At 42.4% G+C, this 72,089-nt stretch overlaps 1 protein-coding gene across 3 annotated transcripts; it reads right to left on the bottom strand.

Annotated features, from left to right (window-relative positions):
• Positions 1–38,606: 38,606 nt before the first annotated feature.
• fam174c (family with sequence similarity 174 member C) lies at positions 38,607–65,895 on the bottom strand. 3 transcript variants are annotated; one of them, XM_052037828.1, is made up of 4 exons: positions 65,517–65,895; positions 53,635–53,757; positions 52,189–52,267; positions 38,607–44,880 (listed from the first exon to the last, which is right to left on the bottom strand). In XM_052037828.1, the coding sequence occupies exons 1-3, from the start codon at positions 65,879–65,881 to the stop codon at positions 52,234–52,236; spliced, it is 522 nt and encodes a 173-aa protein (XP_051893788.1). In that variant the 5' UTR covers positions 65,882–65,895; the 3' UTR covers positions 38,607–44,880; positions 52,189–52,233. The 3 variants fall into 3 exon arrangements, with proteins under 3 accessions (XP_051893788.1, XP_051893789.1, XP_051893787.1); XM_052037829.1 differs by lacking the exon at positions 52,189–52,267; XM_052037827.1 differs by lacking the exons at positions 38,607–44,880; positions 52,189–52,267 and adding an exon at positions 45,979–46,045.
• Between the last annotated feature and the right edge of the window lie 6,194 nt (positions 65,896–72,089).

The raw sequence follows: 72,089 nt of genomic DNA, 5'->3' as shown, positions 1-72,089 counted from the left end.
AAATAGTGTAGGATAAATGTAAATGGGTGCCTGATGGTTGGTATGGACTCAATGGGCTGAAGACCCTGTTTCTGTCCTGTATGAATCCACGAATAACTATAACATTGCCATCACCAGCATGGCAAGCATTTATTATCCATTCCTAATTGCCCTTGGGTATGTGGTAGCAATCAGCTTTCTTGATCCACTGCAGTCTTGTTGAAGATACTTTCACAAGTACTCTTAGGAGGTGAGTTCAAGTGTTTAGACCCAATGATAAAAAAAAGGGATATCTTTCAGGATGGTTGTATGTCATGAGGGGATCTTATACTTGATGTTTGTAGTGTTGTAGCCACTTTAAGAACACTGTGTATACATTGGAGCACATTCAGCAGTCATCATCTTGTGCCTTAGCTAGGCCAAGACCATAAAGAAGCAGCATATCTCCACTTTATTGAGCAGAAAAGTGTGACTTTAATCACTAATATGGGAGCTAAATGAAGAAAGTTTACGTTGATGCTCAATGCAGCTGCAGCTGTTTTTTCTAGATGTTGGGGGCAAGGGTTAAGGAGGTGCTGTCAAAGAAGCCTTGGTGATTAACTGAAGTGCATCTTGATAATGGTAAATCTCCAAGTTTCTGCTTATCTTTGCTCCTTACCCTTAGCTGAGTGGTCTGGTTAGGCAAGGAAAGGTCAGAGGACTGTGCAGACCCCCTTTTTCCAACTCATAAAACCAACTTGGCACTTTCCCATAAAATTCATGCATTTTATGGTAAAGTGCCCAGCTCATTTTTTTCTTCTATGTAATATGATGAATAGGACATTGTAAATTAAACCAGTGTAAGCGCTAAATTTCCAGGCATTGCAGGGAAAAGACAATAGGGAGCTCTTCCTAATGTCTCTGTTGGTAAGTACATTTGTTGCAGCTGTAACTGATTGCTGATTGGAATTGTATAGCATGGAATCCTGGGCAAGAATGAATTTGAATTGGAAATATATTCAGGATTGAGAGAGATAGATTATATTACCACAGATTCAAGTGTGATAGTCTGTGTTTAATGAGTTACTTCATTTAAACTGGGGAAAAAATAGGACTTCCAAACTTTGGTCTCAGTACTGGAGAGTTGGCGAGGGAACAGAATTAGCAGGAGTTCTAGATATCCAGGAGCCATACTGGAAACTCTGTGAAGGCATGAAATGAGGACATGTGATGCCCTCCATGGTTCAATATCCTAGCTGTCATTCTGATAAGGGCTCAGATAGCAACCTACACCGTAGAATGAAACATTACCACAATGGTATATCAGTAGGGAACAGAGATTTGGAAACGTACCAACTCTGTGAAATTCATTATCAAAATACTCAAAATTTATTTATAAAATTAATGAATATTGGCATATTTTCCATGAATGACATTTTAATTTGAAGGTATAGATCAGAATAATCCCACAATACAATTCAACATGGGCCGCCAACACTGTGTCACAAGTACCACATTTATTTCCCTGGCACTGACTAATAATGTTACCAGGCAGAATTATTCCTGAATAAGGACTCTAGCAAAAGAGAAAATAAAAAACACACTGCATTTATTTGAAGCCTTTCATATTCTCAGGAAGCCTGAAAAGCAGCCTCTGTAATATTCTGGAGAAATGGAAGTGTCAACCTATGCACAGCAAGATCCCAGAAACTGGAAATAAGACAACTGACCAGTTAATTGGTTTTGTTGGTGCTGTTTTAGGAGTAATATTGGCTTGGGCAATGGGAGACCTCAGTGGTCTTTGTGCCTGATTTGTGTCATATCCACCTGAAATGACAGTATGTTTGTTAACCATGTGTGTGTACATCTGTGGCTGACCTTTCCTTTCATTCTTTCACTCTTCCCCTCCCCATCCCTGTCTCTGCATGTGCTTGCATTTATCACAGCTGTTGCATCTTCAATTTTGAGAGCAGATAGTTGTGCTGAAACATTGACCATGTTTCTCTCAGAAGAGATATGTCTGACCTACTGTAATGAAATCAAGGGTCATTGCAACACTGAAGAACAGAAGAGATGGGACAGGATAGGCCATATAGTCCCACCTTGCTGTTATTAAATAAGGTCATGGCTAAACTGATCAATGGGTTCAATTCCACTTTCATGCCTAATCCCCATAATCCTTGCTTCACCCATAGCCCAAAAGTCTACCCACATCAGCCTTGAATATATTTCTAACTCAAATTCATTCTTCTCCAGGATGACACACTATACAATTACAATCCACGATCAGTTACTCCTGCAATAGACATGGAAAACAATACTTGCTTCCCATTATTTTTTAAATCTATTGCCCGTTTTCCTCTTTTCAATCTTTCCACTGCCCTAAATTATGAACTCTGACCCTTCTTAACCAATACTATCAAATTAAGAAGTAATTTAGTAGGCTTTATGGTTGTGCGTTGACTTGACTGCGTAAACTCCTTTTACGCAAAGTACTCACGTAACTGGTGACAGAAAGTTTTCATTCCATCTTACTGGGTCTCAATTCAAGTTAGGTTTACCCAGGGTGAAATTAAAAAAATCTAACTTGCACAAGTTTATTAACAACCTAATTTCAAGGAATAATCATTTCTTATATGGTTTTAAGGTTAGGCAAAATGTCCACAATCAAGCTTAGCCCTGCTTTTTGATCAAGGTCCAACTCCTCCCACACTTCTTTTATCTCCATCTTGCACAAAGATGGGCATTGACAAAGGAATAGTACTACAACTCACCATGATCACTACACATAGGAGAGTGGCTGTCTAATTATAATTTCCAATGACTCTTAACTTTTTATTTCTTGAGATGATTCATGCCCAGAAATTTATTTTGAATTGTGTTTTATGAGCTGTAAGACAAGTCAAGCAAACATTAACAGAGCTGGAAGCCCCTTACCCTTCTTCAGCCGGTGGGTGGGATTCTTTACATTCTAACAGTCCATCAGTTTCATATTGTTCAATGCAGAAACCTTCAGTGCTGGCACTGTCCTCTTCTCAGTACTGCATCACTGTACAGCCAACATATTGGGCTCAAGTTCTGGATCCACAGCCTTCTGACTTAGAAACAAAATCATAACTTGAAGAGCCAGGCAGATATGTAAATTGCTACCATTTGGTTCTTGCTCAATTCAGACTCAATTTATTTTCCAAATGCTATTCTTGTTTTCAAAACAGATGGGCATGGGACTGAGAAAAGGATGCTCCATTAAAAAGAAAAAATGTTTTGGAAATTTAGCATCAACTTTTGCTATTTAATGTTACAAATGACTTTCCTCATTTGTTGGAGACACAAGAGACTGCATATGCTGGGACCTGGAGTGCAAAACAAGCTGCTGGAAGAAGAGGGTTGAGTAGCATCTGTAGAGGCAATGGGATAGTTGACTCAGTTTAGACCATAAGATATAGGAGCAGAATTAGGCCATTCAGCCCATTGAGTCTGCTCCACCATTCTATCATAGCTGATCTTCTTTTCTCAACTGTTGCTATGTACAGTATGTGCTGCCCTTATCCTTCTGCATTCTGATGCACCCCTCTATTCCACTACACTTTAGCTTCTAATTACAACCAAACCATTGCGTAGGTAATATGTAAATTCTATAAGAGTATTAGTTCTAGAATTGGACTGGCAACTCAACAGTTATAAATTAAGTTCCATCATAGCCATTGAATTCAACACATCTGGATGAGGAAACCTATTGAATGCAGTAAATTTCAAAAGGGAAGAGAATCTCATGTCCCCACTCCCTAAAACATCAACTCTCAGTGTTTAAAAAAACAATTATGCCACAAATAATCCAATCACTGAACCTCCTTACAGTAGTGAATTGGCACGTGCCTGTCATACATACATTGGGGAGAGTATAAGTTATCCAATGGTCCTAGAAATTCTCAGACCATTAGCCTGAAAACTTCCTTGGCATTTGGTTCTTGTCCAATTCAGACTCAATTTATTTTCCAAATGCTGTTCTTGTTTCCAAAGCAGATGGGCAGATGACTGAGAAAAGGATGCAGAGTCAATTTGGCATCCACACTGGGGCTGTGTAGGCCAATGCCCAGTGGGTAACGCTCTCGCCACTGAGTCAGAAGGCTGTGAGTTGAAGTCCCCTGTACCTCACTCTGCAGATGCTATGTTACCTGCCGAGGATTTGTAGGTATTCTTTACATCAGACTAGATGTTTGTGCTGGATTTGGAGTTTAGCATGTTGATTGACAAAAGGTCCAATGAGCAAGCAGTCTTCGAAGACCAACCACATATAATAACTGTTAGTTTCCAGCTAACTGTCATGACAGAAATAAATTATGGCACTATAGCTGCTTAGGGAAGCACAACTGACTCTCCAGGTCAATGATCTGGACATCCTAAAGCATTTAGCAGACAATGGGGCAATTTGTGTAGTCCCTGTTGAAAGTGGACAAGTTGTGCATAGCAAGCTCCCACAGACAGTAATGAGATAATGAGCAGATAATTCCCTTTTTATGTGATAGTTTAGGGATAAGTATTTGCCAAGGCAGCAGAGGTAACTCCTCAATTATTTGGCAAGTCAGATCCACAGGATCCTTACTTTCACTGGAGAGCTGGGTGCAGGCATTTATTTATATATCTCATCCAATATATTCCATCTCTAACTCTGCAGTATTTGCTCAATACTGCACTGAAGAGTCAGCCAAGATTGTGGTCAGATCTTTCAATTGAGATATTAGACTTGTCCCTATATTATCATTGTACTAGTATTTGTTTCTATGCCATGATGCGTCAGCTGGAAACTTTAAAGTATGTGGTCTTGGGAGATTGATTGTTCAGTGGACATCTTGGCAATCAAAAAGCCAATCTCCAAATCTAGCACTTTTTCTTGATCTTGACTGACCACTTAATTCAAAGCAACAGTTCACCAGGGCCAACATCAAGCAGGACTTAGAAAATGTTCTTTCAATCTCAAGAAAGCTTTTTGGAATATAGATCAGGTTGAGAGAGAGAGAGTGTGTGTGTGTGTGTGTGTGTGTGTGTGTGTGTGTGTGTGTGTGTGTGTGTGTGTGTGTGTGTGTGTGTGTGTGTGTGTGTGTGTGTGTGTGTACATAAAACTTATATAACAGTGAGGGTCCCAAGCAAGTCTGTTGTTACCTGGAACATGTCTCCAGCCACAGTCTACTGTTGGGAAACTGGGTGAACTCAGCAGTCAAGCAGCATCTGTGGGAAGAAAGGAATTGTCGACGTTTTGGTCTGAAACCCTGCATCGGGACTGAAGGTGGGTCCTGATGCAGGGTTTTGACCCGAAGTGTCGACAATTCCTTTCCTCCCACAGATGCTGATCAACCCTTTGAGTTCCTCCAGCAGATTGTTTGTTGCTTCTTTAATCCTAACTGACTGGCTCCACCTACAGGATTGTTTTGAGAGCTCTTTTAACTGCGCCCCCAGGTCTACCGGCTATCAAAGCTGTCAAGGAGATTGATTGTCTATGAATTCTCTGACATTCAAAAACACTCAAAAGATATTAAAAATTAAAAATACTATTAACATTTTTTAAATTATTGAAAAATAAAAAAATAAAACTCTAAAAAGCCCTAGGAAACAATTAAATATACTTAAATCAACTCAATTAAATCAACAAAAAAGGAAATTACCTTGTACTAGCTCTTCCCCCCACAGCTGTTTCTTCTAATTGAAATGAATGGGCCCACTAGACTTGCACCAGGTTAACCTGCCAGAGGTTCAGTGGGCTGATTTCCCAACCCAAGTTGTGGGAAATCCATGGAAGTTTGTTCTCCCTCTGTTGGGTTCCGTGAGTCCAATGGTGGAGCATAGTTGTCCCAAGGTCAGCAAACAGCTGGGCAGAATTGAAAGACTTCTGCCTCGACTCAGAATCCCAAACATCTGTACAATTATACAGGTAAAAGCCTCCAGCTTTGAGCAGGTCTGCCAGCTTTGCATCAGAGGATCCAGGCCAGATGTGTCCCTATAGATGTGTCGACATAAAAGAAGGGTTAAAATTGCCCTATTGAATTATGAGATAACTGCATGCGATGGCACGATGGACTATATTGTAGAAGAGTGGGTTAAACATAGCAAATTCAATTGGTTTGAAATACATGCTGTAAAAATTATCTTGTCACTATTTCTGTTTGTAGGCTGTTAGCTTAATCTGCAAGATATCAAACCCATTTGTCTGAATTCATTCATGTCCTGAAAGTACATTAGTCCTATCCGTTTGCAAATCTCTGGAGTCCTTTCCTAAGGACCTTGCTAATGGCAGCACCATTTACACAAGGTTATACTGGGAAATGAATTAAACTCCTTCAATTAGACTCACTCCCAGCGCTGTAAGTTTAATATCCGTATTTGGCTGCTTTGTGCAGATGTGACCGACCCATTGGGAGGAAAGCCAATCAGGTGAGGCAGCGGTCCAGAGGGAAATGATGTCACAAACATTACTGATGACATCAGTCAGAGAAAAACAAGCCTGCTTTCTCCAGAAGGCCTGCATTCCTATAGCACCTTGAATGACCACAGGGCATCGAAAGAGCTTCACAGACAATGAAGTACCTTTGAAGTGTAGTCACTGTTTAATGTAAGAAACGTGCTGAGAAATTGGTTCACGTAGGGCCTGCTTTTTAGAAACCACATGATCCAATTGTAGTTTTACCTGGAGTAGATCATGCTGGTGATCATTTCCGAGTGAAATCCTGTCAATCACAAAACTGGGCTGGGCACTTCAGGGTGTGATCCACGTCAGCATGCCTGACCTTTCCTGAGCATCAGCCATGCACTTATTTGATGCTCTAGTTCCACATGAAGTAGCGTAAATCAGAATAGAAAGCTCCATTCTTTCACTGTTGTTGAACAGTCACCAGAGAACAAGGAGCATAAGTACAAGCTTGTTTGTTTTCTCACTATTTAAAGGGACACTCTTAAAGACAAGACTGGGAAGCTTCAGAGCCCACAGCTGCTCAAACACCTTCCAAAATCTACAGAATGTGACACAAGTAACACAGAGTGTGCTTTAGTCCAACACATAACTGTTGACATACCCATCCACTGTTTGCCTCAGGAATGACATCACAGGCAGTACTCCATCACTGGAAGCCTTGGTATGGCCACAGCTAGCCACTTAGGGAGGGGTTTGGATCTTGGGTCAGGAGGCATAGAAATGCCCATCAGAAAAGAGACTATCCCCACAGTATTCAGAGACACTATATCCTACCTAGACAATTCCTGTGAGCATTGGATTCCCAGGCTCAGGTTTTCTAAGACTGTCACCCTAATGTGTGGCATTCTATGAGAACCTCTGACTACAATCTTGTGCCTGGACTGTTCTCTCTAGGGAAATTAAGCATACATCAGTTCTCAACATCTTTGCCACAAGATGTGTCCAAGCTGTCTCAGTAGATCTCAACTATATCTCTCAGTTGAATGCTCACTGCAGCATCGGAGAGGTCACCAGAGAGGGCAGTGTACTTGTGGAGAAATTATTTCATCTACTTTGATTTCAGTGAGGTACTGGTTGTACCTCAGGCATTGCTGGATTTCTACAATTGTGGGTTGACACTGACTGCACTCATGTGCCCGTTGGTCCTTCCATTAATAACCTGGATCTCTCATCAATAGAAAAGCTTTCCCTCAATGTGCAGGTCATTTTGGATCAGAAGAAGAATTTCCTCGTGGTGAATCCCACACCATGATTGCGCCATCTTAAGGTGGAGCACACTGTTGGAGATTTTCAGTGACTAGTACTAGGGTGAATCCTGAATGACATGGGCTACCTTCTGCTTCCCTGGCTCCCTACACAAGTACTCTCTCCACTTCCAACAGCTGAGTGCAGGTACAAAGAAAGCCACTATAATATCAGGATCATAGAGGAAAATGCCTCCATCTCCTGAAGATAAAGTTCCATTGCAAACATCAATTTGTCAGTGCAGGGCAAGCAGACGTAGAGACTTCATCATTGACTGCTGCACATTGCACAACCATGCCAATGGAATACATCAACTGGTGCCAGAGGAAGAGGAGCAGGGACACCTGGAACTTGAGTCTCATGAAGCAGAGCCTAGAGTACAGCAGACTCAAGGGTACAGAAGAGGAAGACTACCAGGAGGTGTTCCTGTTCAGCATCCTCGGCCATATCTCCCAGCTGACAAGAGGAGACAAGCATTGGCCGCACAAGATATAAGGGACTCCCTAACAGAGAGACAATTTTCATCAGGCTTCATCAGGCAAAGTTTTCAATGCAAACTGAGTGACCTTCTTGACACCACATCCTGAACATTGACATAGTACGCCAATAATCAGCTGGCTGAGCCCAGATGACATAAATTCCCCTCACATCTTGCTGTGTAAATCCACCTGCACCGAACAAAACATTTATTTTTCCTGTTCCTCTAATGTTGAACAAAATCTCTTTGTATCCCGATTAATGTCCCTTTGCTTAAACAACAATGACCTCAGCACAAATACTTTTTCCTCAGATCAGCTCCACTATGCAGGCCAAAACATTGGAAAAAATCTAGAACCCTTTGGTTTGTTGTCCAACATCACTCATAGATAATCACCCAAGTAGCCCCAACAACTGAGAATCACACACATAAAAATGTATTGATCAATGTTGCCATTCAGTGGTTGAGGAGAGATAATGAGGGGCTAACATTTCAAACCAATGAGGGCCACAATTATTCAGCAATGGGAAATCTTTCACAAGAATCCAAATGAGATTCATTTTAAGCCATTGAACCAATTGACCATTTCAAGAAATATAACAGGGCACAACTGACAACATCTTAACAGTAGAAGCACCAAGTTTTACCCACTTGACAACAATTGGATTTGATCCATGAAATATCAGGCTGTCCTACACAAAGAATCATTTTTCACTAATGCTCTTTCACCTATTGCTGTTGCTTTCAATCTCCCACATAAAGACAAAAGGCAACATAGAGCAAATATTTCATCTCATCTCACCATAAGTGTTCCCTCATATTTCCCTACCTTGCAGAGGATCTTCTCATTCAGCGATGAACAGAATAAGTATTTCATTTGATTTGACATAGTTGCAGAGCATTCTCAAGACACTAACACTGTTGAAAGGAGTTCTCAGTTGAGACAAATAACATAATTATGCAGGACTAAGTCACACTGGTATGGCAGCTGCTGGAATTGCTGAATACCTTGCCATGCCAATCTAGAAAAGTTGCTAAAATCATGTGTCATGGATAAGAACTGCAAGATAGCAATCAGCTTCGCATTATGGTCATTGTATTCAGTGCCAAAATAACAAGTCAACCATGGCATGATTCTTAATCATGTGGTCCACAGCGGTAAAGCTATCATTTATAAGGGGATGCAGCACTCAAGGTCTAGCTGCAAGCTCCTCCCAGGCGCATTCACATGACACGTGGCATTAGTGACTTTTCTAGGTGAGGCAATACCTCATGTGGTCTCCATCTCTGCCTGCACCTGTGGGCGCTCTGTGTTGGGATTATCACCAACCCCACCAAAGAAGTGTGCATTGTCTCCAGAGGTCATGACCACCTGGCTCTGCACAACATCCTGCAGGAACACGAATAGGATTGTTCCATGTTCCTTGATATCCCCTGCAATTGGTCAGACCTGCATGCCATATCAGTGTGTATGCACACCGGCCTTCTCATGAAAGGATCCCAACCACAGTCCTTATCTGAGTCCTCTTGGGTAACGTGGATGGTGGATCTCACTGCCCGCCTCTACCCCCTTCCCCAGCAGGACCCACCACCAGATTCCCCATGTCTGGTTCCCTTGGACTGCAGCTCACTGGTGTATCTCCCTGGGATATGCGTCCCTCTAACCTAATCTGCTCGTTCCTTGCGGTGCCAGTCTCTAAGGTAGTACCATGGAGCATCAGATGTGTGATGCTCTTTGCTCATCATCATCATCATTATAATGTCCCTTCTTTTTTACTGCCTCCTAACTCCCCTCATGCTCCTCAGTTCCACTTGTTCATATGTTCCATCTGTCAACAGCTGTATTCAATTGATGCAGATCCTACTGGAAACTGCCCGGGTCCAGATGTAGCACTTGTTTCTGGGTGTGAACCATTCTATCGCTGTTTCAGAGATTTTACTGATCATTTCACGCTGTTTTGTGGGACCCCGATTTGGCATTAGTACTAAACACAACATTGGCACTAGCTGAACCAAGAAAAGATTAAATCTAAATTCTAAGCATAAGTACCAATTTACACACAGCAAGCTCCCAAAAACAGCAGAATTGTAGTAACCAGATGATTTGAGTTTTTATTATTGAGGTTGACTGTGATAAATTTAGAATTAATTACAGGCCTTTCAAGATACTAACAGTTATTGGAAATAATTCTGAGGGACAGCATCATTTTGAAAGGCACATATTAATCAAAAATCATCTGCCTGGATTTGTTAAAGACAAATAAAACAGAGAATGCTGCAAATACTCTGCAGGTCAGGCAGCATTTGAGGAGAGAAAAGGAGAAGTTATGTTTAATGTTTCATCTGACCTGGAGATTTACAATTTTTGAACAAACACGACACAGGGAATGGCTAGAGAGAGAGAAGAGAGAATGAAAAAGATGGTATATGGTTGTTCACAACAGCACCATCCTTAGTTCAGTTAGCTAGCTCTAACTCAGGTATGACTGCATTGGAACAATATACGTGCTAACAAGAAGAAAAAAGTTATCTATAATAAATGAAAGTTTTTTGGCCTAAAACATTAATCCTGTTTTTCTCCATTCAGATGCTGCCTGATACTCTGAGCATTTCTGGCATTTTCAGTTTTAAGTTCAGATTTCCAGAATCTGCAGTATTTTACATTTGTAAAAGAAATGTATTGGTATATGTTAAAAGAAATGTGTACGGATTAATTCTAGACACAATAATGGAAATCAATAATTCCTTCATCTATGAAAAATAACATTATTGGTACTTGATTTAGGCAATCTCATTATTAGACTAATAATTTACACAGAAATAAAATTTATACAAACAATTAAAATCCCAAAGATGTGAAAAATGGATGGCCTTTTATTAATAATAGGAGTCTTTCATTGATTAAACTTTGTTGCTGATTATTATGTTTACAACTATTGAGCTCAGAATCCCATTATAACAGCAGATGGAAAATTTAATTCATCACTTTCAGATATTTCTGTGAGACTAAATCGATCACTGCATTTGTGTCTTGGAGCTTGCTATATGGAAATTGGCTGCTGCATCTCCTACATGGCAACAGTGACTACATGTTGAACATATTTCATTGACTGTAGAGTGGGCTGGCCATCTTAAGGTCAGAAATCCAAGTCTTTCTTCTTTTCCAAGTTTGAGCTTCTATAAACTAATCACTGTCTAGCATCTACTTTTAGTAGCAGTGCTCTAAACTATATAAGACTAGAAATTCATCCCTAATGAGTAGTAATAAATGTACAATATAACTCTGCTAACATGCTGTACCCAATATCTAAAATGTGTTCCGTTGGTATCAATAGAATGAATTTTAAAGCACTGATGTGGATGTATAACATGGCTGACACTCTCAATTAGCAATGAATTTCTATGGTATGGAGTCCACTTAAGTCTACCTGATCTGTGCCTATGCTTACACACCTCCAAACCTCCACTATGCTCCTATCAATAAGCCTTTCTATCCTCTTCTTTCTCATGTGTTTCTTTACATATGTCTTGAATGGTTCATATTGGAGCAAGCTTCACAATCCAACCAATGAATGGATTCCAGCCTGTCTCTCATTCCCAGATATCTGTCATCCAATACGTGTATAAGGGTTTACATTTATATAGCGCTTGACTTCTGGAAGTCCCAAAGTGCTTGCAGCCAATGAAGTATTGTTGACACTGTTAAGCTTGTAGGAAATATTTACTAACTATCTGAACTCCCCAATTAGATTCCAGCCCGTGACTAGCTGTGATCATTTATTATTTGTAAACTACATGGATACTTCCATTAGACTTCTGCCTTGCGATTACTCCCGAGTAACCACTTGTTCTCAAATCTAAAATAAATTTAGTCTAAATAAAGGCAGAGATGCTAATCCCATTGAAACAACTGCGGAGACAAAGACAGCCCACAGGGGGTTAAGGTGGCGACATCCAAAGTAAAAACAGCTTTCATGAGAACAACTGTGCTACATTTTCCAGTCAGAAATTCACACATTAGACAGCATTGTTTCCAGCTCAGGAAGTTGTAGATGTTTAATCAGTAGCGAGAAGGGGCTGCTCAATTTTTTATTAATCTCCTTGCTCTTTATTGTGGGCATGCCTTCCGCAGTGGAAACGCTTGGACTCAAGGCACTTGTGCAGATTAGGGTAAACAGACTGCTTCTCATGCAAAGGCCTAGTTCTCATGGTGCTCCCTGTTCTATTTTCCTGTTGATAAAACTTTTGGCAAGCAGAGTCCTTTCTGCTTAAAGAAGGCGTATCATAGTAATGCAGGTCATTTAGCTTATGGACCTCTTATATCATTAAACACAGCCTTGAAAGCAGGAAGGTTCCTACATTTATACAGTGCCTTTCACAAGCACAACACATCTCAAATATTGGAATGAGGCCAACAAGTAGAGTAAAAGCTTGGTTATCTGCACTTCTTTAACCACACTCTCTAGTAGCCAGCGCTTCTGAGGGAGCGCGCGGACTGACCTTAGGACAGAGCTGAGGGAGCACACGGACCAACTTTGAGACAGAGCTGGGCAGTGTACGGACCAAGACTGGGAGAGTGTTGAGGGAGCTCACAGACTGACTTTGAGACAGAGCCGAGGGGAGCCCCCAAACTGACATCAGGACAGCGCTGAGCAGGGCACGGACCAACATTGGGAGAGTTCTGAGGGTGACCCCAGGCCAACACCGGGAGAGAACTGTGGGGGTGTTAGGGCCAACATCGGACAGTGCTGAGGGAGCATCCAGGCTGTCACTGGGGGAAGTGCTGACAAATCGCATAGGCTAACATCAGAGAGCACTGAGGTTGAGCAAGGGCTGACATTGGGAGAGAACTGAGGGACCATGAGTGCTGACCTTGGGTCAATCGCCACATTTAATTAACCAGCACCTGTCAAGGTTGGTGCATGTCTGACAGTTGAACCTTTAATATGTGCGCACAGCAAGCTGTCAATATCTGCAATGAAATAAACGATAATGTAATTCTTTTCTTGATTGCAGGGAACATGGCAGAAAATTTATATATCACAATCTCCCACAGACAGCAATGTGATAGTGACCAGTCAATCTGTTTATGACAATGCTGATGGAAAGGTGAGTACTGACCAGGCAAATGTCGAGAGCTGCTGTGCTTTCCCTCGATGCTGGGTAGGTCACCGGGAGGAATTGCCCTGCTCTCCATTATCCCATGCAACCTTTCAGGTCTATCGAGGGGGAAAAGTGCCCACATTGGCAATGTTCCAGGAAACAACTAGTGCTCCAGCACAGGGATCAGAGGCATCAGGAGAGGAATAAGAACTGAAGCAGGGTGAGAGGAAGAGGAAAAAAAAAGTTTCACAAGGACCGTTGTGCATTAAAGATATTAAATATAGCATAAGAGTATGAGTCACCTGCTAAGTGTCTTGTTTCATATTTACCTGAAGGGCCAATTATAATTTTAACAAGACTTGGCAAGAGTCAAGTAATCTTGCACCTGTTATGCAAGACTTTTTTCTGGCTCAGGAACTCCTGGCAATGTTTTTCGGTGTTTGACAGCTTCTCTGCACAAGACCTTCCGTCCAAAGCTACTTTATTATGTTTGTGTCAAACAGATTGCCTTTAAGTCAGAAACTATATTAACAAATGTCCAACATAAGGTTGCAATTTTCACATGCCAGGGATGTGGATCGGGGGACTGGGGAGTCCGGGATCTGGGCCAAGGTATCATTGAATCTGGGACCAGATTCAGGAGAAAAATGAATCTGAGATTGGGGTCAAAAGACCAGGGAATTTTGGTGGGACCATGAAACCAGTGGTTCTGGGATTCAAGTCAAAAGATCAGGGAATTTGGAACTGGATTCAGGAAGCTAGGCTTGGGGTCACAAGACCAGGGAATTCGGATGGGAACAGGAAAGCAGGGAATTTCAAAATGAGATCAGGAGTCAAGGATTTAGACTGAATAACATAAGTCATTATTTTGGATAGGGAGTTGGGCAGTGTGAATGCATACATGGGTTTCAGAGAGTATAGAATTCATGAAGACCCAAAGCAAAAAGTTTATGAAATTGTTTAAAAATGAATGGAGGAGATTTGGAGGACCTTTAGTTGCCAGTTGCCAATAGCCATGGCGGGAGGGGATTCTCTTGTTATGGCAGTCGATATTTCACTGGAATAACAAGTAGGCTGTAACAACAAAGAGAATATCACTTAAGACAAGTAAATATGGAAGCAATGTACAAAGAAGTGTAGAAAAAGTTATTAATAATGAACTAGAAAATTAGCACTTGGAGAGATAACGGCATTTCCCATTAAAACATTAAAAGAAAAATCTTTGTGTCATTTTTATACATTACAAAAATGATTAATTGCTAAAATTTGTAGTATGCTTGTGTCCTCTGTGGATTCTGCACAAGGATTTATTTATATATCACACCTTCGAGTATGAATTGAACTTGCCCAATATAAGACAACTTATTTCCTGAAAAATATGCAGGTGTCATTTGAAAGGCAATTTTCCAGCCAGTCCAACCAGAAAGATCTCCCTCCTCCCCCGCACCTGCCTATCACTGTCTCTTACCTGCATCTACCTATCACCACCTTGTGCCCACCCCACCTCCCCTCTTTTGACCACCTATCACTGCTCTGTTTTTCCCTCCTATATATTGGGCTTCCCCTTTTCCTATTGTCAGTCCTGAAGAAGGGTCCTGACCCAAAACGTTGACTGCTTGCTTTTCTCCACGGATGCTGCCTGGCCTGTTGAGTTCCTCCAGCATCATCGTGTTTTTCATCCAGATTCCAGCATCTGCAGTCCTTTGTTTCTCCAGAAAGATCATAGAACTACTATCACCACCACAAATGCCCCTCTCTCCCTCACCCTCTTCCCCTCACCACACTTCTTTATCTTCAACCATTTTACCAATCACTTCCAAGACAAAGGTTAAGGACCCAAATCTGGGATCATTAATGCCAAGATTTTAGGACATCAGAGAGTATACCTGCTGCTAATCACTATCCAGTAGGCTCCTGCTTCAGTAAGGCCTTAATTTTAATACTCTAACCCTCGTTAACAAAATCATCCATGACCTTGCCCCTCCCTATGCTCCCCTGCTTTACGACCCTCAGATATCTGTAATTCTGGAATTGGAATCGGAATTGGTTTATTATTGTCACATGTACCGAGGTACAGTGAAAAACTTGTCTTCATACTGTTCATTCAAATCAATTCATTACACAGTGCATCGAGGTAGTACAAAGTAAAACAATAATAAAATGCAGAATAAAATGTAACAGCTACAGAAAAAGTGCAGTGCTGGTAGACAATAAGGTGCAAGGTCATAACAAGGTAGATTGTGAGGTCAAGAGTGCATCTTATCGTACTAAGGAACCGTTCAATAGTCTTATAACAGTGGGATAGAAGCTGTCCTTGACCCTGGTGGTACGTGCTTTCAGGCTTTTGTATCTTCTCCCCAGTGGGAGAGGGGAGAAGAGACAATGTCTGGGGTGGGTAGGGTCTTTGATTATGCTCGCTGCTTTACTGAGGCAGTGAGAAGTATAGACAGAGTCCATGGAGGGGAGGCTGGTTTCCGTGATGTGCTGAGCTGTGTCCACTACTCTCTGCAGTTTCTTGTGGTCACTGGCAGAGCAGTTGCCATCAGTTCCACCAATGGCAGCCACTCTTTCAGCTTCCTGGACCTGAGCTCTGGAGCTCCCTCATTAATTGAGTCACCAACTTGATTTCCACCTTTAAAACTCCCCTTAATTTTTTTTAATGAAACTTTTGATAATCAGCCGTAATGTCTCCTTATCACTTATTTATTTATATGTTCACTGAATGACATGGGGGAGGATCTCAGGGAAACAATCCCATTAGCCCGTGCCCCTTCTTCTTACTTCCCCCCCATACCCCTGAAATTTATTCTCTCACACATGTCCATCATCTCCCCTTTGATTCTCTTTGCCTCAAATGTCCCAAGGTACTCAGAAAAGGTGTCAACAAACAGAAGTTGCTGGAAATGTTATTGAGTTGGAAAGAGTGCAGAAAAGTTTCACGAGGATGTTACTGGGAGTGGAGGGCTTGAGTTATAAGGAAAGACTGGATAGGCTGGGACTTTTTTTCCTGGAGGGTAGGAAGCTGAGGGGTGACCTTTTAGAGGTGTATAAAATCATGGGGGGCATAGATAAGGAGGATGGTCACAGTGTTTATCCCCAGGACAGGGGAGTTTAAAATGAGAGGGAATGGATTTAAGGTGAGAGGGGAAAGGTTTAAAGGGGACTTGAAACAGAGGTTGGTGGGTATATGGAACAAGCTGCCAGAGGAAGCTACAAGGCAGGTATAATCACAATGTTTATATAGGCCAAATGCAAGCAAATAAGGATAGGTCAGATAGACATCTTGGTCAGCATGGACAAGTTGGGCCGAAGAGCCTGTTTCCGTGCTGTATGATTCCATGACTTTATGAGAATTTGACACGAAGCCACCAAAGGAGATATCAGAACAAAATCTTAAATCTTTGAGAAATATCATAAAGGAGGGAGGGGCAAAATGGGAGAGAGGTGTGTAGAAAAGTTTACAGAGGAAATTCCAGAGTTTAAGGCCCAAGCAGCTGAACAATAGGCCATTCAGCCCCTCAAGCCTGCTCCTGTTACTCAATAAGATCATGGCTGATCCTCCACCTCAAGTCCCCTTCTCCACCCAATCTCCAATTTCCCATTTCACTCAGTGCTGAAAGTTATTCTCACAGCCTTGAATACAGTCCATGGCTGAGCATCCACAGCCTCTGAGCCTCAGTGGGTAGCTCTCTTATCTCAGAGTTAGAATGTTTGCTGGGTCAAGTCCTACTCCATTGACTTGAGCAAATAATTCTAAGCTGACTCTCCTACTGCAGTGCTGAAAGGACTATGTAATAGCACTCTCTTGATCTCTTTGACAAGAGGCCCTGTCTGCTCAAGTGGGTGTGCAAGAGATCCTTTCAAAGTCAGGTTTATTGTTATTTGCGCAAGTACATGTATGCACAGGTGCAATAAAAAAACTTACTTGCAGCAGCATCACAGGCACATAGCATCATACAAGCAGCACTCACAAGAAAAACATAAATTATACACAATTCTTTCAAGAAAGAAAACAACTAGAACAAAAAGAAGTCCATTTTAGTGCAAAGTGATCAAAGTAGTCATAGTGTTGCTGAACTGCAGTGGTGATTAGGGTTGTGCCGGTTGGTTCAAGAAGTGAATGGTTGAAGGGAAGTAGCTGTTCTTGAACCTGGTGGTGTGAGACTTCAGGCTTCTGTATATCCTGCCCGATGGTAGCTATGAAAAGATGGCATGGCCCAGATGGTAAGGATCTTTGATGATAGATGTTGCCTCCCTGAAGCAGCACCTCCTGTAGATACTATCAATGGTGGGGATGGATGTGCCTGTGATGTATTGGGCAGAGTCCACTACTCTCTGCAGCTTCTTACGTTCCTGTGCATTTGAATTGCCATAACGTACTATGGCACAAATTTGAAGAAGAGAATCGTAGTTTTCCACACTGTACACTTATGCCTTAACTAATATCATTGACTATCACAGGTACTGTATGGTGTTTACAGGGCTTGTAATCCAGAAAACCATAACAGTAGCTGTGAAATTTTTCAGTCAATATTCCAAAAAATATCAATTGTGTTGATGAGCACAAAGCTACCAGATCATTATAGAAATCCATCTACTTCACTGATGTCTTTAAAGAGAGGAAAATTGCCATCCCTATCCCCTCTGGCCTATACCAATATGGTTGGCCTAGGAAGCCACTCAGTTCATTTAAGGATGGCCAATAAATGCTTGCCATGCTAGTGATATCTAGTCAATAAAAAAAAGATAATATAAAAATAAGATTTTATCATTGTGATCAGACTATTGTTGGGGGAACTTGCTGTGTGGAAATAAGCTCTGATATCAGCAGTTGTACAGGGCATTAGTGAGACTGCATTTGGAGTACTGAGTACAATTTTGGTCACCCTGTTTTAGGAAAGACATCATTAAAATGGAAAGAATGCAGAGAAGATTTACGGGGATGTTGCCAGGACTTGAAGGACAGAGTTATAGGGAGAGGAGGGAGAGGAGGGAGAGGTTGGGCAGACTAGGACTTTATTCCTTGGAACGTAGGAGATTGAGCGATGACCATATAGAGATGTATAAAATCATGATGGCTATAGATGGGGTGAACGCATTTAGTTTTTCTCCCCAGCGAAGGGGAAGTAAAAACTAGAGGGCATAGGTTTAAGGGGAGAGGTGAAAGATTTAAAAAGGACCTGAGGGGCAACTTCTTCATGCAGAGGGCAGTGGGCATATGGAATGAGCTGCCAGAGGAAGTGGTTGAGGCAGGTCCAGTAACAACATTTAAAAGACATTCGGATAAGTACATGGATAGGTGGGGTTTAGAGGGATATGAGCCAAACATGGGCAAATGGGCCTAGCTTGTGACTAGCACCATGGTCGGCATGGATGAGTTGGGCTGAAGGGCCTGTTTCCATGCTGTATTACTCTGTGACTCTATTTCATGCTCTGCATCAGTGACTGGGCTTCATTGGCTGTAGCGTGCCTTGGCAAGGTCTTTATAAAGCTGAGATCACTGTTATTTACTCGACACTCATTGCATCGCATAAACATTCAAAAGCACGTCATTCCCCACAGAATAATAAAGGTCACCGAGAGTTGGTGACTATTGGATACGATACAGCTTTGTCGCGTGAGTGGTAAGACTGGGCTTAAGTTGACCTTGGCTCACTCAACCTTAATTGTGTACTTCAGCAGCTTTGAGGATTTGGCCTCAGATCAAAAGAAATATTTCCTGGCTAATACAGATCCCAGGATTTTTTTTGTTGTTGAACTTACCCTGAGAGGATCCTGGAGGAGAGCAAGTCGCTGCTCTTGTTGTGTTGTCAGGGGGCCAAACTTCCTGTTCCTTTATTGGCAAAACAGGCTGAACAAGATAGATTGACACAATTACTCCATTAGCTTCCTCCCCGCTGCTGGTCATCGGTGCACACTCTCTCCTGTACCACAACACTGCTGATTCTCTGAGCATTCCTGATCACTCAGGTTGGCCAGTCTGTTGACTCAAAGCAACTCGAACAAACCAGACCCAAACTCACTTGGCCACCTGTGCAGAGTCAGATTATAGGCATTGGTGATTCTCTTCCCAAACCCTGCCTTACCTGGAAAATGACTTTATTTTTAATCATATACAGCAAGGGCTAGCATATATTACCCATCCCTAATTCTTCCTAAAATGGTGCCAATGAGCCACCTTGAACAGCTGGTGGCAAGGCAGTTCCATGGTCTATACTCGGTGACAATGAAGAAATGGTGGGTTACTTCCAAGCCAGGATGGAGTGCGACTTGGAAGTGAACCTGAAGGTGGAGGTGTTCGAATACGTCTGGATCCTTGTTCTTTCTTGGCTAAAGATGTCACAGGCTTGGAAGGTGCTTCTGGGGCAGCCTGGGCAATAATCATGCACACTGCAGCCACAAGGGAATGTTGTAAAGGGAATGATAGTTTAGGTGGTGGAAGGGGTGCCAGTTAAGCAGGTTGCTTTGTCCTAGATGGTGTTGAGCTTCTTGAAAGTTGTTGGATTTGCACTCATCCAGACAAGTGCACTGTGTTGCAATACAATACTGACTTACCTTGTAGCTGATGGAAAAGCTTTGCAGCATCAAATTGGTAAATTTGTTTATTATTGTCACATGTACCGAGGTACTGTGAAAAACATGCCATCCAAACAGATCATTTCATTACAACAGTACGTTGAGGCAGTACAAGGGAAAGCAATGACAGAATTTAAAATAAACTGTTCCAGATACAGAGAAAGTGCAGTGCAGGCAGACAAAAGAGGCAAGTCATTCGCCATAGTATATCCATCCCTGATCTGTTCCTGTAGTGGCTGGTCTGGTTAAGTTTTTGGTTAATGATAATATCCAGGGTATTTGTGGTCACTGGCTAAGGGCCAAATTATGTACTGCTGTGACGGCTCCCTTGGATGAATAGTATGCCAAAATTCATCATCCTGGCTTATTACCTACCTTGCAACCTACTCTCACCTCACCCAAAACACAATGCAGTATCTTTAACATAAAGGCGAAGAGAATTGATTAGGGGGTGGGCAGGATTGCTGGTGCTACATTGAAACTACAATGAAGGCTCTGGGAACAAGAGGAGACCATGTAGCTCTTCGAACCTGTTCTTCCATTCAATGAGATCATAGTTAATCAATATCACGTTTCATTTATCTTTGCCTCAATTCCCTTAGAACCTTAACAAAAAATTATCAGCCCCAGATTTAATGACAGCTATTTATTGGAGATCATTTTCAATTTGAGGAAGAGAGGTGTACATTTTTCCCACCCTCTGCATGTTGACTTCATTACTGAAACAAACTCAAAATGTTCTACTCTTCCCCCTAGTCTCGGACTCCCAGCCAGCAGAATTTTGCCTTCTCGACCTTGTAAGTTCCCCTGAATATCTTGAAAGCTTCAACCAAATATTCACTTCACCTTCTAGATTCTAGGAAATACAACCCGGGTTTATACAATCTCTCCTCATAACTCAGCCCTTTGTCTGGTTCATCTGTGCAGCACTCTCTCCAACGCCAATAGTTCCGTCCTGTGTTTCCAGAACTAGTTTTTTTATTATTTATTCATTTTTTGTAATATGGGCATCCTTGGCAAGGTCAGCATTTATTGCCCATCCCTAGTTATGAGGCCATTTCAGAGTCAACCACGTTGCCATGGATCTAGAGTGACATATAGACCAGACCAGATAAGGATAGAAGGTTTCCTCCCCCAAAGGAGATTAGTGAACCATATGGATTATTACAGCAATCCAGTGGTTTCCTGGTTGTCATTACTAAGACCAGCTGTTCTTATTTTTTTTAAATTCCTGATTGTAAACTGAATCTAAATCCCACAGCTGCTATGGTGGGATTTGAAGACAGGCCTCTAGATTGTTAGCCCAGACCTCTGTGTTACTCAACCAGTAACTTAACCAATGTATCACTGCTATTCCAGGTGTAGTCAAACCAGGGTTCTTCTGAACTGTTGTCATCATAAAAACATCTGGGATCAAGGCAAGTACAGTGCATCTGAATCAAGTTTGGGACTAACGTGTGGAGGTGTGCACCTACAGCCTAACCCATGAGATATTGTTGATAGTGCTAAATACCAGCTCATTTTCTTGTTGGATTAGAGCATTCCAATCTGCAGCAGAAATTCATTCCATTGTCGTTGATGGAATATAGCTTGTTTAGACCCACCGAAGACACCTTGATATCCTTGTAAAGGCCAACAACAGGACAGCTTGTGCAGGAAACCATCTCAAGATGCTTCATAAAAACAAACCAAACAAAATTTGACACTGAGCTCTTGAGACAAGCCCTTGGCTAGAGAGGAAGGCTTTAAGGAGGAACAAGGTAGAAAGATGGATATACTTAGGAAGGAAATTCCAGAGCTCAGGCCCGTCTTTGGTGGAATGATTAAACTCAGAGATTAAATCAAGAGCCAGAGACCCATGGTCTGCCATGTCCGGTTAAATTCCTGTAAACTTTCCCAAGCTGCCAGCCGGTTTGGCTCTGTGTTTTTACGACTGTTTCAGAATTCAACGGTTGTGAGTTTAAGCTGGGAGGTGCTCAGCACGTGGTACCAGTTGGCATCTCTCAGCAGGGATGAGGGGAAGCTTTCTACATGTTCTGGTGGACATAAAACATCGTAAGAGGAGCTGTGAATTCTGCTGACCAGCATTCATTCTTACAACATGTGTTTAGTGCCTCTAATATGGGGAAACGTCCCCAAAGTTCCAACAATATTTTCAGATGGACATTAACAACCTGCCAAAGGGATAAAACAGTGATAACCAATATCTGATTTGGTCCAGTTCACCTCTGTGAGCAGTGACCTGATCACCATTCTTCTACCTGCACTTACCAGCAGCTGAGACTCTATGCACAGCCCTTACACTAAGCTAAGGAAGTGCCCACACGACTCTCCTTAACATTACCACCTGAGCATTAGGTGGCTGTTTCAAAAACTCTGCAGTAGTGCACAGTCCATGTATATCCAACATCACATGTTAAAGGCACAAAATGCATATTGTTAAGAATGCAGTCAATTGTTAAGAATAAGGACTCTTGACCTCACAATTGACCTCGTTATGGCTTTGTACTTTATTGTCTGCCTGCACTGCACTTTCTCTGTAAATAACACTTCATTCTGCATTCTGTATTGTTTTCCCTTGTACTACCTCAATGCACTGTTGTAATGAAATGATCTGTATGGATGGTATGCAAAACAAAGGTTTTCACTGTACTTCGGTACATGTGACAATAATAAACCAACTTACCAATTTAATTTACCTATGAATGCTGGCCAGCAGTTTACTGCTCCTCATACAGGAATAACACCAGAGAGCCAAGCTGGCTGGCAGCTTGGGATAATTTATGGGGAATGTATACAGCCAAAGCAAACCATGGGTCTCTGGTATGTGATTATCCCTGTATCACAATGGCTGTACAAGGCTTCCCACTGAAAGAGCAAAGCCAGCCCCTTCACTTTTGATAGTGACAGAAGCCCATCACCATCACCAACTGACAGACTGTTGAGCAACTTGAGATCTCTCTGGCACTGGTATTGGTTTATTATTGTCACACGTATCAAGATACATGCATACAATCCAGACAGATTATGCCTTACATAAGTACATCAAGGTAGTAAAAAGAGAAACAGAATATAGTGGTGCAGTTACAGAGAAAGTGCAGTTCAGGGAAACAAATAAAGTACAAGGGACACAGTGATGTAGATTTGGAGATCAAGAGTTCATCTTTAGCGTCTGTTCAGGAGACTGACACCAGGATAGAACCTGTTCTTGAGAATGGTGGTGCATGCTTCAAGCTTTTGTATCTTCTGCCCAAAGGGAGAGGGGAGAAGAGAGAATGACTGGGGTGGGAGGGGACTTTGATTATGTTGGCTGTTTTCCCCAGGCAGCATTTATAGATACTGAACAAATATTGAAATATAGTCAAAACAAAAAACATTTAAAAAGTAATCATAATATGAAAAAATTATAAAATTATAACATTTAAAAACTTTTAAAGAAAACAGAGAGAACTAAAACACTTAAACCCAAGGAAACACTTGAGACAATTAAATATATCTAAATTAATTATATTATGACAGGGGAAGGGGAAGGACCACATAGAAAATTTAAGATTTCAATGTTTGCACATGTAGGTCTCATATCTACTGAAAACTGGATGTCCATGGAAAAGCTTTTGTCCAACTGGGATAAAAGAATTGGGTGGCTCAAAGAGGTGAGTTTTAAGGAAACCTTTTAAAGCTGGTTGGGCAAAGACCTTAGGAGAAGGAGTTCCATACTTTCATGCCTTGACAGCTGAAGGCACAGCCGACATCAATGGATTTTTGGAAAGCTTGGAGTTTTAGATGGTCAGGATTAAGTGGCTGTTGCAGGAGTGTGAAGCAGTGGGAGGTTCCTGGTGGAGAGAGGAAAGACCATGAAGAGATTTGAATGAGGGAGAAAATGTGAATAGACCTAGAGTCATTTAGCTTGCTCACTGTTTGTGACTGATTGTTACACTGCATATCCAAAGCATAATGACCGACCTTCGGTTTTTCCAGCTGTTTGAGAGCAGGTTAAATCCGAGTGGTACCTTTGTTTTATTGGGCCCTAGACTCCTAAACAATGGGATACATTTTAAACCAGTGAAAGATGCTGATACAAACCAAACACAGCTCTTCAAAGTCCTGAGGGTTCCAGAGACTCTATACATAAACAAAGCCGAATCAACTGTAAGAGGAATTGCCCTGCTGTAGTCAGCATTCTTGAGGATTTTTGCATGCAGCGAGTCATGAGACTGCTCCCCCCTGTGGCCCTCAGGCTGCACCCAAGTGTGTGTCATGCCGTTCAGTGTGCATAGATGGCTCTGGCAAGGGAAGGAGGAGGTGGTGGGCTGGTGGGACAACAAGTGTAGCAGTTAGTGTAACGCTATTACAGCACCAGCGGCCCGGGTTCATTTCCCGCCGCTGTCTGTAAGGAGTTTGTACGTTCTCCCCATATGTCTGCGTGGGTTTCCTCCGGGTGCTCCGGTTTCCTCCCACATTCCAAAGAAGTACGGGTTAGGAAGCTGTGGGCACGCTATGTTGGCGCTGGAAGAGTGGCGACACTTGCGGGCTGCCCCCAGAACATTCTCAGTAATGCAAAAAAGGACGCATTTCACAATGTGTTTCGATGTACATGTGACGAATAAATAAATATCTTATCTTATATCTTATTCAAAGTCCCAAACACACGCTTACTTTTCATCCCAGCCCACCCACTCATGCACACTTAATCTTAACTGAAAGTTGAGTTGGAAGAACAATGTATAATAGGCAATGGACCAAGCGCCAGTAAATGGGATCAGCAAATATAGGTACTTGATGGTCAACATAGATATGATGGGCTGAAAGGCCTGTTTCTGTGCTGTATGACTCTATGATTCCCACAATGGCCTGCAACAACACAACCTGCAATGAAGGTGGCCTTTACTACAATGTCTTGGCCCTCCATACCTCCCATTACTAGGGTTTCCTAGTCTACCAATTTCCAGAATGTTTACAACACAGGAGGCTATTCAGCCCACTGAGCCCATGCTGCATTTTGTCATGGCAAATCAGTAAGTCCGATTTCCCCATTCTTTCCCTGTAGCCTTCCAAATCTTATTTCTACAATTATTTATCCAAGCCACAATCAATTCTACCTTCACCCCCCATTCTGGCAATCAATTTCAGACGATAACTGTTTGCTCTCTGAGAAGCCTTTCCTCACAAGTGCCCTCAAGAGTCCTTTCGCCAGTCACTTTAAATGAATGTCACTGAGCCCCATTAACTTTCATACATTATTGGGGACACTGGGACAAATGCGGAGAGTTCCCAGATATGGGAGCACTTCCCATTTCCAGTGCATTCTTCTCTCTTGCTCTTCCCCTGTGGGAAGGCACCAGGCCCTGTCCAACGGAAGAACAATGTCAAATTTACGATGCTTTCAGTACATGGAAGTCTTTTTACTGGTGTGTTTTTAAATTACCATTTTCCGCACAGAGGCAAGTTACGGGGCTCTCAATGATTCTACAGAAAGATAAAAACCGAGCCCCTGGCTACTGAAGATTAATGTTGTGTAGTGTGCAGAACAAGTAGCCTAATAGGCACTGGAGATAATCAAGGCCTTAGGACACCCCTTGCTGCTACAAAAGTGACAAAAGCAGCATTGTTTATGTATTCATATTAACATGCTGACAACAGTCCCTTTTAAAAAAATCTTTAAGTATTAACAAGTTCCTTTTCTCAAACTTCCCTGTAACATCAAAGGAGGCCACTTTGTCCATCAAGTCAATGCCAGCTCTCAGAGCAATCCCATTCCCCCACTTATTTCCCTGTAACTTATTTTTTCACACATATCCATTAACACCCTTCCAGTTTCCCCAGTAAGCATCTACACTCTGGGGGAAATTTAAAATAACCAGCACGTGTTTGGGATGTCAGAGGAAACCAGAGAACCCAGGAGAAACCTACATGGTCACTGGAAGAAGCCGCAAACTCCACACAGACAGCATCAGAAGGTCATAATCGTAATGGAGATGAGGGAGCAGCACTACCTGCAGCACCACAGGGGGCCTGATATTGTTCTCTCTTTTGTGTGTTCATATTGTGATCTGACTGGACGGGAGAATTATGTGGGGTGTGTGCTTTGTACTAATTTCACAGACTCTGGAACATTCAGTCATAGAGTCATACAGCACAGAAACAAGCCCTTCGGCCCATCTGATCCATGCAGACCAAGGTTCCCATCTAAGCTGGTCGCATTTGCTTGCATTTGGCCCATATCCCTCTAAACCTTTCCTATCTATGTACCTGTCCAAGTGTATTTTAAATGTTGTTTATGTACCTGCCTCAACCACTTCCTCTGGTAGCTCGTTCCATATACTGACCACCCTCTGGTTGAAAAAGTTGTCCCTCAGGTTCCTATTAAATCTCTCCCCTCTCACTCCCCAGATCTTGATTCCCCAGCCCTGGGAAAAAGACTGTTCACATTCACCTTATCTATGCCCCTCGCGATTTTATACATCTCTGTAATATCACTCCTCATTCTCCTACACAGCAGTGAATAAAGTCCCAGCCTGCTCACCCTCTCTCCTTAACTCAGTCCCTCAAGATCCCACAACATCCTCGTAAATCTCCTCTGCATTCTCTCCAGATCAATGGCATCTTTCCTACAGCAGGGTGACCAGTCTGTCAGCTTAAGGTGTCAACCCGTGAATAGTTTAAGTCTGCTGCCCTGCAAGTAGCCCTTATGGATATATGCTGCATCTCAATGCATTTGTAAAGGCAAGATGCTGAGAGACAATGACCAACAAGCCTGTCAGACTCATTTGGTTTAATGTGACCCAACTGATCCTTGATTTATTAAATTGACTGAACTAATGGTCCAGCACTTTGTGGTTACTCAGCTGTGATCCTTTCCTGGCCAATGACAGCAGCTTATTTAACTAACTGGCCAGTGCCACAGCAGGTTAACAAGTTTATATAAAATTCCTCTGCTTTACCTCCTCCAGCTGTTCAAATCTCTGCGATCTCTGCTTTCCTTCAGCTGTGGGCCTGTTGAGCATTACCCTCCCCTCACCATACCCCACTGTGGTCGTACCTGGGATCTGTCTGGACATGACCCCACATCTTGTTAATTTCAGGAAATTAACATGGTTCCAGCTGAACTGGAGGTTTTGCGCCACAGGCCCCAATGGGTGTGTGCACACTCAAAGACGGAGACTGCACGGGAACCCCTGTCCTGCATTTCTCAAGGAAACACATTACCAGAGAAGATGCCAGTGGTTAACGTACACGGATAACATTACTGCCTCTTTCCTCCCCTGTCCCTAGAACACTCCAAGACCATCCCTTCCAACTCCTCAAATTGTGACGTCAAGCACTCCACCCCACCGTACTGTCAGGTGAACAGGCTGAGCTCCAGAACTCCTTCCCTAACCCTCTTTGCCAACCACAGGGTTGCCAACTCTTCTTGAATGTGTTGGAATTTCCAGGAATTTGGGGTTAACTTCCTCCTGTCACCAACCCAGTGGGCAAAACTGAGGAGAATTAGAAAGGTTTATTTTCCCTTTAAAACTCTTTTATTACACACACACACACACACACACACACACACACACACATATATATATATATATATATATATATATATATATATAGAAACACAGAAAACCTACAGCACAATTCAGGCCCTTCGGCCCACAAAGCTGTGCTGAACATGTCCCTACATTAGAAATTACTAGGCTTACCTATAGCCCTCTATTTTTCTCAGCTCCATGTACCTATCCAAAAGTTTCTTAAAAGACCCTATCGTTTCCACCTCCACCACCGTTGCCGGCAGCCCATTCCAAGCACTCACCAATCTCTGAGTAAAAAACTTACCCCTGATATCTCCTCTATACCTACTCCCCGGCATCTTAAACCTAAGTCCTCTTGTGGCAACTATTTCAGCCCTGGGGAAAAGCCTCTGACTATCTACCTGATCAATGCCTCTCATCATCTTATATACCTCTGTCAGGTCCCCCCTCATCCTCCGTCGCTCCAAAGAGAAGAGGCTGAGTTCCCTCAACCTGCTTTCATAAGGCATGCCCTGCAATCCAGGCAGCATCCTTGTAAATCTCCTCTGTACCTTTTCTATGGCTTCCACATCCTTTCTGTAGTGAGGCGACCAGAAATGAGCACAGTACTCCAAGTGGGGTCTGACCAGGGTCCTATATAGCTGCAACAATACCTCTCGGCTCCTAGATTCAATTCCCCGATTGATGAAGGATAATACACCATATGCTTTCTTAACCATAGAGTCAACCTGTGCAGCTGCTTTGAGCATCCTATGGACTTGGACCCCAAGATCCCTCTGATCCTCCACACTGCCAAGAGTCCTACCATTAATACTATACTCTGCCATCATATTTGACCGACCAAAATGAACCACTTCACACTTATCTGGTTTGAACTGCATCTGCCACTTCTCAGCCCAGCTTTGCATCCTATCTATGTCCCGCTGTAACCTCTGACAGCCCTCTATACTATCCACAACACATCCAACCTTTGTGTCATCTGCAAACTTACTAACCCATCCTTCCATTTCCTTATCCAGGTCGTTTATAAAAATCGCAAATAGTAAGGATCCCAGGACAGATCCCTGAGGTACACCACTGGTCACCGACCTCCATGCAGAATACGACCCTTCAACAACCACTCTTTGCCTTCTGTGGGTCAACCAGTTCTGGATCCACATTGCAATGTTCCCTTGGAACCCATGCCTCCTTACTTTCTCAATAAGCCTTGCATGGGGTACCTTATCAAATGCCTTGCTGAAATCCATACACACTACATCTACTGCTCTCCCTTCATCAATGTGTTTAGTCACATCCTCAAAAAATTCAATCAGGCTCGTAAGACAGGACTTGCCCTTGACAAAGCTACGCTGACTATTCCTAATCATATTATACCTCTTCAAATGTTCATAAATCATGCCTCTCAGGATCTTCTCCATCAGTTTACCAACCACTGAGGTAAGACTCACTTATCTATAATTTCCTGGGCTTTTAGGGAACAACATCCGCAACCCTCCAATCTTCTGGGACCTCTCCCGTCTCCATTGATGATGTAAAGATCATCACCAGAGGCTCCACAATCTCCTCCCTCGCCTCCCACAGCAGCCTGGGGTACACCTCATCTGATCCCAGTGACTAATCCAACTTGATGCTTTCCAAAAGTTTCAGCACCTTCTCTTTCCTAATATCTACATGCTCAAGCTTTTCAGCTTGTCCTCACTACAATCACCCAGACATTTTTCCGTAGTGAATACTGATGTAAAGTATTCATTAAGTACCTCCACTATTTCTTCCGGATCCATACACACTTTCCCACTGCTGCATTTGATAGGCCCTATTCTTTCGCATCTTATCCTCTTACTCTTCACATACTTGTAGAATGCCTTGGGGTTTTCCTTAATCCTATATATTATATATTGGATATGGAAGGGGAGAGATGGAAGAAAAGTGTTTGATGAGGGGCAAGGCAGATTGGTAAAGAAACATGACATGTCGAGAACTTCATTTTCAAATCTCCTTTCAGACCATTAAGAACTTTTGGTCACCTGCCCAAGTATCTCCTTGTGCGGATAGGTCTGAATCTGGCTTTGGGGGATTTGCACCATTAGTTCAGGCCAACCTGCCCAAAATCAAGGTTCTAAGCAGGTTCAGCCAGCTCCAGTGGGTGGGGACATTGTTCAACACCAGCTCCTGAAGCATGAACTCCATTCCAAGTTCCACCACAGCATTGATTTCCGGGTGGTCGGAGGAAACACTCCAAGGGTGTCCTCAAAGCCTTCTTGAAAAAAGGGTAACATCCTTGCCAACTTGTGAGAACCTCTAGAGAAGGAGTATTCAGGATGGCACTGAGAACCCTGAGTCCCTTCATTGGGAGTATGCAGAAGTCCAGCAAAAATGGTGAAAGGAGTGCGCCACTCCCCACATCACCCACCCACTGTCATATCACCTGCCCCCACATGGTAGATCCCACCTCAGAACCCACAGAACCCTCCTCTGACTCTTCTCCTCCCTTTCTCTACTTCTATTGCAAGGGAGGTTAGCAACCAATTCTGACTATGTACCCTATGCCTGTTGTAACTATATATACCTTTACCAGGTCACGCCTCAGCTTCTTTTGCTTCTGATAGAACAAGCCCAGAAACTCCCAGTCCTGAAGAAGGGTCCTGACCTGAAACATTGACTGCCTGCTTTTCTCCACAGATGCTGCCTGGCCTGCTGAGTTCCTCTAGCATCATCGTGTTTTTCATCTAGATTCCAGCATCTGCAGTCCTTTGTTTCTCCAGTATCTTGACCATATCTCCTCCCATACTGCTGCCTGTATGGACTTTGTTCCATTTTGCCAATTTCTCTGTCTCCGTCTTGATGACAAGACTATCCACACCAGCGCTTCTGGGATGTCTTCCTTGTCCCTTAATCCTGACTTCCGGTCTACCATAAACAGGGCTTTCAATCAAGTCTATTGCATTCCTGCATTCCTGATCTCTTCTCCCACACACAGCAAGGATAGAGATCCCCCAATCTTCATCTTCCACCCCAGCAGCCTCCAAATTCAACAGATCATTCTCTGTAATTTTTGCCACCGTCAACATGATGCCTCCACCAGACACATCTTCCTCTCCCCTCCCAGTGAAGGGACCATCCCCACCACAATGCTCTGGTTCACTCTTCAATCTCAGCCAATATCCACACCTTTTGTCGTAACCTCTTCCCATGCAACTGATTGCGACAGGGCACTTGCCCTTTTACACGTTTCCTTCCCACCACTCAGTGACCCAAACACTGCATCCGGCTGTAGCTACGATTCACTTGTACTTTTTCCAATTTAGTGCACTACCTTTTGGTGCTCACTACATCATCTCCTCTCCACTGAAAAACCCAAATGTAAAGTAGGTGACCACTGTGCAGAACATCTCCATTCAATCCAAAAGAACGAGCCTGAGCTTCCAGTCACTTTAATTGTCCATTCTATTCCCACTCTGACCTCTTTCTTTGGCTTATACTGTTCCAATAATCCCCACTATAAGCTCGAAGAACAGAATCTCATCTGACTAGGTGCTGGAACTTAACATTCAGCAATTTCAGATGACCAACCTTTCTAGTTTGTAAAAGATCATCAGTGTGTTATATTAACTCTGCATTCCTTTCTCTTTAGATGCTACCTGACCTGCTGAGTCTCTCCTGTATTCTCCATTTTCATTTCAGATTTCCAGCATCTGCAGTGTTTTGCATCACAGGTCCAACATTGTTTTAGAACAAAGAACACTGGAACATAGAACACTATAGCACAGTACAGGCCCTACAGCCCACAATGTGGTGCCGACATTTTATCCTGCTCTAATATCTATCTAACCCTTCCCTCCCACATAGCCCTCCATTTCTCTATCATTTGTTTTCTTTTTCTCTCTCTTTCTGTTTTCATTCATCTCCTTCTATTTACACCTCTTCCAGACAGATCAGCCGCAATTAACAACTACCTTCTCTCAGCCATCTGTATCCTTCAGTCTCTTTTAGTCTCCATTCTTTTCTCTCCAGCCCTCCATTTCTCTGCAACTGTAAGCAAACTTGCTTTCTAACTATCCCAGTTCTGATGAAAGGTCATTGATCTGAAACGTTAACTCTCTCCACAGATGCTGGCTGATTTACTGAGTAATCCCAGTATGTCATGTTTTTTTCTAGAACTCACAAAATTGGTGTGGAATCAGTCGATCCTCAACCCCAAGAGACTGCCAGAGAAGAAGAGTATTTCACAATATAAGCAACCTTACACAATATAAATCATACATCACTCCTTCTGTCCGACCCCACACCTCAGCAAGTGTTTTAATTTAAGATGTTAAAGTGTGTGATTTTTACAAAATGATAAGCAACCAGGAAAGTTTACATCACTAAAATCGAACAGCAGGTCAATTGTGCTATATTTGTTATGAGATATAAATTTAATAAAACATAAAGCACTATCTATAAGAGTTTAATATGTTTTAGTTGGTGTTGGTTAATTAGCTGAAAATGCACCATGTGGTGTACTACTGACCCCTTCAGGCATAGGCATTGTCCAGGCCAATTCCCAGGTGCTGACAGTGGTGATAATGGTGACACCAGGTCACAGGTGCCGCTGGTGCATCCAAGGGATGGATCAAGTGAGGTGGAGCTCCCACCCTTGATTTGTAGGGAAGGGACCAACTTGCACATGAACAATGAGTACTTGGATCATTTTCTCAGGGTGGCTGTCTCCCACAGGATGCTCCAGAGTTTACTGGAGAAAAGAGAAAGTCAAGGGTCAGGCATTCTTAACGTTCAAATTTAGGGGATAAGAACATCACACCAGACAGCATTTATTGGCCATCCCTAATTGTATCCAAGGTGGTGGGAGGCCGCTTCCTTGAATCACTGCCGTCCTTCCAGTAAAGGTGCTTGTAAGAATATATGTAAGAACATATGGTCCCTGAGCTTGCTCTGCAATTACGTCATAGCTAATCTGATCCAACATCACAACTCTGCAGATGTTAGAAATAGTCATAGTTATAGAGTTGTACATCACAGAAATGGCCGACCATGTGCATGCCAGCCTGTTTGACCATCTACACTCATCCCATTTGCCTGCATTAGGTCTGTATCTTTTACCTCTCTAAATGTCTCTTGAACATAGAGATTGTATGATTCCACCATTTGCTGTGGTAGCGAGTTCCAGATATCAACCACTCTCTGTTTTAAGACTTTCCCCTCAAATCCCCTTTAAAACTCCTTCTTCTCACCTTAAACCTATGTCCTCTTGTTTTTTATATCCTTACTGTGGGAAAAATATTCTGACTATGAACCCTATGCCTATTGTAACTATAAATACCTTTACCACGTCACCCTTCAGCTTCTTTTGCTTCAGGTAAAACAAGCCCAGCTTATCCAATCTCTCCCCATAGCTAAAATCCTCCAATCTAGGAAACATCCTGGTGAATCTCCTCTGCACTCTCTCCAGCTCAACTATAGCGGCAACCAGAACTGCAACCAATATTCCAAGTGTGGTCAGGGTTTTTACGATACAATGTCCCAAATGAAATCTGAAATAAAAACACAGAATGCTGGAAATACTGTGGAAAGAGAAACAGAGTTAGTGTTTCAGATCAATCATCCTTCATCAAAACTGAACTGACATTGATCTGTAATGTTAACTCTGTTTCTTTCTCCACTGATGTAGCCTGATTTACTACGAACTTTAAGAATCTTGTGGTTTAGTTATTGTTGACCTAGTCATCCACCTGCCCCATCCCCCATAAATCCTCACTCCCCTGCAGGCCAAAGATCTTTCACAGCCTTGAAAATACTTAATGGCAGTGCCCACCGCGCTCTCCAAGGTACAGAGTTAACATGAGATAAGATATTTATTTATTAGTGATATTTATATCAAAACATACATGATAGTGTAGCAGTCAGCATAACGCTATTACAGCACCAGAGACCCAGGTTCAATTCTGGCTGCTGTCTGTAAGGAGTTTGTACGTTCTCCCCGTGACTGCGTGGGTTTCCTCCGGGTGCTCCAGTTTCCTCCCACATTCCAAAGGCGTACAGGTTAGGAAGTTGTGGGCATGCTATGTTGGCGCTGGAAGCGTGACGACACTTGCAGGCTGCCCCCAGCACATTCTACGCAAAGATGCATTTCACTGTGTGTTTCTATGTACATGTGACTAATAAAGAAATCTTATAAAAAAAAATGAAATGCATCTTTTTGTATTACTGAGAACATGCTTCGGGCAGCCCGCAAGTGTCGCCACTCTTCTGGCACCAATATAGCATGCCCACAGCTCCTAACCTGTAGGTCTTTGGAATGTGGGAGGAAACTGGAACACCCAGAGGAAACTGGAACACCCAGAGGAAACCCGCACAGACACGGGGAGAACGTACAAACTCTTTACAGACAGCAGTGAAATTGAATCCGGGTCGCTGGTGCTGTAATAGCGTTACGCTAACTGCTACACTACAGCTCCAGGATCCAAACGCAGCAACAATGAACTCATGGTAAAAAAAAGTGAAGAATTATTTAAATGATTACATTTTAAAATCAGCATTTAATGTTGAAACTTTCCATGTTGGAATCACTGTGCAAACAATTGCCAATATTGATGTAGTTACAGACTCCAACCAGGGGGCGGAGGTTGAAAACCAGTTTCTGAAGCCGTCTTGCTTTGCAGTACCTGACCGCAAAACACCCTGGGCTATTTTCCAGTGTGTTAAAATCTTCACCCATTGATCGCAAAATAAAATCTTGTTAAAGGTATTTCATAAAGCTAATACTTTTATTTTTCTTTGGTGCTGTGCATTGAGGAGCACCGCTTTGAAGAACTTCTTTGTATCTGATTCTGATGTGATCCCTGAAGTACTGGTAGGAAGCTGTTTACACTCAACTGGAATAGGGTTGGGATTGAGAGTGGGGGTGATGGTGCTGTCGGAGAAATGAGTGAATGTGAAAATATTAAAATCTGAAGCACTTATGTTGCCTACACTAAAAGGTGTAGGATTCATTGCTTTGCAGTCCAAGGCTGCCCCCCTATGGCCCAGTGAGGTGTGACAGCCACAGAAATCATTAATCAAAAATATTTGTTGATTCTTCCAAATGAAATTTTCAATTTCCCCCTTCTCTGTACCTGCTGCATGAGATGAGTCCTGCTGGGGAGGGGGGAGACCCTAAAGACGAACATACCAAGGTAACTCACCCAAGAGATCACTGTCTCATCTCAGTGAAGTGCCCAGAGACACTTCTCTACACAATAGGCAGTGCAGGGATGCAAGCCTTTATCAGTTGAGTTAAATTACAAAATACCGAGTAAACAATGAGCTAAAAAAAATTAATGCAACCCATGGGCCAAGTTAGATTCTGATGAGAGGAAAGCAATATCTTAAATGTGTACAATTTACAAAACCCAATTAAAACTGAAATGTAAAGTGTCTAATTAAAGCAGAATTCATTAACAGTTTTCCCCAATAGAATTAACCAAGAGCTCACCGGAACTAGTGACACTACTTCAGGGATCATGTATTTGAGGATGCAATTCCCCACATCTTTCAAGATAAAGTGTTATTTTCCCCATCTCATTCCTCACACTGTAATTTATAGCTGATGGCTAGAATTACGCAATAAGCATCTTAAACTGAGAGAGCAAGCAGCTGTGTCTGAAGAGAACAGAACCCTTGGCTCGGACACCATCCAGGACAAAAGTGTACTTGATCACCAACCACGCTGCCTCCACCTCTCACTGTGGCGGCAGCAAATCAACAAAGCTCCTTCGACAGAACCTCTCAATTCCATGATCTCGACAACATCCCCTCAGAGCTGCACACTACCTTAATTAGTAAATATACTACCATTCCTTGTCATTGTGTCAAATACTTGGAGCTCATTACCCATCTACACAGTTGGAACAGTCCCACAACAGAGGTTTATAAGACAGTTCACTGCCTTCTTGATGGGCAATAATAAATGGTGGTATTGCCAGCAATGGGCACACCCACTAAACAAATGAACGAGTCCTGAATACATCACATGGACAAGAGTCTCAAATGAATGCTATGGTCTTCTGCTGGATCCTTCTGTGTTCAGTTCATGTGATCAGGTTTAGAAATGCTTTGTCCAATATTAGTTACTATGGGCCACTAGCTGTTTAATGGGGACCTGTGCTGCTCTTAGGAGGATCATGGCATCTGGTGTTACGGACAGTTCACCTACCCAGTTCATTTTGCCTGATGACAGTGGTGTCCTGGATAAGTGGGCTGTTCTTCACCCTGTAATTTATAGCTGATGGTGAGAATTATGCAATAAGCATCTTAAACTGAGAGAGCAAGCAGCTGCATCTGAAGAGAACAGAACCCTTGGCTTGGACACCATCCAGGACAAAAGTGTACTTGATCAGGCTGTTGACAGACATTTGGAGCCAATACAAAATCTGACCAATAACTCACCAAGACACTGCCGATCAGTGAGTCAGGGTGCCTGACCATTGGTTTCTAGAAGGGTAGATACATCACTAGGGTGCATGAACTCTTCTCCTTCAGCTCATAAGATACGATTTCTTTATTAGTCACATGTACATCGAAACACACAGTGAAATGCATCTTTTGCGTGGAGTGTTCTGGGGGCAGCCCGCAAGTGTAACCGCACTTCCGGCACCAACATAGCGTGCCCACAACTCCTAACCTACATGTCTTCGGAATGTGGAAGGAAACCGGAGCACCTGGAGGAAACCCACACTGACATGGCGAGAACGTACAAACTCCTTACAGACAGCGACCGGAATTGAATCCGAGTCGCTGGCGCTGTAATAGCGTTACGCTAACCGCTACACTACCGTGCCTGCCCTAATAAATCTGCAGGCAAGGTCATTAACTAGAAAATGCTGTGGAAAGAGACACAAAATTGATATTTTAGTTCTCATCAGGACAGAGGGGGTTAGTGACGAGTCAAGTTTTAAGATACAGGATAGGGAGTGGGGGAGAGGGACAGAGAGAACCAAAGCCAAGGTCTGTGATCAGATGGAGACCAGAAGAGATTAAATGACAAAAAGGTGATAGAGCCGGGGCAGAACTGGAAATAAGATGAATTGATTGGAATTGCTGAATTCAATGTTCAGTCTAGAAGCTTGAATGTGCCCAGCTGGATGTACTGCCATTCCTCAAGCTTGTGTTGTGCTTCAAGGCAGCAGTGTAGGCAGAAAGGTCAGAATGAGTAGGATGGAGGTCCAGGCCCACAACACCTTTCAGGTGAAGCAATGATTTACTCACAATGCTATTTATTTCAGATTTCCAGCACTGGAAGCAATTTGGTTTTATATTTAGGATGTTGTTGGGCAAAAAGATAGCAGAATGCTTATTGTTGCTTGAAATGAAAGGCAGATGATTTCAACTCCTATAACTTCAGCTACACCCCCAAGACTCAGCGATATTTCAGCCTTATTTAAGTCTCGTCTGGCCTTTAGGTAAGCTCTCAAGACTTGGGAAATTGGTCACAAATATACATGGAAAGAATCCTAATCCTGTAGGTACACTTCCAGTCTTCCAACACCTCTATCTTGAACTTATCCTGGTCCTTAAACCTCCATGGTCTTGTCCCTCCACATCTCTGTAACCTTCTCCAGCTGTACCACCCTCACAGATCACTGCACAGCAATTCCAGCATCTTACGCATCCCAATTACTCCACAACTGGCAACCATGCAGCTGTGATCTGGAATTCATGCCCATGATAGAGGAAGTGCCAAGAGCATTCAAAGGGGAATTGGATATGCACACGAGAAATAATTAGAGAAATGGGATTGACAGGAATGCTGTCGTCAGAGCGGATAGACCTAATGGTCTTCTCCTGCGAAGTAAAAATTCTTTGACTCTACACCTTCAGCTGTCAGGGCCCTAATTTCCAGAATTCCCTCCCCAAACCTCCTTTAAATATATGCCCCAAAACCTACCTCTTCAACCAAGCATTATTTCACTTGCCCAGGTACCTCCTGATATAGCTTATTGCCCAATAATGATACTGCTATGAAGCACTTTGCAGTGACTTTACTAAAGATGCTTTACATACAAGAACTACTGCTGTTATCCATATTCAGGCACTGCCATCTGTTGATTGCACTCCCATCTTAGACTCTGAACTTTGTGGGTTCAATCCCAAATCCAGGGACACCACCACAAAATCTGCACTGCAGTTCCAGTGCTGCACCGTGAGTAAAGTCATCATTCTGCTGAGATTTCATTCTGAAGCATCTGTCCCTTCTGTTCTCACAGAACAAACAGTTTGAGAACTTCTAGTAGAGTACTACAGCACAGAAACAGGCCCTTCAGTCCATCTAGTCCATACCAACCTGATTTTCTGCCTAGTCCCATCCACCTGCACCCGGACCATATCCCTCCAAACTCCTCCCATCCATGTACCTATCCAAACCTTCTTAAATGTTACAACTGAACTCATATCTACCACTTCCACTGACAGCTCGTTCCACACCCGCACCACCCTGAGTGAAGCTCCTTCTCAGATTCCCCTTAAATATTTCACCTTTCACCCTAAACCTATGTCCTCTAGTTCTAGTCTCACCCAACCCAAGGGGAAAAAGTCTGCATGCATTCACCCTATCTATACTCCTCATAATTTTGTATACCTCTGTAAGATCTCCCCTCATTCTCCTGCACTCCAGGGAATAAAGTCCTATCCCATTCACCCTTTCCCTATAACTCAGGTCCTCAAGTCCCGGCAACATCCTTGTAAATTTTCTCTGCACTCTTTCAAGCTTATTGATATCTTTCCTGTAGATAGGTGACCAGAACTGCACACAATACCCTAAATTCGGCCTCACCAACGTCTCGTACAATGTTGAAGTCATTTTAATGTAGAAGTTAAGGTAGTTATCTCCGGTCTCCTGGGCAGTATTCATACTTCAATCAACATCACATGTGATGGATTATCATTACAACACTGCTGCTTAGGAGCTTATTCTTCACTAATTGGGTACCATGCATTCTTTAACAGTGACTATACTTCAACAAGCATCTTATTTGCAATAAAGAGCTTTCAGAAACCCTGGTGACGAAGGAACTATATTAACATATGGCTTCTTTTTTTTTGCAATATTTCAGAAGGTAGGACTTCTAACCTCTAGGTCTGTTCAACAGTGTTCAGTGCAAATGTGACAGGAGACTGCATACCTGAGTTAAACGTGCAGAGTGACAGCATTAAACGTGCATGGGCAGGAAGGAAACCCATTGGAAATCAACATTTAAAAAAAAGTGCAAAGCAGTGTTTTTGACAAAAAAAAGAATTTATTGGTCATGGTTGAACAACTGAAGTTACCCAAGTACATTATATACACTTTACATTTGTGTTTTTTGTGCAGTTTGAATCATATTTATAATACGCTCTCTTTTCAATCTCATTCAAGCACTAAAAAGCAAAGATTGACCTACATCAAGAGGGGTTGAAACTTAAGTTATATTAGCAGCAAACATCTTTAACTGAAGTTCCTGTGTCTGCCTTTCAACCCTCAATAAAACATGCTCCCATCAAATGAAGATGTTTATGATGATTGAAAGGAGCTGAAGATTCTTCTCCATCCACCCTATTTTTTCAATTGGGAGAGGTGGGGGTATTGAGTCTACCTCAAGGAGATAGAACATTAAAATTGTGATGTGGGGAAGCTCCTGGCTCCAATTAGTGGAAATCTGGAACTCAAGCGACCCACTAACACCCTCGGCCCCTGCCCCACTCCCACCACAAACTGAGAGGGGGCCAAATCCATTTCAAAGTTTCAAAAAGTGAAGCAGCCTAACAAAAACCTATGAAAACAAAGTGTGTAGACATGGCCAAGATACAGATTAGGTGTGAATAGTGGATCAGGTTTGTGGAGATGCAAACTCTAAACCTGTCCTTATTAACATATGACCATAGTACATGGTGCTCCAATATGGAAAATGCAATTTAAATACAACCTCCAGTAGTACTGCAGTGGAGAGATTTACAACATTTGGAATAAAAAGGACTTGGCTCTATTCAGCATTACTTTATGAATGCTAAGCTGGAAAAAATTGAACTAAACAGAAAAGCTGGAAATTAAGAATAATAAAAGGTCAGGGAACACTCAGCAGGTTATGAACATTAATTAAACAAAGGCAATTCAGCAGGTGTTTCAAGCATAAACACTGGTTTAGAACTGGCTGCTTATACAAAATAGTTTGTTTGGATGATGACGATTAATTAATTAATCAATTTCATAAGCACTTCCAGTCACTTGCACACCCACCCATCTGGAGATGAAGATAAATTACGTTCCCATGTTCTCTGGTTCCCAGGACTTTAGCCTGACTTATGGTCCACATCAATCTGAATAAAATTTGCCCACAGACAGTTAAGTAATGCTCCCATCAATATCCCCACAGATACTATGATCTGATTACCTTGATCAGTGTTTTAACAAGATAATGCTGCAAAGGGACAGACTCCACCCTATAAGAAGTGTTCGTTTTACCTCAACCCTCCAACCAATTGAAAATAACAGCCCTTCAGTGCAACGTACACCGCCCCATAACAGAAAACCAAAATAAACCAATGGGAGATCACATGAAGCATTTAACTGATCCGTCATTTCACTTCAAGATCACAATGCATTATTATGTGACTTTTAATATTAGTTTGGAGTTAGTTCCTCCAACAATCTGGAATGATAATAACTATGCTGGTACTGAAGAGAGGACAAAGTACACAAACTAGCTGCACAGACCAACTCCCTCAGTAACCGCTCAAATGTTCAATGACTGCATTAAATTTTCTTCCCCCTCTCAATGAAGGGACAACATGCTTAGTCTGGATGCGTTGCTCCAGTACTCATTCCACGTGGCTATTCTTTACCTGCAAGGCTAGAAGGGGATGGGGAGGTAGAAATCTCAGTTCCTAATTCAGCTCATTGTCCATTGGCTTTCCTCAGGAGGGGATATTGGTGGGCAGTAAAAAGCAGGAGCCCCCTTTCCCAAACCTGGGACCAAGTAACTTCCAAAACATTAGTGGAATGTGAGACAGCACAATTCTCCATAGACTCTTTTACCCAGAGCCAGCCAGTTCACCAAGGATGAAGATTTTCCTTTTGAGTAAAAACATTTTACACTGATTAAAATAAAATCAATTGTTCATTTACATGCTAAACACACACTCATCACGTTTTCTGAATCTCACCATTTGGCAGGCAACAAAACAGACAAACACACATTTGAAACAGGTATTTTCAAAATTAAACTTGTTTTGTTCTCTGGAGAAGAAAATGGCTAATGTACCATGAAGTGATCCATTACACAAAGTGATTTACTCTTCTGTTAAGTACAAATTTTACTTTTAAGTTTTTTTTCCTCTCGATTAGTACAAGGACATAACATAATCCATAAATTTTTTAAGGCTGACTAATGTCCTCCTCTCACACTATGCGAATGCTCAGCAGCATCTTTAATGTCTCGATGATACTTGCTGTAACTCACATTTGCTGGTTTTGTACTGCTCAGCTGATTTAAAAACAAGAATGGAGCAAACCATCTGGGACCAAATGCTGTGTTTTTGTAAATAAGCACATTCATCAAAGAATAATCTGACTTGTGTTTGTCCAGTTTGCTCCTTTCCTAGCACTTTGCCTCCATGTGCAGCCTTCTGCCGGAGTACATTTGCTCAAGGTGGAAGAATTCTTCAGTCCTCTCTGTATTGCAGCATTAAAAAGCTAGAAATACGTGGCATGGAATGAGGCCATTCAGCCCATTTTCTCCATGCCAGCTCATTGCTTTGTGATACTGCACCACCAAGCAACAGTTCCTGGAATGATCCTATTTCCCCCTCCCCTCCTAGCTAGTGCCCATGCTTGTTAGAAAAACCTGCTGCTGAGTGCAAGCAGGCTATTAAATTGCCCTGATTACCACATCCATTCTGATTTCCATTAGCATACTTTCCAGCACTGTTTCATTTGCACAAGAGACCTTGGCTAAGTTTGCTCCACCATTTGCTCAGCTCAGTGCTACTAAGGCTAGTAGCACTAGTCCCAGTGATAGGTCGGCTAGGATTAGCTCGTGGCCTACTTAATTAATATTATTTCCCAATAAGCAAAGCAGTCCACAAGCTTCAAGGTACAGTAACAAAGCTCTTCTGAATCCAAAAATAGTTTAGCCAACTCATAAAACCATAGAATAAAGGTAATCTCACACTGTGGTCACACATACTGCCAGATATTCTGCCAGGTCCCTGACCTATAACAGATTTAACAACACAATCCAAGTAAAACTGAATGCAGGTTGCTGGAGAAGAGAAACTGGAAAAGAATGGGAGGGCAAGAGGTATTAATGGAACAAAAGCAGGCCAACCCATTATTTTGATGCTGATTTGGCCTTCCCTGAAGCTCTACTAATATGGACACTGAGTTACAAATGTGCTGTATGACAGGCAATGACTTTTGCTTCTCTGGTGGATGTAGGCCCAGCCACAATGTAGACACATCCCTCCAGGCTGTTGAACACATTCATAGATGTAATTTTGCTCCTATTTTAACAGGGGGTCGGCCCAGTTACATGGAAGACTGCATACATTAACAATACTAGGGCCAGGCAAAGTGGGCACAACTGGGCAATTCTATCAGTCCTGTTGACCACACTATTAGTAATCACAAAGATTAATTTTAAACACAACTTAACTCTTCTCCACTCACTGCATTTGTCTGGGATAATTACCCTGCTTTTACTCAGAGAAGTTGCTGTAGTTTATTTTCTACAAGCTGTAAATAATTTTTGAACAAATAGTCTTGGTTAAATAAATACTGTAAGCCCAGCCATACACCCTGCCTCGCCGCCAACACACTGCCTGATCCAGTATTATCAATAAATAATGTGAAACAGATCACTGCCGTCACTACAACAGCTGAGAAAAAACGCTGAAAACTGGGCACTTAAAGATGTCCTTGTTTTTCAACGGTGCCCTGGAATAAAACCATATTCAGACAGATGCAGCATTGAAAGCCTGTCACCTGCTGCACAGTATTACCCATGAATTGAGCTCGAGTTGCCTCAATCCAAGTCCTCATGAATACAAGAATCCCACTGTGAAAAACGATCTACTCCTAACTTGGCATTAGGAGGTGATCTCAATCAGACAGGCCTCCAAATGAAAGACAGAAAAATGTGTCAGCCTGTTGCAGTAAGAGGGTGCTACCCACAGTGGGCAGGTATTACTGTTAGGTGCAAATTAGAGAATACTTTATTTTCTCTCCTATCCGATTATGGATGTGCTCAATGCCAAGACAAGATTGAAGAGTTCCATTCTTCTGTACAAATGTGCTTCATTCTGATGAAGATTACACAACAAAATACACCAGTGCATTATAACAAGCAATAGTTATGCAGCTTTGGTCTTTTGCTTTTATTTCTTCCAAAAGTAGCATCAATTATATTTTCCCCCCAAATCCCTCACTCATTGTTTCCTTCAGCACTTTTGTTGCCTTTGACTGCTTCATGCAATGCCACATGGAGTGAACCAATGGTTCAGCAATCCATTCACAACGATCAACTTTCTATGAAACAAAGAGCAGGAATTACCATTTAGGAGCAGGAATTTCTGTCATTAAGCCACTTTGTATTTTTTTTAAAAAGGCAAAGGCAGTTTCATTTCTTCCTTAATGTTCCCCATTACCAAAACAGTTCAAACCCTGAAGCTAAACCTAAAACAAATTATAAGCTCGTTTTAGTCCCTGCATAAAATGCCGTGAAATCTGCATTTTGTTACTGTACTCCATGGACATTTTATGTAACTCCAACAATATTATCTCCAATTAACTGGATTAATTTAACAATTAAACTAGGGTCAAAGTCATGCATTTATCTCTAATATAGGGAATACCATCAGTGGAATGGAAATGGCGTGCCAGTCCGCGCCATGGAAATGGCGAACAGAGTTTGTGCTCAAATTATTCTGTGCTGCTACCCCCTCACCCAGCTTCTCCATCCCATCCCCAAATTCTCCTACCCAAGGGCTGTCCTGCCAAAACCTCACTGCAGCTCCCCCACTCCTCTCCAGCCCGAATTGAAATACACCTTTCATTTTGGCACAGGACATTGTGTAATAAATCCCAATTGCTTCACCCATCATCTGGTACAGACTGGCTTAACACCCGATTACAGGAATGGACCCGTATCCCAGAGGAATCTATCCCTCTGAGCCACTCTACCTACATCTATGGATCCTATCTGTTAAGAATGATTTCATTACCAAGAGCACCAAAAATATTTAAAAAGGTTAAAAAACATCTTGCCATGAACCAGTAAATTTAAAAAACTATGCAATTCAACTGCAGCTTCTTTCATGTTGTTTAGAAGGCATGTAAAAAGCTTCAGTTCCAACAAGCTTGCACCCCGTGAGTGATACCACGTTGGCCTGGACTGAAATTATTTAAGCTAACAATGAAATAATCCTAGAATCAGGTTGTAAAAGCATAGCTAAGCCCACGTGGAGGAGGATTTCAGTCAAATTAACTTCGTAAGTCATGGTTACGTTTAGAAAAATCAATCCAACAGCAAACTGAAGAGTTTCTTCCTTGCAACTGAAGTCAGTTGCCCATATGTGCCAAGGTAACGTTTGTTTTTTGTGTGGAACTTGAGAGTTGCTACCATTGCAACAACTCTGCTTTCTTACTGGTGTCACTGAAAAGGAACATTTTCTTTTAACCTGACTTTTCTCCCCCGTTCTCCTCCCACCAAAGAGAACTTTTTAGTGCATTAGAATCACGAGTGCAATAGGTTAAGAAGCATTCTGTGTTAAACAGCAACCGATGACACCTAACTGATTGCTCCCTTTTTTGTTTAAGCAGGCACTACTACATGACAACATCATGCTTAAAAATTAGGTGGTTAGCAGAGACTTTCTGAAAAGCCATCTATAGCTTAATAGGGACAAACGGTATGCTGCTATGTTTTAAGCGTAATATAGCCCTGTTGCTGGGAGGGCCATGGCTATTTAACTTTGGCTCTGGGGACAGCTTTTAAGATGGATGAAACACGGTGTGCCACAAGAGGCAAAAGGTTTACTTATTTCTTCCAAAGAGCATCTGTTCTCTGCCAACCACCAAATATTTATACAACATTGCCCCCATGTTGTATATATACAGTTATCCACAGTGAATGGCTTAAGAGCAATCATTCCACTACGTACAACAACATCAATGCAAATATTTCATTACAGAAAATTATGTTTTAAGGTTTGCAAATCCCACTTGCTGTGAAGTAGAATTTTAAGAAAAACAATTCATTCAGACAAATCTTCAACTCATCTTCTGAATGACTGACACAAAATGATACAGAAATTTCAATGTCAGCATAAAACTTCCCCCCAAAGCTGAAGAAAGTCACTGTTTCCTTCATTGAAGAGCCTGTTTGTGCTGGAATTGTTACCCGTCCAGTCCCACACAAAACCAGACGAATATTTTCAGTCATTGGTTGGTAATCAGTGGGTGACAGGGAGCTTCTTAAAACTGCACAACAAGTAATGTCACATTCACTGTAAGTCCCTCGGGTGCTTATTATCTGCAAACAAAAATATATAATTAAAATCATAAATTAGTCATTTTGCAGTTTCTATTTAAGTGGTTGCAACTTGCCCAACAAAACCTGATTCGGAAACAAAAAACTTGGATGCCGAAAAAGGGCCAAGATTAAATAGCTGTTGCACAGAAACAAATCAAAATTCTAGTTCCAGTTCCACGACTTTATGTAATTAGTGCAACCGCACTAGTCTATGAATGCAAGAATGGATGCAGTCCAATTATAAACATAATGGGCTCTATGTAACATAATGAAAAGGTGAAAATGATGCTGGGGGAGTATCCGGGCTGTCATCTAGGCTTGTCAGCAACTGGTTACAAGTTGCTTTACATTGATGACAGTTGCAGGAGTAGCGCAGCCTGAAAAGGTATAGAAAACCATTTCTAAAGTTTGCCTTATACTGCTTGCTAACTTATCTCAAATCTAATGTTTCAATAAAATGAGAAAACATTGAGCTGTGCAGTATTTTTAAACATTTTCTTTTGCAATGGGTGCAACAACAGTGCATGCACTATAAAAGGATGTCATGTAAAAAGATGCACGATTGAGCAGAAAAGTTAAAACTGCAGTCATGAAAAAACAAATTAAGATTTAAACAGGACTATAAAAGACAGCAGTGAAGAATGAACCTGGGTTGAAGAGGGGAACATCATATGATTGACGTTACCAGGAATGGATCGAGTTTATACAATCTTCAGTAAAAGTTGCTCAATTTTAAGCAGTTGACCCTGCGTTGAATGATCGGGAAAGAGAATATTTCAAGTAAATTGTCCCAATTTTATCTAAATAAAAATAGAAAATAATGGAAACATGCAGTTTCTGGGAAGAAAAACTTATTATTCTGCACCTATACTATTGCAATAAACTCAATTTCTTCCTAACTAGATGCTGACTGATCCCTCCCTACGTTTCTCTTTCTCCATTGATATTTAAATCAGCTGCTTCCAGAGAGCAGCATCAATGCCACTTCAGCTCCAGGTATTACTGGCCTGTGCCAATGTTATTTCTAAACAGAGAACCCACTTTTGTAAAGGCAGGGACAGGGAAACTCTAACCAGTAGTATGTTCTATTGGTTCTCCAGCTCAAGACAGCTTTCAGACCAGAGACTGGCTTGTTCTGCAGGCTGAAATAGGAATTGCAAGGCTTCTGGAGGGAAATAAAGGAGAAAAAATTGATGAGAGAAAATCTCAGTAGTTAATTTAAAGCCATATAATGTAATAATTTTTAATATTTACTTAAAAGGTGTGGGCATCATCATCAAGGCCAGCACGTACTGCCCTTCCTTAATTACTATTTCTGAATACGAGCTGCCAGAGGAAGTGGTTGAGGCAGGTACATTAACAGCATTTAAAAGGCACTTGGACAAGTACACGGATAGGAAAGGTTTAGAGGGATATGGGCCAAATGCAGACAAATGGGACTAGCTTAGATGGGAATGTAGGTTGGCATGGACCAGCTGGGCCGAAGGGCCTGTTTCTGTGCTGTATGGCTCTATGACTTGAGAGTCAATCGCACTGCCATGGGTCTGGAGTCACACACAGACCAGGGTGGGTAAGGACAGAAGGCTTCCTCCCTTTAGAAAGGATCTTAGCAAACCAAGTAGTTTCTATGACAATCCAGTGATTTCATGACCACCATAATTAATACAAGCTTCTCTAACCTCACAAATTTAATAACAATTCCACAACTGCCTTGGTAGGATTTGAACTAGTGCCTCTGGTTCTGATTTACTAATCCAGTAATGCAACATCTTACAGTAGCATTGTGGTAAGATTACAGGACATATCCAGCAGCCTGGCCCGTTTATCAAGAGACTCTACTTTGAGTCACACCATCGTAGTTGGTGAATTTACATTCAAGTAATCAATTCGAAACAAAACAAAAATAGCACCAGTACTGGACTGTTGCAAGAATCAATCTGGTTTACGAATGTCCTTCAGAGAAGGAAATTTACCATCCCTGCGTGATGTGATCTGCTGCATGTGCTTCACTGCCTCCTCAGCTGAGCAGCAGCTAGGGGTGAGTAACAAATACCAGCCTTGCCAGTATTATCTGCATGCCAGGAATATATGAATGAAAATAGATAAAACTCTTTGTTCTAGGTCAAAGTAACTGGGCATCTGTCCCTAAATGGCAAAAGAACTTTAAACCAAGTTGAATACTACAATCAATATCCAGGGATGCAGAAGCAACAAATGCTTGCTGGGTTCAGTTGCAGATAGCTGGGAAACCAAGCTGTTGGATACAGTCAACTAAGTAAACTATCCCAGGTGAGACAACTGACAGTTTTCCCTCCTACAGAATGTGGGGTACAGGAATAAAAAGGATGCTTTTTATGACTTTAGGATACGGAGTTTCATGGGGTGGTGAGACTACTTTAGTTAATAGCGCCTTTTTCAGTTCTGGCTGTGATATTCCCATTATTTTATACAGTATATTAAGGTTTGTAATTTCTCAGTGTTACACATCACAGTCAATCATTATCATTTTAAGTGGGCAAGATCATCAGTTCACATTTTTTCTCCTGTTGCTGAAAACACAGTGTTTGCTTCTGTTTAAACACCAACATTATCAAGAGAGCTTGTTTGTTTAGCCTACAGCTCTCCATTGCAGAGTTGTTAAGACCAGATACCAACCCTCCCTCCTATCACTGTGGTGCAGTCTTCCAAGCACCACACCCTCCAGTGACCAGGAAACTGAGGCAATCACAATTCAAGTTATTCATCTTGGAAAAAAAATGTCAGCAGAAACTGATCTAACTGAATTTAAACAAAAATGCTAGCTGCTCTCACACTCACAATCCTCCTCTTAGGCAGATCCCTAGGATGAAAGATAGCTTGCTTCCACTCAAGTTCTATGGTGGCTGAAGAGGTCAAAGTTGGGGCCTGCAGACTCTGCCACAGGTAGGTCAGGAGCTGCAAGATGGGGCAGATAGGCGGATAGTTTTGGAGGTGGTACGCTCCTTCCGTACCTGAATACACTCAAAGTTCTCAACGCCATCCTGAAGGTTTTGAGTAGTCATGGGCCTAGAATTTCCCCAAGTTAGTGGGGATGCTGCACTTTTTCAAGGAATCTTTGAATCACCTCCTCTGTCCACCTGGCAATCTCTTCTTGATAACACTTGGAAATAGAATCTGTTTGGTCTGGCCATAAGAGGCAACTGAATGTAATTAAGGCTTTAATGCTGGTGATGTTGGTTTGCTTATCCTGCCATTGAAATTAGAGAGCCTTGCATAGAGTAGGTGGTCTTACTCCAATATTTTGTGGCGTTTGCTGCAGGCAGTCCATGTCTCAGAAGAGTACAGAAGGTCAGGAATCACTGCTGTCTGGTGAACCGAGAGGTTTGTGTAAGGTTTGAGATCTTGATCTTCAAATATTCTTTTCCTCAAACAGTCATAAGTTGTGCTGAGAAACTGAAAGCAGTGGCAAATTTCTTCACTGATGCCTGCCTTCATTGGTAGGCAACTCCTCACAAATGGGAAACCGTCTACATTTACTAGGGTCTGAGGAGATGATGTTGTACCACAGGAACACATTGGAAGAGGACCTTTGTTTTATGGACATGAGGCATTAGGTCCATTCTCTTATATGTTTCAGTAAATGAGGCAACAATGACTTAAGCAGCTTCCAAACATGTGCAAATGCAAGCACCATCTGCATACTGCAGCTTAATGACTGAAGTTGAGGCAAGGTGGAGATTCCAATCCAAGCCTGCCTTGGCTATGCTGTTAGTAAGCTCCTGGATATTCTTATCAAACCAGTCCTGATGTTTTCTGATAGAGAACTTCAGGGGTTCTAATTACAGTGGATTTCAAGGCAGTCCAGTCGTCATGGTCATTCTTGCTGGTTGCAGGTTGTCAGGTTATCTGTGGGGCACTGCCTGAGAAGAGTTATCATTGAGGGGTCCTTGTGGCCTTCGATACTGATTGTCTTGTGAAAATGTTTCGATTGCTGCCATTGTTTTAGGACCGGGGTAATGGAGACATCTCTTGCTTGGATGATGATGTGATCTAACAGGTGCCAGTGTCAGGATTGGAGTGGGGTGAGGGGTTATATTGACATCAGGTCTAATGCTTGTTTCACTGACAAGACAGGGAATTGATTATGACAAGGCTATGCTCCAAGTATTTTGATATGAACACTCCACCCAAGTTAGTTTTCCCTTCTCCCTCCTTGCCAAAACACATCTTGCCAGAGGATTATGACTTTTCTGATCCTGGCACTGAAGTTGCCCAGGATATCAGAATGGTTGCCCTCTGGAATGCGAGGCTAGAGCTCAAGTCATCCTTAACCACATCAGCAGCATCCAGGCTGACCTGATGACTATGGGGTGCAGGTTGTGTGAGATCCAGCCCTGTGGTCATAAGACATTCATTTGTTCCAAAGAGGGGGTTGCTGAGATACTATAATAGCTCATTCTTGACACCATGTTCTTTGAGCTGGCCATCTCCTGTCCACATCTCACATAAGACAGCAATGTCAATGATCCTGGGCTATGATAACTGAGCATCAGTCAGGTCTGTCATAATTGGAAATGTCATACAGTATACTCTCATTTATCCTGTATTTATGCATCCAGAATTCTCATGCAACCAGCAAAAATTTCAAAGAATATCGAGCAATTTCATCTTTTATTTCCAAGAACATAGATTTGAATTTGAAGCTGATGAAATGCCATTAGAGTATTCAGAGCACAATGAATAAATTACACTGCCCTTTTGACATTTAGAAACAAGTGATTTTAGCTTAAGTGGTAGCCTAGACCAGATTAGCTACCACTTAGACTTTGATATTTAGAATTAATAGATTTTAGTTTATGTATTGCCTACATAAGATTTTGTTTTTATGAAAATTGACTCAGTGAATTTTATTTGAAGTGCTATTCAAATTAAGTGTGAAAAGACACTTTTAGTTTATTTATGTTTATAAGCAAGGGTAGTGCAGTTGTAGCTGATTAGAAGCAAGGTCCTCTTTGAAGATTTGGCACTTCATGTGATGGCAGGTACAGCCATTCATTTGACGTTTGCTGTATTTCACATTAATACTGTTTAGCCTTAATTTATATAATTGCAGTGTAGAACATTATTTAAAAGAGTAAGGAGATGACATATAGCTCAGCAATTTATTTACAGGTTTATGCATAGAATACGAGTGTGTGATGTACAGTAATTTTTTTCAGCAATTCTCATGCAACGAGCATATTCATGGAACTGGCACCCCCATTCCCCATGGATGCCAGATGGCTGAGAGTATACTGTATCATAAAGTCATTCAAAACCATAGAAGGCAACCATTCGGCTCACAAGTCTATGCCAGTTCTCAGAGCAATTCTATCAATCCCATTCATTTCACTGTAATCAATTTTCTCTCATATGCCCATCCATTTCCCCAACTGTCCTACCACCCACCTACACTAGGGGCGCCTTACAGTTACCAACCATCAAGTCTTTGGTATGTGGGAGGAAACCAGAGTGTCCACAGGATACTGACAGTCACAGGGGAATGCGCAGACTCCACATCTGGACCTGCGAGGAAGCAGCATTGTCTGCAAGACACTATGTTTCACGTATGTGCACATCCATGAGGATCCTAATGTTTCAGGTCCCAAACTTCAGATCCTAAGCAAAAGTTGCTATGTGTGATTCTTTCACAGTGGGGTAGCCATTGCACACAAGCTGCCATATGGAATTGGTAGACTGAAGTCTTGATTCTGTGGCAAAGGGATCCAAGATAACTAGAGACCAGGCTCATTGCATGGGTGTTAAATTAGGTGGACTCACACATAGACACCTGTCAATACATACATCCTCTCTCTAACACACAAACACTTTCTAGCCAATTGCATAATTTTGAAGTTTAGCTCCATTATAATAGTATAAATGCAACAGCCAATTTACACTTGGCAAGCTCCTACACAATGAGAAATTTACTAGATATTTTAACAATGCGAGTTGAGGGTACTGGGAAATGCCTATGCCTTTCGAGCAGTGTCCAAAATCTTTCATGTCACCCGAGAGGATGGAGTCAGTTTAACAAGTCATCCAAAATGCAACATTTCTGTCAGTGCAGCACACTGCTAAAGTATCAGCCTGTTTAATATGTTCAACTTCTGGAAGGAGAATTTGAATTGAAGACAACATAACTCAGTGGCTAGAAATTTACCAATGAACCAAAACACCAAAGTAAACAGAAAATTCAGGTGAGAAAGGCAACACTACTAGGTCCAAGCATTTGAAAGCCTAGAATTCCTTGCTACAACCTAGTGAAATCCAAGCAAAGCAATCAATAATTTGCAAACAGCAAAATGCAAAAATTTGCTGAAAGGACCTTTACATAGAAACCTCTCACTGAAGAACATTAACTTGAATTCACATCAGTGCAAGCTGTTGTATGCAGCCATTTGCAAATAGGCTTTTGTGACTTCAAATCTCAGAGGGAAGAACAGTGGGAAATAACCTTTTCTAAAGTGGGGCATGTATTTTCAAAAGAAAATATTTCATACCTTCTAAACACTAATTAAATGCTGAGAGACTGAAATTCCCAATAATCAATTTAATAAGATTTTGTATTATGAGCTGAGTGACAAACAAAAGGTAATGGCACAGAACTTCCAGGGAAAATAGTGGAGAGTTTAATGCACATAATATTATCGTGTAAAAGAGCAGAATGACACAGAAGAGAAACTCATCGAGTTGTCTGAACTGAACTCAATTTCCTGTCCGGGCTTTCCCGTTTATTGTTGGAGAAGCAGGGAGAATTATCATGTTTATTACTTATGGTAAATAAACAAATCTGCACCCAAAAAAAGTTTTGGTTTACAGTGTTCGGCAAGCAGCCATTTAAATTTGACATAGGATGTGGAGAAAGTGGATAAATGCTTTTTTTTGTTTATCGTGCAAGGTTCAAAGATGATTAAGTAATAGGGAGAACAGTACTCCCCAAACAAAGGACAACTGTACAACCCCTCTTCTCTCAGTCTTCTGTTCCTCCTACATTTGCTGGACTTTTAAAAACCCACTCCATTAATCTCTTCTTCCTCTTCTGCCCCTTACTCCAAGTACTCTGGATTATGAGCTTGTCCTTTTGCCCATGCTTTTTCTCAATTAGGTTTTTATTCCTCTCTCAATCACACAATAACATTCAGATAAACATGCATGGATATTTGCAAAAGGGATAGCTGAGGAATTGGAAGAGGGATTTTGTTAATGGGAAACTGGGAATAAAGGTGGGGTGGAAAAGTAATACCTAGGATTGTGTGACGGAAAGGGCAGAACACCTATGAAACTCACAGCAAAGCAGTGGAGCATGTCTTGAAGAATTGAGTGGCTGCAAAGTCAGCAAGATTGTGAGGCAGTGTAGTTAACGCTCCTGCAAAGATTGAAAGAGAAAGCAGGAGAACAGAGTTTCAACCATCATAGCAGACCAAATATCTGTATGTTAAGCTGAGCACCTACACTATTTCTTAATGATTGTGTTCAATGGCAAGAGAGAATTAATACATGTAAATGGCACACTTTCCACTTCAGGTTTTCAACATATTCAGCAAACTCTACTTGGTTAGCTACAAAAATGTCAGATGCGTTGTGAATCACTATCTATTCTGTCCAAACAACACGGCCCCTTCTCTGTAACCCATGGCCTCTTTGACTGTGCAATCCAAGGCAAAGTTTTGCAATGGGTCAATGCCCAGTAGGACCAAGACAGAGCTCTCTTGAATCATTTCACAAGATTCCCATGGACAGGATCCTATGATTCTGACTAAGTTTCAATTAACATTCCCTTATCATTTTGCAAATTTAGACCAAGAATGATCCCTGGGGTGAATTTACCAATTCAGTACTCACAGCAGGCAGGTGCAGTGATGAAATCACCAACCATAAACCCAGGGAAACATACCAATTCACCAACATCCACAAAACTACTAGTTATGTGACTGGTCAGATCTAAATACATTTTCAACCTGTTAAATATTCTAAATGTCAATTTTTAGAATGTTTAAAGTATTGAGTGCAGGTGGTCAGCTTCTGGTTGAAGATCATTATTTTGCCCATTTAGTCTTATACTTCCAAAATGCCAACATCACATTTCTTTAATGACCATTCCTCACAATTTGATCAATCACAACCACCTGGCAACCTGTTGACTACCAACCAACTTAACAACGTATCCCACCTGTTGTTCATGTTCTCTGTAAAGCAACACCTTGTAGTGTTTCCTTAAATGGTTTATTTAAAAACCCTTAACCTGTCATGTCTGCTTTTCTGCCCTGGAAAAATTGTTCTGGGTTTAACTTTTTATGTGCAAGGTCCTCTCTGTAAATGCAATTTATCCAAGGACAAAATGCCCTAAGACATTGTAACTCACTCCCTTGCACATTGGGATCACCTCTCTCCTCTGCATTGATGTCAGCTTTGTATCACAACAAGTAATGTACAGTAATCAGAATGAAGTACCACATCAAGAACTCTGCAATTCTTCAATGAAAGAGGCCAGTTTAAAAGATTCATTTATTCAAATAAAAAGTTGTTGCTTCTAACCATTTTTAAATTTGTTTCATATATTCAGCATTAGAAGTGTTTAGAAATGGGAAGACTTTAAAATATATACAAGATAACTACACCCCAAATACATTAAAAGTTAAGTCTTCTGGGGTGCAATGGCTCATGAACAAAGTCATGGAACTCAGCAGGTGTGGACTGGGTGCAGCACATCAACCAAACCAGCACAAGCATCACCTCCTCATGATCTTTGCTTCGAATAAAGTTGTGTCATCGTCATCTGTATCCATTGGAGCCATCTCTACATGGTCATCAAAGGAGGAAAGCAGCCCGTACTTCTTTCTTTGTGTTTTCTTTAACCTAAGAAGCAAAAAGTTCTCTTTTAAATCATACAACTTTTTCACTTTCTTCACTGGGTTAACATTGGACAGTCACTGAAAATCAAAAATTCTGCAAACCCAAAACAAAAACCAAAGTGCTGGAAATGCTCAGCAGGTCAGGCAGCATCCATGGAAAGAAAAACAAAGTATCGGTGCAAAGACCCTTTGTGGAAATGGGGGGAAAAAAAACAAGATGGTTTTAAGTTATAGACAGGGTAGGATGGAGAGGATATAGGGCATACTTAGGGCCAGGGTTGTCATGGGGATAAGTTGTAAATGAGGTATTCAGTTGATTTGTTAATGAGGACAGTTAGAAAAAAAGAGAATCTGAACAAAGGAACATAAAAAGCTATGAAATGAAGGCAGTTACAGAGTAAGAATGACAGAGAAACATGTAAAAGTTGCAAAATGTATAGCTGTAGGTCAAGCCATGCTAATGGATAGTGAAATATCAAGGTAATTCACTTTGCCTGTCTGTATGAGATCTGGACAGTTGTGCTGTAGGTCATCCAACTGCAATATTAGCTCAGTTCTCTCTCCACTAACCAAACCTGCTGGGCTTGTCCTACAGCTTTACATTTTACAATGTTTACATTCCTTTGTGTTTTCACTCTCCAAATGCCCTCATTTCATAACTCTTATGGTCCTTTGCTCAGGTTCTCTTTTTCTCTCTCTCTCAAACTCTGCCTGCATTAACCCATTGGCCAGATAACCTCATTTACAGCTGATCCCCATGGCAACCCTAGCCTGACTCTGAGATATTCCCTTTGTCCTGTTCGTTCCTCCAACACTCACTCTGCAACTTAAAAACAACTTGTTTGCTCTCTTTCCCAGTTCTGATAAAGTGTCTCGGACATGAAACATTAACTTTGTTTCTCTTGCCACAGATGCCCAGCATTTTCTGTTTTTATTTGACATTGGACAGGATGGTTTATGAAGAAACATTCCCTTTTTGCAGATGAATATTAAATCTGGTTTACTGAACAAAAGGAATAAATATAAAATGTCAAGTTCCTACTACAACTCTAATACAATGGTACACAACTTTATTTTATAAACAAGTTAGGGACAAACCGATCATCAAAATTTGAGGGTCACGCATCCAAAAGTCTTGAAATTCTTGCGAGGTCTTTGCCAATGTCAATCTACATGCTTCGATGCTAGATTTTGCGTGGATTCCCGCACCAGAGAACCAGCTTCCAATACTAACACTGGGAAATCTGGGAGCTCAAACTTAAATCTGGCAAACGTTCAGCAACTCCATTCATTTCAATGGAGATGAATGGATGAGAAACAGGTTTCAGATAATTGTCTCAGAAAAAGTAAGTTAAGTTCATTTGATAATTTAGTTGCTTTGACATTTGATGTCCCCCCCCCAATCTATGCAAATTCATACTTAAATTTCAAACTTGTGTTATCTGTCAAACATTCTCACTAAAACATTGCCTAGTCATTATTTCAATGCTGTCAGTGGAAGTTTTTAGGCACAAATTTAATGTTTCTCATACATTATGACAGTGGCTAAAGTTCAAAAGTGTTCAATTGATGGTAGCATGTTTTGGGATGTCTTAATATTGCAAAAGGTGCTCTATCAATGCAAACCGATATTTAAAAAAATCTGAGTGCTGCAGACTGTTTCAAAGAACAGCTGGCAATGAAACGCGTGACCGGTAATATTATGCAACCTCTGTCGCCCTGCTAGAGCAGAAACAGCAGGCTTGGCAATGGATCCAGTAAGCTGCATTACACTCTTTTTGTTAAACACAATGCTAATGGTGCAGACTGCAGGTTAAAACACTGATGTTAAACAGGATATTTAAGTGCTCTAATTGCCTCATTAGGGGCTTCAACACCTTGGGTTACTTAAGCAAAATGGGCTCTTAATTCATTTTTAAACGTTTTTACAATGCAATATAACAAATGGAACAGAAATCCATTGTTAGGCAAAGCAAATTAAAAATCCAGTTCTGCTCAATTACCAAAAGAGTAACAAAGTTAAAGGGATGAAAGCCCCTTTATAGAGATGACACAAGTTTTATGGGCTGAGTGGCTTACTTGGCATTGTGTTTTTCTATTATATATAGAAAAATAGTTTTACAACTTGGCCAGCAAAGGCTTCCTGTTCATTTAATGTCCCAGTTGAATTAATAGATGACACTACAACCGTAGCTGACCTATGACCTATAACCATATTTTTAGTTGACCCCTAAAGTACAAGGCAAGAACGCCCAATATTTCCAATTGCTTCAGAGTCCGCACAACCAGCTTACTCTGCCTCTTACAACTACTCGGCTTTTAGACAGTTTCATTTGATCCGATTAACCAGGTGCGAGTGTGTGGACCACACCACAAATATCACACTTCTACAAATAAAGTTAATAAAAGATTCACGCTGAGGTTTGAATGTGGGACTTGTTACCGTGAAGTGGTTGACATTAATAGCTTATGTATATTTAGAGGGAAGCTGAATAAACAATTGAGGAAGAAAGGATTGGAAGACTGCACTGCTTGGGTTGGGGGGGGGGGGGAAGAGTAAAAGGAGATTCATTTGGAGTATTTGCAGTGTGGTCCAGTTGGTCTGCTTCTAGGCTGAATTTTATGTAATTCTATACAAAAACGTCTGGGAAATGCTGACATTGGTTTCAATTGCTCTCATCCATTCCAATTGTAATTTTCCTTAGTTCTACAATACAAATCAAGAAGTTAATTAGGGGAAGATTAGAAACTTCTCTCAAGGTGTTCCTCCACTGAATCACAATACAAATGTTCATGCTTATATTGGCACCCTTGGACAATGTCAGCAGAAAAAATTAACCACACATGCAATAAGCCTGAAATAAGATAAGATTGTGCATGGTAGAAAAATAGAAATGAATAGGGCAATGCAATCTTTTTTTCAGCCACATGTAACAATAAATTTGTATGGTGCCTTAAATATAACAAAAGCATCACAAGGCCATTGACAGAACCGTTAGCAAACACAATAAACTAGCACTGGACTACATAGGAGATGACCATAGGCTTCAAAGGTTTTAAGAAGTGTCCTAAAGGAGGAAAGATTTAGCAGTTTGGGAGGGAATTTCAGAATTTGGCCCTTAACAGCTAAAGGCAATTAAAATTTGGGTTCCTCTTGATCATCACCAAAAGGTTATAGGCCACAGGAGATTATGGGAGTAAATGAGCGGAAAGACCAAAAAGAGATTTAAAAACAAGCATTTAAATGGAGACACTACTTAACTGGGAGCCAGTGCAGGCCAGTAAAAGCAGGGGTGATGAGTGAGCAGGGCCTGATGCAAGTTAGGGCAGCAGAGTTCTGGGTGTCAAGTTTAAAGAGTAGAACAAGGATGGCTCTGCTTTTCAGAGGAAGATTTAATGTTTCAACTGAAAAAAAAACCTCCCCATCTGATAGTGCAGCACACTCTCAGTATCAAGGGTTTCAGTCCCAGCACAGGGCCTAAGTGCACAACTTGCTAACAACAGGTGAAGAAAATACTGCCTTAAATTAGAACCAGAAAGTGCTATAAACATACAGAATTATCAAAAGGAGTTGTAAATATGCAGGGTGGAAACCTGCACCCTCTTGAAATACAAAACTCTCCCAGAGTCTACATTTTCTATTCAGTGATTATCACTAATTATTCCTTAATGGTTAAATGTATGCCATACCCTGATGAATTACAACCCTGAATATAATTAGCAGATTAAAGAGTAAATATATTCATCTCAATTCGACTGCTGTCTCTCATGCTCTACCTTTGTTCTTGAGCTTTAGAACCAGTCTGGGAACAGACATTTAGTGTGAAGTTCTTTTCAAATGACATCAAGGATGGAGCCTGTCCCCTACAGCTCCATATTCCCTACCAGAATGTCATTGAAAATGAAATAACAGCACCAACTTCAGCAGAATATTCCCCTGGAACATAGCTCAGAAAGAAAAAAATCCATTTAAGTTTTACCTTTGAAATAGCTCTATCAATTTAGAAGAATTAACCTAGCTTACCAGAGTGTAATCATACTTGGGGAATGTCTTCCAAAGAAGGGCATAACAGTACCTCACAAAGGGGTGGAAAGTTGCACTAAGTACAGTGTGCAATAAACCCCTCACATCAGCCTGCTTGAGGCTTGGATAAGCCTCATTACTGTTCACTATTCAACAGTGTCTGTACCAACCTTCTTCCCTCAACCAGAACTGTCAGAAATTGATTAACTGACCATTCAGCTCAAGTCAAACAATTGCTTACTTTGAAATAGTAATGCACCGTTAGAAAGTGGTAAAATATTGAATATTTTTTTCTTGAAAGCAGGAAACTAAGCCTAATTGCTTTATTTCAGCAGAAAGGGCAGTCAATATATTCTTATGACAGAAAGTCAATTCACAAATAACATGGGGAAAGCATGTAGTGGCAATCAGAATCTAGATGATGCTAAGGACAACATTTACGTAATCTCAAAAATCTATCCCATTAACCCCAATTCCCCCCATCTTTCCAAATTTTTCCACTTTCTGAAATTCCCTGTCCAGTTAGCTGTTATCACGAATCCAGGCAATACATACTCAATCAAAACAATCCACTGTTTTATAAAACTCTACTCATTTCTTTTGCCTGTGTAATTGACTTAAAATCTATCTCCTCTGATGTCAATGCTTCTGCTATTGGAACTTTTTCTTATTTACCCTGACTAAAATGGTTCATTACATTGAAAACCCCTAGGCTTTTCTGCCTGAGTCGTTCTAATGAATTGAAATATTCAGCTAAATCTTCACTGCACCCTCTCCCTGATACACATCCTAAAGTGAGACGCCCAGAATTGGCCACAATACTCCACCTGGGGTCCAACCAGCATTTTATAAATGATTAGCATAACTTAGCAGATTGCATGATTGTTTGCAGAACATATCTATTCAGTCCAGAAGAGTGATCTTGAGCTTCCAGTTGCCTATCAGTAATTCTCCATATCGCTCTGTCCTCGGCTTCTTGAACAATTGAAACAAAATCCAAAATAAATGATAGAAACAGTATCTCATCTTTCTACATGTTCCAGCCCCGAGGACATAACAACGGATTCATCAATTTCAGATCTACCTTTTCCAGCTTGTATCAAAACAGGCAAGTTCTAATGAAGTTCATCAAGCTGTAACTTTTTTTTCCCTCCACCAAGGCCGCCTGACCCACTGGCATTTCCAACATTCTCTTTTTCTTCAGGTATCCAGCAATTGCAGAATTTTGTATCTCACAGTTCAAGCATCTGTTTTTTCAGTCCTTTATCTTCATTCCTCTCCCGCTTACATTTCATCCAAATAGATTAACAAGACTTCACCATCATCAGCACTTCATTCGGTCACTCTTGGTCTCCATACTGTCACTGACATTCCCATCAGCTCTCTCCCACCCCTCAACAATTAAAAACACACTCGTTTTCTAACTTTTCCTAGTTCTGATCAAAATATCATCAACCTGAAATATTAACTTCTGCTTTCCACAGATGCTGCCTGACCCAAGTGTTTCCAACATTTTGTTTTTATTTTAGCAATGACTCAAATTGTCTTTGCACTCTATACCACATAAAAAAGCCACATGCCTTTTGAACTCTTTCATGATTGGTTCATGTACACCCTACAGTTTTCTGTTTCTACACCTCTGCTCCTGCTTATGATAGAGGGAGACCAAAATATCAACTTCCGAATATCAGCTACAATTCTCTCAATGGCAGCAGAGCTATACCCACAAATGTTCAATGAAGTTAAATGTGGCTGCAATCCTCCTATCAAGGTTAAAATTGTTCATTCTTCCTATGAAATGAGTCACTTCATACTTGTGTTCCACTACATCTGCCGTCCACAAAGGAGGACATCTTCAAGAGGCAACACCTCAAGAAGGCGGCATCCATCACTAAGGACCCTCACCACCCGGGACATGCTCTCTCCTTGTTACTACCATCGGGGAGGTACAGGAGCCTGAAGACTCACACTCAACAATTCAGGAACGGCTTCTTCCCCTCTGCCATGAGATTTCTGAATGGTCCATGAACACTACCATGTTATTCCTTTTTTTTTTGCACTAGTTACTTTGCAATTTATAGTAACTTTTGTGTGTTTGTACTGCTGCTGCAAAACAACAAATTTCACGTCAAATAAGTCAGTGATAATAAACCTGATTCTGATTTCTCCAGTCTACTTCCTCCTGAAATGTAATGAACATTGAGGGGAGTAACATGTCAAAGTTTAAAGGTGACATGAAACTTTGATGTGATAATTTTAGTACAACCAAAACCTCTGATGAACACCACTGTATATTTTCCTTCAGTTTGAAAAAGAATCATTCAAAATTCCCTCTCTGCTTTGTGTTTCAGCAAGTTTTGTATTTACAATGACATTGCCACTTTAATCTCATGAGTCTCAAATCTGCCAACAAGCTTATTATGTGGTACATTATAAAATGCTTTATGGAAGTTCTTATATGCAACATCAACCACTAGATCCTCATTAACTCTTACTTCCAAAAACCCATTCAAATTTGTTTTTAATAAATTTTACTTCCAGTTAACAGCAATGTTTTCATGACTGCCAACTAATTTTTCTCCACATTACTGTCTCTAAAACATCCCCATCACTAAGACTGACTGTGCTGTATTGCCAGGTCTATCCACCTTCTGAACAAAGCAATAACGTTAGCAAATCTGCTGTGCTCTGGCACCAATCCCAATCACTTCAATAATACTCAACCAGACACAGTTCATCATGACATTAAATTAAACACATCCTGGCAATTAAAATAAACTTCATATGAAAAAAAATCACTTATTTTATTAAATGACATGTCACAAGGATAAGGGAAGTATCTTAAGTACTTCAATGTGCCTCTAGAACAAGATCAGGATTTTAAACAAGAATTAGTTGTGTTTGAATCATGTAACAGACCCAACATTCAAAAAAGAAACTTGAGAAATTTTAAACAAACCATTTACCTGTGGTGTATAATAAAAACACCTTAATTTACTTGGCACACAAAGGGTTTCACCCCCTTTCAGATGGTCATTGTGTCTTCTGCTCTTCACTCAAAGCCCACTCTCTTTCTGTTCTCTCCATCTCTCCCCACTTTATCAGCAACTTTAAATGTGCTTTATTTCAATTTTCTCTCAGTTTTAACATCGATCCAAAACATTAACAATCTCTCTCTCTCTCACACAGACACCACTTCATCTGCATTTTCAGTTATTTCACATTTCCAGATTCTGTAAGAAATTGATTTTGACAAGTGAATTAACTATTTATTCAAAAACTACAAACTGCATAACCTGGAGTTCTGAAGCAAAACAGAAACTATGCAGCAGGTCAAGCAGCAACAATGGAGAGGGAACCAATGTTTAATGTTTCAGGTCACTAAAACATTCTAATGAAAGATAATTGACCTACAAAGTCTGTAAATTCTATTTTTGTTGCTGCAGATTCCACTGAGTAGTTTTTCAAGCATAAATGTGGCAACATGTCAGCCAACTTTTGCATATAAAGCTCCCAAATCAGCAGTCAAATAATAATGTTTCAGTAATAACAACTGAGAGAAAGTACAGACAGGAGAGAAGAGATAGCTCTCTTGTTTATCTTCAAAATAATGCCATAGAATCTTTTATGTCTTAGAAACAGAAGTGGCCTCACTTTAGCACTGCAAAACCAATAGATAGCCTTCACAACATTGCCTCTGTTCTCACCTACCTCCCCTTCTTACTCCTAGTGTGTCCCAATTTCATCTCTAGAACCCAAACCATTTAGTCCAACTTCCACTGAACAAATGAACTGTGCAGCAATAACATAGACACCACAGGCAAGTTCACTGGTACAATTATGTTAAATCAGACATCAAACATGTAAAAACCAGGAATAAAAAGTAATGATCAAAACAAAATGAAACATATATAAACAGTGTTGCTTGCTTAAAATGAGCTTAAGGCAGTTATCAAAACTAGTGACAGTTTTAAGCCAAAATTCAGGGCAAGCATCACTTTGCAGTAATTGGTCTGTGAGATTTAAACCTTTGTCTCAAAAACAATTAGAAGACTTCAGTATTGATGCTATCCATCTATTGTTGAAGTACTTATATACTCATAACTTTGTGGCCAGATTCTGCTCTAACTCCATTTACAAGTCTGCAGATGATACCCTGTAGTGGGCCATATCTCAAATAACGATGAGTCAGAGTACAGGAAGGAGATAGAGAGCTTAGTGACCCGGTATCATGACAACAACCTTTTCATCAATGTCAGCAAAACAAAAGAGCAAGTCATTGACTTCAGGAAAGGGGGCGGTGTACATGCACCTGTCCACATCAATGGTGCTGAGGTCAAGAGGGCTGAGAGCTTCAAGTTCCAAGGAGTGAACATCACCAATAGCCTGTCCTGGTTCAACCATGTAGACACCACAGCCGAGAAAGCTCACCAGCACCTCAACTTCCTCAGGAGGCTAAAGAAATTTGTCATGTCCCCTTTGACACTCACCAACTTTTATCGATGCACGATAGAAAGCATCCTAACTGGATGCATCACGGCTTGGTATGGCAACTGTTCTGCGCAGGACTGCAAGAAATTGCAGAGACTTGTGGACAAAGCCCACCACCTCACAGAAACCAGCCTCCCCTCCATGGACTGTCTATACCTCTCACTGCCTTGGTGAAGCAGCCAGCATAATTAAAGACCCCACCTACCCAGGTCATTCTCTCTTCTCCCCTCTCCCATCAGGCAGAAGATACAGCAGCCTGAGGGCACATACCACCAGGCTCAAGGACAGCTTCCATCCCACTGTTACAAGACTATTGAAAGGTTCCCTTAAACGATGAGATGGACTCTTGACCTCACAGTCTACCTTGTTATAATCTTGCACCTATTGTCTACCTGCACTGCACTTCCTCTGTAGCTGTGACACTTTACTCTGAATTCTGTTGTTGTTTTTACTTGTACTACCTCAATGCAGTGTGGTATGCAAGACAAGTTTTTCCACTATTCCTCGGTACAAGTGACAATAACAAACCAATACCAATACTTAGAGCAGAAAATTGAGTTGACTGGTTTCTAAACCATTTCCTCCACAAAATCAACCCCTCACTTCCTCAACTCCTCCAGTAGCCATTTGCTTTTCCATATCTTTCTATCCCTTGCATCTTTTCCTCCTTTTAAACTATTGCTTGCCCACCCTCCTCTACCACATCTCTTTCCCAGTTTACCCACTACAGTAAAACCTATAATTTCCTGCAGATTTCCAACCCTATTGAATGCTAATCCCATTAATGACCAAACAACTTTAAATCTATATATTTCTTAAGATGTTTAATTATATTTTAACCAGCCCTGCCTTTCACTTGTCATGGCATCCTAACTCCCATCCTCCCACCACTCCGTTCCCCCCTTACCCTCTCCCTCATCTCCTCCATTTTTCCTTCCTCTTTCTGCCTCTTGCCCTTCTCCCTTCCCCTACCTCTCCCTTTCCTCCACTTCTTCCCCCTACCCTTCTTCATTCCCCCACCTTTCCCCCACCCCCTCCTCTCCCATCTCCTCCCCCGCCTCTCTCCTTCTCCTTCCACCCCCCGCCTCTCTCCTTCTCCTTCCACCCCCCGCCTCTCTCCTTCTCCTTCCACCCCCCGCCTCTCTCCTTCTCCTTCCACCCCCCGCCTCTCTCCTTCTCCTTCCACCCCCCGCCTCTCTCCTTCTCCTTCCACCCCCCGCCTCTCTCCTTCTCCTTCCCCCCGCCTCTCCTTCCCCTTCCCCCCGCCTCTCTCCTTCCCCTTCCCCCGCCGCCTCTCTCCTTCTCCTTCCACCCCCGCCTCTCTCCTTCTCCTTCCACCCCCCGCCTCTCTCCTTCTCCTTCCACCCCCCGCCTCTCTCCTTCTCCTTCCACCCCCCGCCTCTCTCCTTCTCCTTCCACCCCCCGCCTCTCTCCTTCTCCTTCCACCCCCCGCCTCTCTCCTTCTCCTTCCCCCCGCCGCCTCTCTCCTTCTCCTTCCCCCCGCCGCCTCTCTCCTTCTCCTTCCACCCCCGCCTCTCTCCCCCCCCGCCGCCTCTCTCCTTCTCCTCCGCCTCTCCCCTTCTCCTTCCACCCCCCGCCTCTCCCCTTCTCCTTCCACCCCCCGCCTCTCCCCTTCTCCTTCCACCCCCCGCCTCTCCCCTTCTCCTTCCACCCCCCGCCTCTCCCCTTCTCCTTCCACCCCCCCGCCTCTCTCCTTCTCCTTCCACCCCCCGCCTCTCTCCTTCTCCTTCCACCCCCCGCCTCTCTCCTTCTCCTTCCACCCCCCGCCTCTCTCTTTCTCCTTCCACCCCCCGCCTCTCTCCTTCTCCTTCCCCCCGCCGCCTCTCTCCTTCTCCTTCCCCCCGCCGCCTCTCTCCTTCTCCTTCCACCCCCGCCTCTCTCCCCCCCCCCGCCGCCTCTCTCCTTCTCCTCCGCCTCTCCCCTTCTCCTTCCGCCCCCCGCCTCTCCCCTTCTCCTTCCGCCCCCCGCCTCTCCCCTTCTCCTTCCGCCCCCCGCCTCTCCCCTTCTCCTTCCGCCCCCGCCTCTCCCCTTCTCCTTCCGCCCCCCGCCTCTCCCCTTCTCCTTCCACCCCCCGCCTCTCCCCTTCTCCTTCCACCCCCCGCCTCTCCCCTTCTCCTTCCACCCCCCGCCTCTCCCCTTCTCCTTCCACCCCCCCGCCTCTCCCCTTCTCCTTCCACCCCCCCGCCTCTCTCCTTCTCCTTCCACCCCCCGCCTCTCTCCTTCTCCTTCCACCCCCCGCCTCTCTCCTTCTCCTTCCACCCCCCGCCTCTCTCCTTCTCCTTCCCCCCGCCGCCTCTCTCCTTCTCCTTCCCCCCGCCGCCTCTCTCCTTCTCCTTCCACCCCCTCTCTCCTTCCCCTTCCCCCGCCGCCTCTCTCCTTCTCCTTCCCCCCGCCGCCTCTCTCCTTCTCCTTCCACCCCCGCCTCTCTCCCCCCCGCCGCCTCTCTCCTTCTCCTCCGCCTCTCCCCTTCTCCTTCCACCCCCCGCCTCTCCCCTTCTCCTTCCACCCCCCGCCTCTCCCCTTCTCCTTCCACCCCCGCCTCTCCCCTTCTCCTTCCACCCCCCGCCTCTCCCCTTCTCCTTCCACCCCCCGCCTCTCCCCTTCTCCTTCCACCCCCCGCCTCTCCCCTTCTCCTTCCACCCCCCGCCTCTCCCCTTCTCCTTCCACCCCCCGCCTCTCCCCTTCTCCTTCCCCCCCCGCCTCTCCTCTTCTCCTTCCCCCGCCTCTCTCCTTCTCCTTCCACCCCCCGCCTCTCTCCTTCTCCTTCCACCCCCCGCCTCTCTCCTGCTCCTCCCCCCCGCCTCTCTCCTGCTCCTCCCCCCCGCCTCTCTCCTGCTCCTTCCCCCCCGCCTCTCTCCTGCTCCTTCCCCCCCGCCTCTCTCCTCCCCCCCGCCTCTCTCCTTCTCCTTCCCCCCCGCCTCTCTCCTTCTCCTTCCCCCCCACGCCTCTCTCCTTCTCCTTCTTCCCCCCCACGCCTCTCTCCTTCTCCTTCTTCCCCCCCACGCCTCTCTCCTTCTCCTTCTTCCCCCCCACGCCTCTCTCCTTCTTCCCCCCCGCCTCTCTCCTTCTCCTTCTTCCCCCCCCGCCTCTCTCCTTCTCCTCCCCACCTGCCTCTCCCCCCTCACCTTCCCCCCCGCCACTAACACCCCCCCACCTCCCCACCGCCCCCCACCCCTTCCCACCTCCCCCCACCCCTTCCCACCTCCCTATCCCCCCACCTCCCTTACCGCAGGCCCCGCACCAGCAGGTAGACGAGCCCGAGGCCGCTGATGGCGAGAACCACGGCGACGGCGCGGGTGATCACCGAACTGTCGGCAGTGTTGCCCCAGGGCGGGGAAGACGCGGGCCCGGAGCCGCTACCGTTCTGCACCGTGACGTTGCTGATCTCCGGGCACACCCCCGGCAGCAGCAGGGCCAGGCAGAGGACGGCAGCCAGCGCCGAGCCCAGGGAGTCGCCGTCCAGCCTCATCTTCCACGAACCTCCCGCCGGGATTTCCCGCTCCTGCTTCGGACGACGGGGAACCTTCACACTGTGACACCGTACCGCAGGAAAAGCGTCACACTCAATCCTCCAGACGACAAGCAGAACCATGGGGCTCACACAAAGGCCAAAATAAATTAATTATTAATCAATCAACGAGTCCTTTCTGCTTTAAAATGTAAATCTCTTTGCATGGGAACGAATCTGGTTTTATTGGGACCAAAAAGAGTTTTGAATCCCACCTTTACAATGTTTTGTTTAAAATTTAGTCCCAAGGAAACTTCTCACTGAAGTTTATTCCCAATCCTACTTTGTTTTTGGTCAGTTATTCAGTCTGATCAAATTACTCAAATCCTGAGCAGTCTGATTGGATTTTTTGATTTGTGTTTATAAGGATCTGATATGAGAAGAATTTTGTGGTTAGCATGAGCAGTCGTAGCAAGTGATATCAAATTGCTTTATTTATTATCACTCAAAAAGTTGTATATGGCACATTAAGCCGCTAAAATGAAACTCACTGAAAGAATAAAGGTATATTAAGGGCCTGTTAATTTATTAAGATGAAGAAACAAAATATTGTGTGAAACATTAACTGACCTTATGGGATGTCCCAGTCACAATATTGATGAAATTGCCATTGTTTGGAAAGAAAATGCAAAGTGAAATGGAGATAAGCCATCATTTGAATGAATTATACAGGTTTTACTACATACTACTCCAGTGATTTATAATGCAGTTTTTGCTCTCATTTGTTTGAGTTCCAGTGTTCTGGTTCTATTCTGTGTTTTAGTTAGCTACTTTTGTTTAGTCACGCATGGTTGTAAATTGAGGTCCGAAGACACAGCTGCTTAGTAAAGTCCATTTCAAATTGATCTTTGGACTCTATCTCATGTAGCAATCTTACAATCTTTTGATGTATATTGTGATCTAACCTTCCTGACGTTTACTTTTGTGTGGAGGATAAGGCAAATCCACATGAACTTCATCCTTATCATTGTTAGACCTTTTCCATTGATAACAGTAACAAATAAAGAGACTATAAATGCCCTTGAAAACAAACAAATAGCTGGAGAAACATTGATGTCAATGACAATAGAGCCTCAGAATCAGAAGGACATGGATACAAGTTCCACTGTTGAGACTTAAGCACAAAAATCTACAGTGACACATCAGTGCAGTATTTTCACATGAGGCATGTCTGCTCCCTCCTGTGCATGTATAAATTCACATATAAAGACTAGATATATTTGTGCAGATTTATGAAGAGTAGAAGAGAGGCAAGAGTGGACATCGGACCACTGGAAAATGATGCTGGAGAAATAGTGATGGGGAACAAAGAAATGGTGGATGAACTGAATAAGTATTTTGTGTCAGTCATCACTGTGGAAGACAGCAGCAACATGCCAGAAATTCGAGAGAGTCAGTGGACAGAAGTGAGTGTAGTCACCATTACTAAGGAGAAGGTGCTTGGGAAGCTGAAAGGTTTGAAGGTGGATAAGTCACCTGGACCGGATGGACTGCACCTCAGGATTCTGAAAGAGGTAGCTGAAGCGATTGTGGAGGCATTAGTAGTGCTCTTTCAGGAATCACTAGAGTCAGGAATGGTTCCAGAGGACTGGAAAATCATAAATGTCACTCCGCTCTCTAAGAAGGGAGGGAGGCAAAAGACAGGAAATTATAGGCCAGTTAGCCTGACTTCAGTGGTTGGTGAGATGTTAGAATCCATTATTAAGGATGAAGTTTCGGGGTAGTTGGAGGATAAAATAGGCCGAAGTCAGCATGGTTTCCTTAAGGGGAGATCTTGCCTGACAAATCTGTTGGGATTCTTTGAGGAAGTAACACGCGGGATAGACAAAGGAGAGTCAGTGGATGTTGTTTACTTGGATTTTCAGAAGGCCTTTGACAAGGTGCCGAGGACTAGTATGTTATGCTGAGGCTTTATTAGACATTGTTCAGACCACATTTGGAGTATTGTGAGCAGTTTTGGGCCCCATATCTAAGGAAGGATGTGTTGGCATTGGAGGGGTTCCAGAGGAGGTTTACGAGAATGATACCAGGAATGAAAGGGTTAACATACGAAGAGTATTTGATGGCTCTGGGCCTGTACTCACTGGAGTTTAGAAGGATGATGGGGGATCTCATTGAAACCTACCAAATATTGAAAGGCCTGGATAGAGTGATGTGGAGAGGATGTTTCCAGTAGTGGGAGAGTCTAGGACCAGAGGGCACAGCCTCAGAATAGAAGGACATCCCTTTAGAACAGAGATGAAGAGGAATTTCTTTAGCCAGAGGGTGGTAATCTGTTGAATTCATTTCCACAGACGATTGTGGAGGCCAAGCCATTGGGTATATTTAAAGCAGAGGTTGATAGGTTCTTGATTAGTAAGTGCATCAAAGGTTATAGGGAGGAGGCAGGAGAATGGGGTTGAGGGGGGAGAATAAATCAGCCATCATCAAATGGTGGAGCAGAATCAATGGGCCAAATGGTCTAATTCTGCTCCTATATCTGATTGTCTTCTGGTCTAGATTAAAGAAGAAAAAGAGAAGTTCTCCTCAAAATCATGGCTATATTTATCCCTTTTGTGATGTCAGAGTTTCAGCTCAGAACTGAAACACAGAACAGGCCCTTTTTCCCCATCATGTCTGCACCAACCATGATGCCAATCTTACTAATCCCATCTGTCCACACATGATCTATCTCCCTCTATTTCCTGCCTATTCATGTGTCTGTCTAACTGCCTCTTAACCATTTGCTTCTACCACCATCCCTGGCAGTGTGTTGCAGGCACCTAGCACTTTATGTGTTAAAAAAACTTGCCTCACAAATCTCCTTTAAACTTTCCCCCCAACAATGTTAATTCTGTTTCACTTTTCACAGATGCTGTCTGTTTCCAGCATGTTCAGTTTTATTTTCAGATTTCCAGCATCTGCAGTTCTTTAATGTTTAATACTCCAGAGCAAATTGCTGTTTGTGGGAAGTATCTGTGTGCAAGTTGGCCGCCATATTTTCTTACATTACAAATATCTACACTTCAACAGTGCATCATTAGCTGTAAAACATTTTAGAATGTCTAGAAAGGGACAAAAATGTTGATATATAAATGCAAAACCTTCTGCACAATGTGTCAATTCATTTGTCTGGAGAAGATCTAAATATTAACTTTATTCCCAAGTATATTAGAATTAGGTCCAAGATTTGGCTACTTTAAGCCTATCCTTCTGTTCCACAAGATCTTTGGCCTCAGTTACATTTCCCGCCAGATCCTTACACTGCCCTGTGGTGAAAAAAAATCTACTTCGACCTTTAACATTCCCAATGATTCAGCCTCTCTGGGGTACAGACTTCTGAAACCGTATAAGTTTCTAAGAGAATAAATTCCTCCTCATCTCTGTCATAAATGGCCAACTGACCCCTTATTCTGAGACTATATCCCTTGGTTGTAGATTTCCTCTACAGGGAAAACATCCTCACAGCAGCCAGACAGGCAAACTCCCTCAGAAAGATATATGACCTAAGAAAGTGGCATTATTGATGATGGGACTGCTAGTTTCTACAGGAATATGCTGATCACAGCTACACTTTCATTTCCATCCATCTATTTATACCATATGAGCTCTCCCTGGTGGTTCAGCTCATAACTGCATTGTCCTTTGGAAAGAAAGAACTTTCCATTACATCACCACTTTTACATTCTCAGGAGCCTAATGTTGATGGGCATCATTCCTGTTTTGTTGGTAGTCAGTTTACATAGCTGTAAACCCCTCAAGCAGTAGGTCAACAACATGAGCTGTTAACCTAGTGATGTAATTAAACTCAGGAGGCTGTTCACGGCAACATGTTCGATTTATCCCACAAGAAGCTTTGTATCCTCGGTTTAATGTCCTATCCAAAAGGCACCACCTCCAGGAATGCCGTACTCCTGGTGTCAGTGTAGATTGTGCACTCATGTTGAGTGGGACTTGAACCTACTAATTTTAGATTAAACAGTGACACATACAAGAAGGATCCAGCTTGGGTTTGGTTGGTCTGTATTCAGTTGACTGATCCTAGCTGGACAAGAAATAAGAGCCCTAGTGCAGCTCAGAGCTGGCAAATCAACCAGGTTTTCTGCTGCTTAGTAACAGCTTCTGGAAAGTGGGAAGAAATAAAAACTGAAGAAAAACTTTCATCCCATTCAGTTTCCATTACGTTTATGTATACCCAAAGATACAACACAGCATTGGAGGTAGAGCACAAGGAAGATGATGAGGACAAGGATGAGGGAGTCATTTCTTTCCAGTCAAATATCACAATTTGCTCTTGTATACATGGTCTTGGTAGTGGAGCATGTGTGTGGTTAGAGGTATTACCTATATTTCCTTGGTTGTGATTTGGCTTCCACCAGGGATATGGATGGACTTGGTGGTAAGGGACTGAAGACAATGGTTTCAGTCTACCCAGTATCGTAATGATGAAGACAATGAGGGAGAGACCAATGAGGACTAGAACAATGGAAGTCCACCACATTTTTCTCTGCCCCAACCCTATCAATGTTTAACGCTTGCTGCACCTCCTCCCTCAACCTAAGTCCAAAACAGTTACCTGGGTTTCAGCTATCTGGGGCCAAACTCCAGAGATACATGACTTCCATTCCCTTGCCCAACCCTACCGCCATGGAGTAAGCTGCATTAGAAGAAGCCACATCCATTTCAAAGCACCCTTCTGGGGCGAGTGAGGAAAACCACTCCCGAGCTCCGAGTCTTTCTCAAAAGAAAGGAGAATACGAAAGAAGTCAGTGGTCTTCAGTAAGTGTGTTGTCCTCTGTGTATCTGCAATTCATGCATTAAAACTATCATTATGCCTCGTTCATGGAGTTTAGAAGTCCTCCGAGAAACATGAAAATTACTTGTCATTGACTTATTTAGTCACTACAGTAAAACTCCTTTAATTATCACCCTCAGAACTTTGGTGGTGTCAAACTAGCAGATTTTCTCCATTTTTGGGTATTACTCCTATTACTCCAGCACATGTTTCTCTTTTTTAACGTGTTACACCATAGTAAAATAAATTTTCTAGGGAAACTTTCTAGAGGGAGTCAGAGACTGAACCCAAGTGAGCTTAAAGGAAGCGTGGGAAACAGAACCCAGTGAGTTTCAGCTTGTAAGTTTCCATTTGTATGTTTCAACTTCTCAAACAAGTTCACTGTACTAATGAGTGAGCCAGATGCCCTAGTATGGAGATTTCTGGAAAATTCAGATACTGGATTATCAGAGTTTTACCATACTCATAGACATATTCATACAGAGACAAAGAGTGTTACAAAGTTGTAGAATGGGGATGTCCCTTTATTGGTCAAGGGGAAGGAGCTAAAGGAATGATTCAAAGGTTGACTTGTAACAGGCAGCAGGTATAATTGTAGTTCTGCTGCAGGACCTCTCCGTGTGCTTCTGATACTAATGGAGTCAGGATCTCCTAGCCCTTTGTATATCGGTAAATTTAAATTGGTAGATGGGTTTATTATTGTCACATGTACCGAGGTACAGTGAAAAACTTCTCTTGCATACCATTTATACAGATCAATTCATTACAACAATGCATTGAGGTAGTACAAGGTGAAACAATAACAGAGTGCAGAATGAAGTGTCACAGTTACTGAGAACGTGCAGTGCAGGTAGACAATAAAGTGCAAGGTCATAACAAGTAAATGGTAAATGAGTAAACTTTGTAAATGGCAAAGCAGAAACAAGAAGAACTGGATTTTGGTATTGCGACATTCATACAGTGAAATGTTCCAAAGCATTTCACAATGATATAAATCATAGAATTGTAAAATTTCTTTGGTGCTTAATGAGGTCATTCAGCCAAGGAAATCCACAATGTGAGGATTTGCTGTATCTGTCTCCAACAGTAGGTGGCAGGGAAACTCACCAATCATCAGGGATGTTTGTGTACACTCAAACATCACCTCAGTTAGCACTCAAGATGTGTCCTCAGAAATGAGAGCGCAAGCAGGATCAGTGCTAAAAGGGGTCATTACATCATATTATACGTATATATTCCTGATAGTGTTGTGTGCCATGAACTTGGGTGGAAATCCTGCCCCCCCCCCCCCCCCCGCATGCTGATGTTGCGGGTTCAGTTCCCGACTGATATTCCTGCAGCAATGAAATGGAATTGGAATTGGAATTGGCACGGTAGTGTAGCGGTTAGAATAACACTAATACAGTGCCAGCAACCTGCGTTTAATTCCAGCCACTGCCTGTAAGGAGTTTGTACATTCTCCCTGTGTCTACGTGGGTTTCCTCCGGGTGCTCCGGTTTCCTCCCACATTCCAAAAGA

The sequence above is a fragment of the Pristis pectinata genome, chromosome 24 (genome assembly GCF_009764475.1).
Source record: "Pristis pectinata isolate sPriPec2 chromosome 24, sPriPec2.1.pri, whole genome shotgun sequence".
In the NCBI taxonomy this organism is placed as follows: domain Eukaryota; kingdom Metazoa; phylum Chordata; class Chondrichthyes; order Rhinopristiformes; family Pristidae; genus Pristis; species Pristis pectinata.
This window is presented reverse-complemented; position numbering and strand designations above follow the sequence as displayed.

Coding starts and splice junctions, on each gene's coding strand:
- fam174c (XM_052037827.1), bottom strand. CDS start 65,881: ATGGTTCTGCTTGTCGTCTGGAGGATTGAGTGTGACGCTTTTCCTGCG. Junction 53,758..65,516: donor CTGCTGGTGCGGGGCCTGCG/GTAAGGGAGGTG, acceptor TTTGCTTCTTAG/GTTAAAGAAAACACAAAGAA. Junction 46,046..53,634: donor GAAGCAAAGATCATGAGGAG/GTGATGCTTGTG, acceptor ATTTCCCTCCAG/AAGCCTTGCAATTCCTATTT.